The sequence below is a fragment of the Juglans microcarpa x Juglans regia genome, chromosome 4S (genome assembly GCF_004785595.1).
Source record: "Juglans microcarpa x Juglans regia isolate MS1-56 chromosome 4S, Jm3101_v1.0, whole genome shotgun sequence".
Lineage (NCBI taxonomy): Eukaryota > Viridiplantae > Streptophyta > Magnoliopsida > Fagales > Juglandaceae > Juglans > Juglans microcarpa x Juglans regia.
The window spans coordinates 11,668,373-11,739,850 of record NC_054601.1 but is presented as its reverse complement, the minus strand read 5'-3'; the positions used below and the strand labels follow the sequence as shown (position 1 = coordinate 11,739,850).

Genomic DNA, 71,478 nt, shown 5'->3' with positions numbered 1-71,478 from the left:
TGTTGTTGAACAAGTAATATAATTACTATATATAGCTAGGGGGGCGGGCTAGATCTAGAGACAAGTTTAATTTCTTATTACGGCCAGCTGTGATTAATCAAGTAGTCAACATGCATGCATGCCATGAATTGCCAAGCTAGCTATAAGCCTTTATCTATATTTATGTGTATATATATAGGAGTATTTGTTGGCTTGAAATGAGGCTAATCTCATGCCGGACAAGCTCTTTTTCACGCTATGCTTCTTTCTTTCTTCTTTTTGCTCCTGTCTAAAAGGAATATATCTAATATAATATGACATTAAAAGTACAACAAATGATAGCTAGGATGTCTCATCTTTCTATTTTTACAAAAGACAAAAATGGTTGGGTTTATTTCAACTCAATTAGGTGATAAAGCACCGCCATTTGAACCACAATCCGTACCGACTCTAGTCATGATGAAGAAGAAAAACAAATTGGACGGACAATAAAATTGAGACATTACATATATCGGACTAAATTAGGGTTTATAGTCAAACTACGATTTTAAAGAAAAAGAATACACCTTTACAATATAGTTGCAGGTAACGCGCGTACGTACCTTATAAAATCATGCCAACAAGTACAAAAGAAAAAAAAAGAAAAGAAGAAGAAGAAGAAGAAGGTTAAGCTGGTGTGGTAACTGTGGGAGAAGATGGATCGTAGCAGGGCAGCTTACTTTTGTAAAGCTTGATCCTTTTCTTTTCATGGGTGTTATCTTTTTATATTTTTGCGTCAAATGGTCACTACTAAAGCTCACTGCATGCACGAAGACTACCATGCACGCACCTTGACAGACAGTACGTACTTACAGGCCGGCACTAGCTAGAGGCAGCCGGCCAGACTTTGGCCATGCATGTACCCTCTAGCTAGCTAGCTTCTTCTTTTGGTTTTTCGTTGGGGACCGGCCTCGATCTCGGTTATTGCATGGGTTGTAAGATTTGGCTTTACTTTCGTTGTTGGGTACAGTAATCGATCACGGCACTGCCCCTTTTGAGTCGACGACTAGTGATCACAACGGCATCATGTACTGTAATTAATGGCCGGGATGTGTAGCACTGTGGCTTCCCATGTCAAATATAATCAGTAATAATATTTTATGGAATTCTTTCACTAGCAGCTCTACATCCACTTACTTTTATTTTTTAATTATATATCTTTTTATTTTTTTTCTATAAGTAGATATATGGTGTAGGGCCGTTGAGTAAATTTTTTCTATTTTACGTTGATGGAATACGATGCACAATGCAAAGAATGTATATATACATAGTTTATCATAGCTTTTATATATATATATATATATATATATATTTATATATATATAATTAGCGATCTATTTGAAAATCATGTGCTATATATTTCAAGTTTAGTAGTCTCAAAGTAGCATGAGTTCTAATATCTATACATTATGGTTGTCGGTAGTAAAAAAGCTATTATGATTGATCATTTTAATGTACAAGTTAAAATGGAGGTACGAAATAAATTAACTCTATTTAAAGAAAAGCGCATGTAATATATAATAGATAAAAAAAGGGATAATTTATTTTCATTCAAATTACCAAATTCAACCAAAAAAAAAAGGGTTTCAAAGTATCATTATAGTAATTTGCCATTTTTTCCACTTTATATACACATTAACAGAATTAACACCATTACATAGACATATTGCTCTCCCTTATGGCTTTGTTTTTCCACGATGCTCATCGAGGTGGTGAGTTTTATGCTCTTTCACATTGTTGGCCTAGGTGGCGAGCACTTTTGCTTTCTGTTGTACTTGCTTAGAGATGAACGATTTTATTCTTCGTGGTGCTTGCCGCATTTTGCCTTTCCACGAGTGGTATGCATTTTTGCTCTTCTTGGTGCTCTTTTCCTTACAAACAAATAGAGAACTTTAAAAAAATAAAATTTGATATTATTTTTAAAAAATAAAAATAATTAAGCTGAAATCATTAAGATCTTACCATCCACATGATCCCTCCACAGTTGGCGCATGGGCCCACGAGTTAGTAGAGTTATATATGCATGTTTCTCAAACCCTACAATAGTGATCAAGTCAACCCTCTATTTTCACCTATATTAGTACTGCTTTCCCTAAATCTCTGAGTTAACATACTCGGCTATTTAAGTTTGTAGAGTAGGAGATAGAGATCTTCTTCAACCGCAATAATTGATTCAGAGCTGGTGCAACCCCATTTACATTTTTTACGACTGCAGTGGAAACCTTGGATGAACCTTTTTGAGGACTGTCAACAAAATACATTTATGGTTGGTCTTCTTTTAGACCATATTGCAGTCTACTAGCCAAGAGAATATAAGACCTTATTTCATTAATTCTTGCATGTATGATGCTGGATATAAGACAATCTACAGAGGGCAGACAAGCAAAAACCATAGAGAAAATTATACTTATATGCCTATAGAGCAATGCTAGCTAATTGTACTTACAAAAAACTTACATATCCACGTGACTTTCTCGCATGTAAACCACTTAACCTACCATGTTTTTCTTTTTTTTTTTTTTATCATATGATAAAACCATAAAAGTGAACATAATCAATAAAAGACAATTGAAACTATAGAATGAATTAAAGAATATAGCGGCTACTAACGAATAGTTCATCATTTATTTTAAGTACATTTATTAATATAACATGAGCTTTACTGTTAAAAAGATTGTAAGAGACTCCCACTCGACGGAACTTGTACCCGTTAATTTATCTATAAATACTTTCCTTGGAAGAAAAAAAAAAAAAGTGGATGGTTCATAGTTTTACGAACTTGGGCCTAAAGTGGCCCCCCGTATATTGTGATGTTTTCTTCATGTTGTGGTCAACAAAAGTTAGCCACCGGCACTGGGGCCCTCCCGCTTAGAAAAAGCTCATGAGACTCTATGCATGGGTTTTTCATGCATGGTCGAGAGAGAGAGAGAGAACATTAATATAATCGAACTTAAAAAGTGATTAAACGTTAACATAATCAATGATAAGAAAGAGACTCTTCCACTAATAAAAAGTGATTAAACATTAACATAATCGAACTTAAAATAATAAGAGGTAGCTTCTTTTTGTCTTCTATCACGTGCTGATAATTAAATTTCTAAAATAATATATGATTTTTGGTGTGACTTCAACACATTCATTCATGAATTGATCATGACTTGGCATTTCAAAACAACATTAATTGTACGTACGCTTTACTTCTGACACATTGCCCCTCTTCTTACCCTTAATTTCTTGCATGCAATTAATTCCATGCTGTTTAATTTGCTTTCTTTATTTTTTATTTTTCTTGACACCGAATTTAGTAATATTATTATTTCTGAAAATATTTATTGGCATGTACGGTGTTCTAGCTGGTAGCTCCCTCTTGCGTGAAAGATTGTATTTTTTTTTTTTTTTCTATTTCTCGGCAAGGTAAATAGCATTAATAAAGAAACAGATACATATTGTCTGATAAAGTACAAGCTTAAATACACGGGAGGTCTTTATCACTATGAAATTGTAAAATACAGGGTGAGATAGTGAAGATGGGTAGGCTTCCATAGAGATAGTTGAAAGCTGTCCATTGTGCTAAATTATATGCACATCGATTTTTGAATCGATGAATTTTTTTTGTTAACCAAGTTTCAAAATTTGTGAGAGTGAATTTGATGTCATTGGTGATTACTTCCATTTCCCAATTTGTTAGGTGATTTTCTCTAAGAATTGCATGGATTGTTTGTAACGAGTCTCCTTCAATGTGAATTTTCCTGAATGCACGAGATTTTGCTTCTTTGATCCCTGTCAATGCAGCTATGGCCTTCAATGTGAAAGATCGTATTCGTGTACTCTATTAATATTCTTTAGATTTGATTTGATATAATATGTAATATCATATAATATAATATATATAATAATATCTAATATCATGATTTATGCTTGTTTTGAAGATCAATCTAGCTATTTTCTAAATAAGAAATATTTACTGATCATAATTGCATGCATGGGGAGCCCATATACGTGCCTAGCTTGCACGTGCCCTTCTCATAATTACAATCATTATATATCTACAATTTTCTCCCTTGGGATTAAGGCTGGTCGAGCCTAGCAGGTCTTTAACTTGTCAAGCTTGCCTCAACTCAAAATACTCGATCTCGAGTTCGATCTCGAGATTTTTTTTTTATTCTTTGTTCGAATTCGACTTGATAAACTAAACTTTCAACTCGAGCTCGTCCCATAAATGAGCTCAAGCTTGAGCTCAAATTGTTTATTTTGTATTTTTTGAATAAGATTTAATAATTAATAAATCAAATAAATAAAAAATAAAAGATCTAATATTAGATTTATACAACTAATAAGTAGAATCTCTATTGAATTATAAAATTTTAAAAAATTTATAAATAATTAATATCTAACTAGTTGATATTTATCTAAAATAACAATATATTATATGCGTACATATATTATTAATACATATACTTAATATGATAGCATATATCTATTTCATATATGGTTCTCACATACTAGTATATGAAATTATTAAATTTTATTGACTAATTATTATACAAATTATAAAATATATGAAGTATATTCACTATATAGACATAAGTAATTAGATTACATATTATATATTTAATTATAAAAGTGGAATGCTTATATTATTAGCTAATACATATATATGTATATATACATAGGTGTATGTATATATACATAGATATTAATAAGTTTTAATCGAGTCGAGCTAACGAGTCGACTCGAGCATAAACGAACGGGTCTTAACGAGTCTTAGTCGAGTTGAGTCGAGTTTTGTCGGATATATTTCATTAACAAATCAAGCGGGTATCTACTTTCACGAACGAACTTTTTTTTTCACGAATCGAGTTTAACCGAGCAAGTACCGAGCGGGCTGTCGAACATAATAGTTCATTTACAGCCCTAGTTGGTATTATGCCATGCACCCTTCTCTTTTTGCAGATTTTCTACTATGTAGGTTTGGTCAGTTGAGCTTCCATGAATGATTTCATCTAGTTTGATTGATGAGCTTCCATGTAATTATAAGTTGAATAATATGTCCAACCGTAATATCTGAATGATGAATGTAAACGTCCGAGAAGCATGGAAATAAAAGGCTTATGCTATTCAATAAGCTTTGTTTGATAATTAAAACTGCAATTCATGCTCTTGTAACATTTGAAGATCGACCACGTACAATCAGCGAGAAAATTATTACAAGTGGTTGTGTTGAAATTGATTATTAGTAAATAAAAAATTGAATAAATATAGATAGCAACTACTGTTGAGAGCAATTATTTTGTACACATGATGTGGCATCATATAGACCACACATCTCTCAAGTCTAAAAAAAAGAAGTAGAGAACTAGAAGCAGCTATGTAGTGAGTGCAAAGTGTGCACTACTACAGTGGCTTCTCTCTAGCATTACTCTAAAAAATTATTCTCATCAGCCACTGTTCATCATCCTATACCTTATAAAAAATACTTTCATATCCTATAAAAAACACCCGCATACCTTATGAAACAACTATAGGTGTAGGGTGTGAGAGTGAATAGTAATTGATGCATAGTAAATCTTATTAATAAATTGTGAAAAAATCATTCTCATCAGTCACTATTCATCACCCCACACTCTACACCCTATAAAAAACACTCTCACACTCTATAAAAAAACTATAAACGTGGGGTGTGTGATGTGAATAGTTGTTAATTTATAACAAAACTCTTAATTGCGTGACGACGATAATCCATTAATGTCTCCTATGGATCAGTTTATACCAAAATTTGGACCCCAACAGGTTAATAGTTGGTCATAGAACTTGACAGTGATGTCAAGAAGGAGAAGCGTAGTCATAATATGACAAAATAAAGAGAAAATTGCTAATATTAATACGACAGAGATTTACGTGTTCCTACATTACAAAATTGGGAAGAAACTTTACTTCAATAATACTTGTACATTACAAGCTCTCATTTGTCCCTCTTTGTTACAAGATAGAAAGGAGAAGAGATAAAACTTGTGTTATGAGAGTAAAGAGATATTTTGAGTAACGAAATAATTTATGAGTAATAATGAAATAATTTATAAATAATAGTAAAATAGTTTGAATTAAGATGTTAAAATTGAATAAAAATATTATAAAGTTAAAATATTATTATAATATATATATATATTTTTTCATTTTGAGATTTGAAAAAATTGATTTTTTTTTTGTTCTTGAAAAATGATAAACACACGTACTTTTCACAATATTTTACACAATAATGTTTTAAAATGATGAGTATTTTTGTAAACTATCTTATAAAAATAACATCATTTTATAAAAATATCATTATTTTATAATATGTGTTGTGAAATGTATTGTATGGATACTATTACTCTTTTGTGTTTTGTTTAAAAATTTGAAAAAATTGTAATGATCATTAGGTAATGATTAGATAAAAAAATTGAAAATTAAAAATTAAAAACTGTATTTAAATGATGTTTGAATATTACGATGAAATGAAATGGAATGAGATGAAACCATCTCAACATTCAAACGAGTCTGAAACACAAACACAAGGCATTGGGACTTTTGTGGGGAGGACGAGTTCTAGATTTTGAAGCTTGACGACCTTGTGTTAGTTAGGGTCCATTTTAATATACAAGTATTCTCATCTATTCTAAGTATTATCGCATATTTTCTTTCCAAGTCACTCAAACACAAAAAAAAAAAAAAAAAAAAAAATCAATTTCAAATTTTTATTTTTTTTTATTTAATCATTATCTAATCATTATAACCAATTTCTTAAAATTTCGGACAAAACAAAAATTATATTACAAAATTATATTCAACAATTTTTTTAATTTTATAATATTTTTATTCTATTTTTTTCTCTCATTTTTCAAAACAAAATAAAATATTTTAATTTAAATTATTTCACAATTACTTATAAATATTCTAAAATATTCTAAATACCTAAACGGGCCTTAAAATTTTTTAACATCAAAACATGACTTAAAGCTTTGTGTGCCACTCCTAAACCTTTTCAACTGGTTGTCCTGTATGAGACTTGTAATTTCCATTTTCTTCCACATCTATTTTGCCACATCACATGCACACGTCTCACATAAAATAACCAAAAACATAAGTAGAATCAGAAAGTACTAAAAATATATCAAACGAATTTAAAGATCGTCTCCTCTCTTTTATCTTAACAGTTGAAAAAAATAGAGTTATTTGGATTCATAGATGAGTCATGATGGGTTGAAATGATTTGTAAATAATAGAATAAAGGTTAAACTATTTATTATATTTTATATAAAAATTTGAAAAAATTATTTTAAAATTTGAAAAAATTAAATTATTTATTATATTTTGTATAAGAACTTAGAAAAGTTGTAATGATGAAATGATATGAGTTGAAAAGAACACGCGATACTTACACAACTCATGATTGTATCTAATATTACTCAATTATTAAATATATAGACTAAATAGAATCTTCTAGGACATTAGAGAAAGTATTACAACTACAAAGATATTTTTAAAAAAATTATAAATTAACTTTGTTTCATATAATACGTTATACTTTTTTGTTTTATTTTAAACAATATAATAAGTTTGATTTATACTCTATAGTAAAAATTTCTTTATAATCTAATATATCATGTTAAATGTATATATTTATTTTATAAAATCTCTTTCCTTATCAAGCATATTATTAAGTAAAAAGATTTCATTTAAAAAATTATAGAGCATCATAAATTATAATCCTTAATCTACACTCACTATAATTTTTTAAATGAAGAGAAGTGTTACAGTTATAAAGTTATTATATAAAAATAAATTCATAAAATGATACGTTTTCATATGATACGTTAAATTTATTTTATAATAAAAATAATTTTATTATCTAATATATCACATTAAATTATATTAATTTATAAATTTATTTTTATAAAATCTGTTTAAAATATTTAAATACTTGTTTTCACCGATGGGTAATGTTTTCCACTTCGGTAAATTATGTTATTTTTTAATAACAAAAAAAGAGAAGAAAAACAGTTCCGAGTAGATAATGAGGACAAGAAGCGAAGGAAAGAAAACGAAGGTGGGGACCCAAAGGTACGGTCCGGATGTAAATCTCTTTAAGAGGGTATAAACCTGAACCGTTGGTTTGTAACTCTCGCCTTTTTAGACATGGGATAAAAGGGACAGGTCCATGGAGTAGATGCCGAATCGACGTGACCCCATAATACCATGTCCTTGTCTTGACGGTAGTAACCCCCTCATTTATAACGTTAACCCTCAAGGGCATGTTTGTAATTGGGTTAAAGGTATTAAAAAGTATTTAAATAATTTTAAAAACTCTTTAATAAAAAAATTAGATTTTTGAGTATTATATATTAAAATACTTTTTAATATCAAATAAAGGTCTCGTTTGGTTACATAATTCAGATGATATGAAATGTTTTGTTGAAAGTTGAATAAAATATTGTTATAATATAATTTTTTTAATATAATTTTTGTTTTAAAATTTGAAAAAATTAAATCGTTTATTATATTTTGTGTAAGAGTTTAAGAAAATTATAATGATTATATTAGATAAGATGAGATGTGATAGTTTGGTTTTGTATAACCAAACCAGTCCAAATGTATGTTTGAGGAAAATTATTTTCCTCAAACGCGCTTTTCCAAATAACCTGGAATGTAGTTCAAATTTTAAAAAGGTTATCAATGAGCAAAAATATTGATACAATTTTAAGATAATTACAACTTTCAAACCTTTAAAGATATGATCATAATATTTAAAAAATCAAATGATTATCATTTCTATATCAAAAAATACATTTTTAATTTGTTCCGAAGCAAATATAACATATTTGAAAGTGCTTTAAATATGTAGTTAACAAACATTAAATAACTTTTTAATAATAGAACTTATTACTTAAGTTATAAGTTATAAGCTCTAATACTATAAGTTATATTTCACATCGTAATCCCAAACATACACAACCCCCGACTGGAGCTAAGTCCGTCATGTTGAATATTGATTTATTAATTTATAATGTTAAAAATAATGATATATATTACACTTTTATCTCACTTTCTAACAAATCTTTTAATTAAAAATAATTTAATGAAAAATAATTTATAAGCTCTACTCAGTTTCTTCGAAAGAAATGGTGCATACATGGATTCATATAAAAAACTAATTTTTTAGAAAAATGATATTTATAGTTATAGAATGCATAAATGTCACGTAATTTTTTTGAAAAAAATGAATAAATTTGATACCTATATGAAAAAATTACTTTTTTAATAATAGATTTTATGACTGTGCACGACTCTTGTAAAACTCATCAATGTATTTAGAATTACTCTTTTTTTTAGTGGGTCCAACTTTTTTTAAGAGATTATAGAAAATTTGTACTCTGTAAAACTAAAACTAAACGTAATATTGATTAATTTAATAATTAATAGTCAGCATCGTGTATAGATATTTTTTTAATGTTCTTGCCATATAAATGCAATTTGTATAACTCGAATTAGGACTCCACTCATTTAATTATGTAATTTAGATGAAATGAGATGAAATATTTTAAATACTAATGAGATTTCTAAATTAAAATGAGACGAGATAGTTTCTAAAAATCTGTTTAAATAGTGAGATGAGATAAAATCTTCTTTTAACTTTTTAGAAATTTGATAAAGTGGTGGACCTCATCAATTATTGAAAAGTATTTTGAATTATTGGATTTCAATACTATGAATATATAAAAAATAACTAATGTCTATTATTAATTTAAAAACTCATAAATATTCTGAATTTCCCAAAATATATTTTTATATTATTATATTATGACCTATTTATTATTCTATATTTTATAAAATTCAAAATATATTTTTCTAATTATATATTACAAGAAAATAAAAAACTATAATAGATAATTATATATATTAAAAATGTGGTGGTTAGCATTATTGTAACGGTATTGTAGAGATAGATGAAACTTTATAAAAGATAAATTATAGCTGTACTATATTGTTACTATAGTATTATTGTTGCAAATCTAGCGATGGTTGAAAAATCGGAGATAAGATAAGATTTCATTTTCTATCGTTTAATAGGCAGATGAAAAATAAAGTACAACATAGATTAGATAATTTTTTTACTGTTTGTGGGAAAAAAAGCTTTATTTACTATTTAAATAAAAAAATAAGTGTACGTGTAAAGGTGTAACATCTGCCCTACATAATATACTAGCCACTGCCTGTACGCTGTGCAAAAGGTTTTTTTTTTTTTTTTTTTTTAAGGTTCTGTACAGATTTTCAATTCTAATATAATTAGAAGAGTTCTTTTATATACATTCGGTAAATATAATCGGCATGCAGTCTTCTTTATCATGTTAGATTTAAAATGAATTATTTCTCTTTCATCAGTTCGATCTTTCTCTCTCATCAGCTCCATCATCTCGGTCTCTCTCCTTAGTTTTTCTCATCTCTCTCTTATCAGTTCGGTCTCTCTCATCAAGTGTCTCCACGTCAGTCACATTTGCATGCCGTTTGTATCAGGTGCTTACAACAAACATTTTTCTAATTAGAATAGAGTTACTCGCACCGCTCTTAGCTCTTGGAGTTACTATTGCATTTTTTGAAAAAAAATTTAAAAGTATTAAAAAAATATATATAAAAAAAACACTATAATTACACTAATGTTGGAAATTGAGAGCGGTAGTTGTAGAAACACCGATATAATTATCGTTAAGATCTACACTGTCTTTAAAATTTAATATATCAAAAACTATATATTACAAGAACGTTAGATATAAATTTAAAGTGTTATGCATATAATTTTTCAAAAAAAATGAGTGTCATTAAATTTTTTTCTTTATACAGAAACTGTACAATGCTCGTGATTTAGAATTTATACAGATCATTACTATTACCGATCTATAATCAATAAAAAAAACAAAGAAAAATAACAAAAGAAATGTTTTAGTTGATCGTATAAAAATAAATTTATAAATTGACATGTTTTGATTTAATACGTTAGATTTATTTTACAGTAAAACTAATTTATAATTTAATGTATGGTATGAAGACACGATAAGAATAATGTTACATACAATCATGAAGTGTACAAGCGTCGTACAGTCGTTTTGAAAAACAATGAAATCCATTAATAACAAATTAATTTTTTTTAGATGGGTCTCATATTCATTCACTTTTTTTTAAAGTAATTACATGACGTTTATACACTCATAACTGTAACTATAATTTCTTAAATAATAATAATAATAAATAAAATTCTATACACTATACTACCATCTCACTTTCATTCCATTAAGTATAATGTATCATATTTATCACTATTAAATAATAATTTAATGTATATTTTTTTATCATTTAATGATGATGAATGTGTCATATATTATTTAATATGATTAAAATAATATGAGAGTGTGATATATAATATTATTTTAATAATAATAATAATAATAGTAATACAACCTGTTCACACTTTGAATGTTGGAACGCGTGTGCAGAAATAAGAATATCATCAGTAATTGCTCGTACACATTACACACACGCATGTATAATTCATTTCATTTAAAGATCTGCGACATCATAAATTCCGTTAAAAAATAAATAAATAAATTGCTGGCCGCCTCATTTATGGATTCATTATGCATGCCTTGATTATCATGAATCATCATCTACCATTGGAGAGATGACTTTAAGAATGAGTGATACAAGATTGAAATGCCAGTATGATTGGACGGCCATGATGTCATCTACGTTACCACATTTCACATCATATCATTCCTTGTTATTTTAAAGACTTTTTCTTTCCTTAATTTTTTAATAATATAATTGCCACTCTTTTTACCATTCATTATTTAATTAGCTAATATAATTATAGAAATTTATTAAAAATTATTTCAATTATATCACTTAAATTCATTTTAAATAGAGTTATAAATTAGTTATAAAAAAATTTAAAAATTTATATAATCTTAAAGGGTGATGTAGTAATCTATGTCTTATAAACCAGAGACGTCTTGGCTCCGTTTGGATAATGAAAGTATTTCATCTCATCTCATTTCATTATTACATATTTTTCTAAATTTTTACACAAATTATAATAAATAATTCAAACTTTTCAAATCTCAAAATAATAATTTAAAAAAATAATATTCTAATAATATTTTATTCAACTTTCATCTAAAATTATTTCATTTTATCTCATTGTACAAACTGCAGATTAGATTCAAAAGTTTGATATCCTAAGTTCAAACTCTTTTAAATAATTGGATTATGAATTTTTTTTTCTTAAATCATCATATACTCAAATGAGGAAAACTTGTAAGGCTCCAATAAAGGTCTTAGTAACATTTGGACAATATCTCAAAGGAAAATGTTAGTTTATTTCTGGATTTATTCTTAAGTTTGATTGCTAATGTATTTTATTTTATTTTATTTTATTTATTTTATAATATTTTAAAAAATAACCATTAGTGATATGTGTATTTTTTAAAATGCTTGAAAAAAATTAAAAAAATATTTAAAAAAAGATTGATTGTAGTAGCGGACACACCCAATAATAAAAGTTAGGCAGTAGAGTAGTATCACCCTATCCTAAAAAATTAATTGATGGTACAATCTAAACCCATTAATATCGTGATAAAACCTTTTTCTTTAAAATAATATAAAATCTTATACACTACTTACGCTCATTATCTACTAAAAAATATCACAAAAACTTTGTCGAAATTTTATTTTTTGGATGGTGAAAGGAAAAATAACAATAAGTTGGTTAATATTTTTATAATATTTAGAAATGTGTGGTCCCCGCAATCTCCTCGGCCTCTGATCCAGCCGTGCAATCCCAATCATGATGAGATTCCACCCATTACGCTATGCACATCATAACACTTTATTATTCACCCACTCATTTTCTCACGATACGACAAGCTGTGATATGAACTCGTTAATATTGCAGCGGGCGCTCCACTCTGTCTCTCTCTCTCTCTCTCACTTTATTATTATTACGTACACCCGTTTTATGCGGCTCCCATTCGTCGCTAACGGATAAGATGGCATCAAGGCCGACCACGTGTCCAATCAGAACACCGCCCATCACTATCACACCAGCCCCTCCACTTCTTTAACCCTGGTTAATTTTTCTAACCTCACCCGCGGCAGCATGGACGACTCCCCTTATCCTCTTCATCTGTAATGTCAAGTGCCCTCTCGCTTCCTCTCTCTCTGGGCTTTTGGTTATCCTTCCGGGAGGCGCAGACACAGTCACTCGCTCGGCTTCTGGCGTAAAACAACACCGAATCGGGTGATGCAGAGAATGGCCTGCCCTTTTCCGGACGAAGTGCTAGAGCACGTGTTCTCGTTCGTACAGTGCGACAAGGACCGGAATGCGATCTCGACGGTGTGCAAGTCCTGGTACAAGATCGAACGGTGGAGCAGGAGGCGGGTCTTCGTCGGGAACTGCTACGCGATCAGCCCCGGTATGGTGATCCGACGGTTCCCGGAGGTGCGGTCCATCGAACTCAAGGGGAAGCCACACTTTGCCGACTTCAACCTCGTCCCCGACGGATGGGGTGGCTACGTGGCCCCATGGATCTCCGCCATGGCGGCCGCTTACCCTTGGCTCGAGGAGATTCGGCTTAAGCGTATGGTCATCACGGACGAGAGCTTGGAGCTCATCTCCAAGTCCTTCAAGAACTTTAAGGTCCTCGTGCTGTCCTCCTGCGAGGGCTTCAGCACCGAGGGCCTCGCCGCCGTTGCTGCCAATTGCAGGTTCGGTTTTCTTTTGCTTTTTTCGGGCTTTGTGTTCTCTCTATTTTCTGCTGGTGAGAAAACGAAGGAAAGTGGAAATGGAGAACTTCTTTTTGCTTCTTTGTCGAGACTGACTCGTACGTGCTCTGGGTTGCTGTGTTTGGTTGCTGAGAAATATGGGTTGAATGGAAAAGTGTACAAGTTGGGATCTTTATGGTTGTGTTCGTTTGGCTTTGAAGATAGTTTGCAAACTCGCTTTTAGCCTAAATCGTTTAGTTTGGTTCAGCTTAGTTGAGGTTTTTTAGTTTTAATAGGTCCCAGATGCTGATAAATCTGTTATTTTGGAAGTCAGATTTCTTGCCTTTAGCGACATTTCTGTGCCTCCGGTGCAGCATTGTTCTATTTGGGCTTTTATTTGAGCTTTGAAGGAGAACATCTTGGCTGGGATGGGACTTGAGTGAGTAATGATGATCAATATGGGGAAGGGTTTGAGTTTCTTGGGTCGATTAGTTTTTCTCTGATTTTTACTCTTTGGGTGGTTCGAGATATTGGTCAATTCGCGAGTTTAAATCTGTTGCTCGTTCATGATTGATTCCCGAGTCAACAGGTAAACTTAATTATGTTGCATTTTGTGCTTTAAGTTTCTGGGATTTGGTTTTATAGATAGGAGATCCATGATGTGCAAACTGTTGCGTTGCTTTGATTGGTCTGTCTTCTGCTCTTGTATCTTGTGGATCTGAGAGGTCACTTAAGGTTGCTTGGCTTACTTTTCTTTTTGCTATTCAGAGTTCTGGATAGTCGTTTCCTGGATAGTGTTTGTTTCTTTTGAATTTCTCAACTAGTTTCTCGTTTTCTTACTTTAAATATATGTATTGGGAATAATGAATCTTATATTTGGTGTTCATGTTATTAATTGAAGATTCCGTTTTTTTTTTTTTTTTTTTTTTTTTTTTTTCTTTAAATTTCTAAATCTTCGTTAAGACATTTACGGAAAACTTGTTTACGCTCTTTTTTGGACAATTTGGTTCTGGGACTGGTAAAGCAAATGTCCTTTTCTGATAATGGGTTAATGAAGACCTAAGAGAGATAAGGAATAAATGATCCCCTTTACTATTAATCTTTGTCATGTCACTACTTGCCTAAGAAGAAAAAGGGGTAATCTTTGTCAGTGTCAATGATATGTATGGCAATAACCTTATCAATATCAGTAGACATACTAAGTTTAGTCTCTGCTGTTTTTGTTCTACTCAACTGCTTCATGTGGTAATATTGCAGATCATACTTACAATGCAGATCATACTTACACTGCAGGAATCTGAGAGAGCTGGACTTGCGGGAGAGCGAAGTGGAAGACCTGAGTGGGCACTGGCTCAGCCATTTTCCTGATGACTACACCTCACTGGTGTCCCTTAACATTGCTTGCTTAGGTTGTGAGGTGAGTTTCTCTGCCCTGGAGCGCCTAGTGGGTAGGTGCCCCAACCTGAGGACTCTTCGGCTCAACCGTGCTGTGCCCCTTGACAAGCTTGCAAACCTACTTCGTCGGGCACCTCAACTGGTTGAGTTGGGCACAGGGGCTTACTCATCTGAGTTGCGACCTGATGTATTCTCCAACCTATCAGGAGCTTTTTCTGGATGCAAGGAACTGAAGAGCCTATCTGGTTTTTGGGATGTAGTCCCTGGGTATCTTCCAGCTGTTTACCCTATCTGCTGTAGGTTAACAACATTGAACTTGAGCTATGCTACCATCCAGAGCCCTGATCTCATCAAGCTAGTTGGCCAATGTCAGAATTTGCAGCGCTTATGGGTATATCTGAGTTTTTCCTACAACATATTTTATTTGTCTAATTTCATTCTTGTTTTTTGTTTCAGTTCTGGACACAAGACTGTTCCTGTTGTTTATTCATTTCTATTTTTAATCAAGGACGTTAATACAGGTGCTGGATTACATTGAAGATGCTGGCCTTGATGCCGTTGCAGCATCTTGCAAGGGTCTACGAGAATTGAGGGTGTTTCCATCTGATCCATACGGACCAGAACCTAATGTACTGTTGACAGAACAGGGCCTTGTCTCCATTTCTGAAGGCTGCCCTAAGCTCCAGTCAGTTCTGTACTTTTGCCGTCAAATGTCTAATGCTGCCTTGATGACCATTGCCAGGAATCGACCTAATATGACCAGGTTTCGTCTTTGTATTATTGAGCCTGGAACTCCTGATTACCTTACCCTTCAACCACTTGATGTTGGATTTGGAGCCATTGTTGAGCACTGCAAGGATCTACAACGGCTTTCCCTTTCTGGTCTTCTCACCGATCGTGTGTTTGAGTACATTGGGACTTATGCCAAAAAATTGGAGATGCTGTCTGTGGCCTTTGCTGGAGAAAGTGATTTGGGACTCCATCATGTGCTGTCTGGTTGTGAAAACCTTAGGAAGCTGGAGATTAGGGACTGCCCCTTTGGTGACAAGGCTCTTTTGGCCAATGCTGCAAAGCTGGAGACAATGCGATCCCTTTGGATGTCTTCTTGCTCTGTAACTTTCGGAGCATGTAAGCTACTAGGTCAGAAGATGCCGAGGCTTAATGTAGAGGTTATTGACGAGAGGGGAACCCCAGATTCAAGACCGGAAAGCTGCCCTATTGAGAAGCTTTACATATATAGGACTGTTGCTGGGCCAAGGTTTGACATGCCTGGTTTTGTTTGGACGATTGATGAAGATTCGGCGATGAGGCTTTCTTGACAGTTCTCCTCATGTATTATGGCCCCAAATCTGGCCCCCTGAATGTGCTAATGGGTATAGCAGGTACATGCTCTATATGACACCCAATTATTTCACATTTACATTTATGTAGCTCAATTAATTGCAGCCCTGGTTGGAGGTTGAGCAAGTTTGGGACGGTATATAGAGGCTCAAGGTGTCGATTGCCACTGATTTTACACTTGGCTGAGTTATGAAATACCAATTAGTAATTAATAAAGATATCAAAACTCCTGTTGTTGTATGTGTATCTAATAGAGTTGTTTTAATCGGCAGTGACCGTGTAAACTATTGGCAGACTTTTGCTTGTTTATGAATTCATATTTTCATGTTTTCATCAGGGGCTAATTATCTTGTGGACTCAGTTGTATTAGTGATAACTTGCATATCAAAACTTGCATATCAAAAAAGGAGATAGTTGTATTAGTGATAGCCTTCTGAAGGAATAAGAGTTTCTGTTCAGATTAGACCCTTGTAATTGCATTTGCATGTTGGATCTGAATCTCTCATTCTTTCGACCTTTAAAGGTCATTTGATTTTTCCTTTTCTGACATATAAGATACAACTAACTGAACTAGTGATTACTGCTAATGGGGGAGGAAAGGAAAAAAAAAAAAACAAATCCCCTTTCTCTCCTACTGGCCTCTTTTGTTCTGCGTGTGTACTCTACTCTAGGTTTACGAGCTCGAGCACTGGCCTAACCAAATGCCGGGGCCTTGTCAAATTTTGGCTAACTTTTACTAAAGTGGTCAGCATTGGAGTAGTTAAAACTCCAATACTCTACTTTTGAGCTACAGGAAAGTCTAACAATTATCCAAGTTTGTCCCGGTTATTGTTCATCTTCAAAACAATATTTTACTCTAAAAATTTCTTCCAAGTTGGCAAAATGTATTTGTTGGATAATTAGGTTGAGAAAAAAATAGTTGGGAGACAATAATTTTAAGTAAAATTTAAATTATTAATTAATATATAGAGTATTTGCAAAATATAAGAGAAAAAAAATTAAAAAAATTATTATTAAAATATATAATATTATATTATTATTTAAATTTTGACATGGATAGTCCTTGATTAATATCTCCAATGATTTTGGCTAAAGTCAAAATCTTAACTTGGACGTAGACCATTGCCAATGTTCTAACAGATTGAATTGGTCATTTGGGACTGCTCGAAGGCATCTGATGATTCTGATATCAATTGTGCTGTTCTATGATGATTACACATGGTCGCCAAAATCTTTAGTCGATCAGTTGACTAGTCGAATGCTTGTTTTCTTCAATGCTCGCCAAACTGTAGCCAATGTAACTAGATTGCTCTTGTTATTTTTCTCCACAAAAGATCAAGAAAAAGAAAAATGATGACCGACTGTGTCTTAAAGAGAGAGTAGATATTCAAAATTATAGAAAGTTTGACATCAAGATCGTTTACTGCAAAAGCATGGTACTGGGGACATCCTGACATTATCAGATACATTTCATTAAAGAAACGTCGTACACTTCAGGTATAAGAAGACTCTGGTGCCTTTAAACAGTCTCTACTAAATATCGTAGGTTCATTGTCGTTCCTATTTCACTTGGAAGTTCTCGCTCAGATTGGGACCAAAACTTAAGAGAGGGGGACTATGATCACCAAACCCCAAGAGTTGTCTCTCCAGTCTCCAGCAATATGTCGAGTAACTTACGGAGGAGGACTATCAGGAAATGGAAGTTAACGACCCTGCATGAGCTTCTGCATGAGCCTTTGCCTCGGGTAAATGTTCATAGGTATGGTAACTTTCACTTTTTCTTCAACTTCATTGGGGAGAGAGAGAGAGAGAGAGAGAGGGCCTCGAATGGTGAGCCACGTGATAGATGCGGTGACATTGGATGGTGTCCACAGCCTTTTGCTAAATTCACGCCTGCTTTTCTACACCCACACCACCGCGCCTGTTAAACGACCCAGCAACCAAAGGACTTGAGCCTCTTCTCTCTCTCTCTCTGTGAAGTTTGATAGATATTTCACAGAGAATAAAATCTATGCAAATAAACTATGTCACGAAATTTCTTGAAAGAAAAAAAAATAAAAAACAAAAACAAAAAGATATCGGTACAGAAAGACAGACAATAACATAACACTGACACCCCCAACCCCACCAGACTGACTCAACAAAGCAAGAACCCAAAAAAAAAAAAAAAAAAAAAAAAAAGAGGTGAGCGAGAGGGGACCTGTGTGTGAAAGTGGGTGGCGTTATCAAACTGCAAACATTTTTATTGGTTGATGATGGCCACACGTTTTATACTTGATGGTGATGATGATAATGATCATCATTTATATTCTCTCATTACTATTACTATGATTTCTTTGCTGATTTCATCAGTACTCTGGTTTTATTCTCTTTTTACTCCCCACAACACATTCATCATTATATCACAGTTACTGATTCATGCTTGTGCTCCAAAGTCACAAAATGGTGCAGCTAAAGTTGCTAATGGTTCAGTTCATGGATGGTCCAGACAGACCCTTCGGGACCAAACAAGTGACCATGTAAATATTGCAATATGAATCTCATAATCTGATCAAATGAGAGTGTATGATTTGTGTGCTTCATGATTGATTCTGGCTTTCTGAGCTACAATGATTATGGTCTGAGAATCGCATAGAAAGAAATGCAGATCAATGAAATCCTTTCCCACGTTTGTGCTTAAACAATTATAGTTTCCATCTAAATGGAAGGAAACAATTACTTTTTGCTAAAACTTATCATATGCAATAATGGGGCAAAGAAAATACTTTAATTATAAAATGATTACATAAAAATAAACTTACAAACTGATGTGGTTTGATGTGAAACGTCAGATTGTAAAGTTATTTTTATTATAAAATAGATCTAACGGATTCTATAAAATTACATCAGTTTGTAGGTTTATTTTGTATAATCTCTGTGTCTATAGCAATTCTCTAATGACAATTGTTAGAGACTTGGGCAGTCAACTTTTTACAAGCCAGAAGTCGAGGCTTAAACCCATAACTACTGTCACAAAAATGGTAGATGATGGAAAAGATTAATCTAGTCATACAATTCATATTATGCATAAAGCTTTCACTTGTATCTGTTGGTCTACAGGAGTTAGGGCTCTTCTAGAAACCTGTTCCTCCATTGTTGCAAAAGTTGTGGGGCATGAAAGATTGTCTCTCACTTTAATTTCAAACAAAATCAAAGGTCCTTGGGTTACTCTCAAGGGTCAGGCTAGTTTGGGTATTTAGGTATTATGAGAATATCCCATTACCTTTTTTATTAACTTTTTATTATTATTCACATAATATCTAAGAATAGAAAATGATAGGGGTACTACTCTCTTATTACTCATTTACTACTCTTTTTGTATTTATTTTTTTTTAATTTTTTTTTATTTTACTTAACAGTTAATACTTAACGGTTAAGGAAGTAACTATTAGTAAAATTATTTATTTTTTAATTTTTTCTTAATGATTAAGGATGTTAAAAAAATACTTAAAAAAAATGATAAAAAAATAAAAAAAAAATTTCAAATATATGTAAATAGTTTCTAATAAATGAGAATACCTCATTATCCAAACCAACCTAAATGGTCTTTGGATTATTCGTAAGTGGTTTCACTTGAGTTAGATCCTGGATTTGAATCCAAATATAAAATTATAAATTTATTTTTTGTTATTGGTATTAGCTACCTAAAGATTGGTAAGGATGGGATACAAGCTATGTCTCAAACTATTATTACAATTAGGTATGGAAACCTCTTCCTGTTATCTCTTTCTACATTTTTTTTTATCCAAAAAAGAAATTAAGGAAAAAAGAAAGAGATAAAGGCTTTGACCCTTCTGTAAGGATGGGTCACCAAGCCCACTTGGTTGGCCGTTGGCATTTGGGCTCAAACTCTCAGTAACAGTGTAATGAGAGGTACCGATCCTAAATGTTGGCAATCCCGCGTCCGTTCTGATTTTGACAGCAAAATCATTTCGTGACAAAATAGCAATCAGCTTATGTCAAATTGCCAATGGTCTTCCTTTCTTCTCATTGGCCTATACAGTCAAGATTATTCAACCCATACCCTTAATCATTTGCGAAATCATGTTTAATTTTCCATGTCTGACTTGACTGACTTCAGCAAAGTGATAATATCCCTCTCATATTTCTGGGACTTCATCTCGCATTCATTGATTGTGGCAGAGAAGAGACTCTAGGAAGCTCTGGTGTTTGCAGCTTTGGTTGATGGGTAAGGTTATTTGCTCGGAGTTAGATGATGGTGGTCTGGATCTCATGGGACTACTCATGGCGTTGGTCATAGCTATGACTCTCATGATCATCTGCACTCCTTCCCGTCCGAGGCGGGCTGTAATTGCTGTTTATCATGGTCGCTAACCGCCGGTGTTCTTGGCCAAACATGCTCATGCTACCATGTTTTTGTCCTATCTGAGTTTCTAATTGTTGTTTGAACGTTTTTGGTGTCTAAACTTATGTCCTTGAGAAATTGCATAGCATCGATAGCTGGCTTTAGTTGATGATATATAATAGTTCATGACACGATTGCTATATGTGGGGTGACTGCTATAAATCGTGTGGTTCGTAATTTGTAGACTTGCTGTAAAAAATGTTTTACCACAGAAAGTTCTCAATTTTATGGAATGATATTGGTATGATCCCGTTCAATACATGGGCAAACATGTTTTGTGATAGAATTATGTTGTGTAAAATCAATGTATGATTTTATTTAAGCTGTTTTTTAAGTAGTTAGTAGTTTTATTCACATCAATCATTATAATTGATATACAATTTTTTTTTTATTTGATGTCGGGAATCTCTCCAAAACAAGATCCTTCGAACCCATCCTTACAGAGTAAATCCTGATCCCATGCACCACAATCTCGAAAGTTTCAATACACGAAATTGGTTAAATCGCTAAAATTGATATACAAATTGCCAACTTCTCTATGAAATCACAATTCTTTTCGTCAATTGTCCATTAATGCAAAAGAGTAGCTAGATTTATCCATAAACAAGAAGGAAAATAAATGGGGCAGCAGGGCAGGGGGTAGAAGGCAAAGAACAAACTCAGGGTAGTTCAACTTAGTTTTTGGTTGAATTTTGTATAGTCTCCAGCAGATGCTCAATTCTATACTTCATAACAGGCTGGCCTGCCCGCGTCTTTTTGAACATCTTTTCCTTCGTGGCCTTCCTCCGAGCTTCGGCTTTCTCCCTTTGTTCCTTCTTTGCCTGATTAAGAGCCTCCATCTCAATCCTTGCCTTCTCTTTCTGTTCATGTTTCTTCTCATACAATTCTTTCAAACTGGGTATGCTGTTATTCTTGCTGTTCTTGTTCTTCCTGCTCATTATTCTTCCATCTTCTGTTTCAATCTCATCCTGCAGTGACAGAATGGTAGTGACTTAAGAGTCCAACCTCCATGTGTAACGGCAAATCTCATAGTGAGTTTGCTTTTCTTTAACCTTTAAAAGCCAACGACCATTTTTCCTATTAAATCAGCATTCTCAAAAAGTCACAAGACAATGAAATGGTATTTAGGAACTGAAATTAGGGCCTAAACCTCAAAATCTGAAAATAAATTAAAAACAACACTAGTGTTATAGTACACAACCAATGAAATTGCAGAAATGATACGATCATTTATAAAAAGCTTCCAAATTTTGGCACTTTCTTCAGGTCTTAACCTACCGTCAACAAGAAACAAATGAAACAATCTTAACATTCAGATAAAGAAGATATCATATCAAACCTCGAGAGGGTTAATACTTGAGGAAGTATCATGCTTCAGACTTTGTTGCTTCAGCAACCTTTTATACTTTTTCACGTACTTTGCATTCTTATAGAACTCCTGCTGCTTCTCTGACCAGATAAAACAGGCACCTGTTAGTCAAAGCTTGCAACAAACCAGGAAAAAAAAATCCACGCAATCTTTTCTTTCACAACATAACAGATGAGAGATGGTGGATGAATCATTGTTGCTCAGAACTTATACCGCATATCGCACAATGATTTTGTGGTCCATTCATGGATTGGCCTCGTTTGCTTTCAGAAAACATCTTATCTCATCTAATCATTACAATTTTCCCAACTTCCAATACAAAATAAAATAAACAATTCAACTTTTTCAAATCTCAAAACAAAAATAATATTAAAAAATATATTCTAACAATATTTTATTCAACTTTTTAACTTTAATCTCAACTCATCTCATCTCATCTCATCTCCGAAAACAAACGAGCCCTTAGTTGCTTTTATATATATCAAACCAATGCAGTTCTTGTTTAAAACCGGTTCTCCTGTCATTTCTCGTCTTAGTTTTTTAAAACAACTCTAATAACCTTCTCTGAAAATAAATTTCTGTATACTCCTTTCTGAACATATTTTTCAATGAGAAATACTCTAGTCACAAAGAGATTACACAAAAGTAATCCCACAAACTGCTGTGGTTTGTCGGATTGTAAAGTTACTTTTATTGTAAAGTAGATCTGACAAATAATATGAAGCCACATTAGTTTGAAGGATTACTTTTGTGGCTGTAGCACTTCTCTTTTTCGATATGCAAATTACAAATATTATTAGCTGGAGCATGCCTATATTTATCCAAAGGGAACAGGTACGGTTGAGCAACAACCCTCAGGTTGGTATTGGGTGGGGTTTTACGAAGAAACCAAAAGGGTCAACGACAAAATTCAGCCCCTGAACCTATGTAGACTAACCTAACTGATGGAACCAAGTTGAACGAATGACAACTGGTTGGTTTTGGTTTGATTGGCTGGCTGGGTTGGGTAATCAAGTTTCTTTCTACCCCTCAATAAAATTTTGTTTACCGATAAAAAAAAAAAGAAGTTTCTTTCTACCTGGAGGGGTGGCTTTGGTAGTGGAAATGGCACAGCAGAATACATTGGAGATCTAGAAATACAGGTCGATGTTGAAGTCTTAGAAGGTCTTGCAAACCATCCCTGAAATGGGAGCTTTTCGATCAAGAGCTCCACACTCTTTGCATACCATGGAACACCGAGCCTTATTCACTCTGCTGGTGATCAAAATGGACTTTTGGGCCTCCTTGATGGCCAATTGCGTCCTTGGAGCCTTGCCTTGGCAGTTTGTAAGTGCAAGTCATATAGAGAAAAGGTTTGAGAAATGAGGGGCAAGTAGTTCAGACTTGTTTGAGTGCTGTGAGGGAATGGGCATGGAGGGAGGAAATTTATGGGGAGTGGAAGTCAGTTGGATCAAGCCCATACTACCAACCCTTGTCAGCACCTTTGAATTGATGCCAACTTGTCACTTGCTTGTAATGGACTGACATTCGTTGGTATCCTTTAAAATTGGGGGCTTGAGCAGTATTTGGGTCATCTTTAAGAACAGAAGAATCAAGAACATCCATGGTGTCCCCCTCTTCCTATTCAGTGCTCAATGGTTTGAAATTACTGCCCGGTTTGAGAAAACAGCCAATATTTGACACAATGTATATCATGTCCACGGGAGGCTAGACCACATCATACTACGCCCTAGGCAGCTCGGCAAACAACTTAAAACAGAGAGAAAAGGCATCCAAACCAGAAAACCCATTATGCAAAGTCAATTGCAGCTGGGTACATTATATAAGCAAGTTTTTCAATCATAGTTTTGTAGTATTAAACTAAAAAGTTGTAAAAAAAAAGAAAGTATTAAACTAAAAACTTCTTAAAAAAAGTACATTTGTGCCCAATATTACGAACCCTGGATCAAACATCTATTGTACAGCTTAATTCTCTATCGTATTAAAGGCCTAGGGCGTCCAAGTCCTGTAGATGCTCTTTTAAAAAAAGCGGGACCCATTATGAAAAAATGAATTGTTTTTTTCACATAGGTGCCACCATTTTTTCAAAAGGCCTGCTTTGGTTTCCAAACCTATGTAACATTACTCTGCCAGAAACTTTCTTAATACTCTGTGTTCTGGAAATTACTGGCATCCTATAGAATTCATGGCAATTCGGTCACTTCCTGGTCGTAGTATCTTCCACCGTGAAACATGTAAACAGCCCATTTGAAAAATAGTAGTAAAGCTAAAGATTTTTTTTTCATATCCTTCGATCTCCTCATCAAAAACCCGGAAATTTAGATCGGCAAACAACAATGTCAATTCCCACTACTCTTGCTGAGCAAACAAACAAGCAAAAAAGAAAAAGAAAAAAAAAGATAAAGAAGCCAATACAAAAGCTCTGAAATAAAATAAAGACCCTGTAATGAACCCAATTAAGTGGGTTGGGCTTGATGGGCCCTAGCTAGGTTGTTGCACTTTTACTTTATTTGAATTGTTAAGTTGTTGACCCATGGCCTTAGTTATGGTGTTTGTAGAAATTTTGCCCATGGCCTTCTTTTGGTGGCTGACGATTATAGGAGGGGTGTCTTCAAGTATATATAGAGGAAAGGGGGTAGTTGGAGAGGACATTCTGGAATTTCTGTGGAGTTTTGTAGTTTTTCATTTGGAGGAATTGGGGACCTCGAATACCCCAAAGCATTCAGTAGCATTTCTATCATCTCCTTCTCTGTTCATAGTTTTCTCTATTTTCCATTGTCATTCAGTCTAATACAATCTGTGAGGTACATAACAATTGGTATCTAGAGCCATCGATTCTTCATGGATGGAGTACAATTCAATAAACAGCAAGCAAATTTGCTGTTGATGGAAAAGATTTTGGACAAATTACTGCACTTGACAGAAATACTCGACAGAATGCAGCAAAATTGCAAGAAGATGCAGGAATCTCTCACGGACGAAGAAAATGCAGTAGAGGTGGAAGAAATTGTCGCTCCCTCCTCTAATATTCAAAATCCAACTCTGAAATTAATTCATAACCCTAGACTCGTTCGTCACTACCATACACCTCCTTCGAGATCCGAACCAACCCAAAATGTAGAAAATGCGGTGGAGTTGGATGAGATCGTTTGCATACCCACAAATATTGTTACCAAAGAAATCACCCCATCTGTCCTTAGAAACCCAAATCCGACATTAATTTCTAAACTCTTAGATTTTCCTCTCCATGGCCAACCTCTAATCCCTAACTCTAGAATAATCCTCCCTAGTGGCAAGAATTGTACTGCCCCATTCAGAGTCCTAAACCTCATTAAATCCTCTAATTCCATGTCTATATTCATTTATCTTTTCACAAGCATCTCCGAAGATCTTACCCCTTCACACTCACTCTAGTCAAATTAGTGATTGGGTTGTGGATTTTTGACCCCTGGCATTCACACACTCTGTCAAACGTGCAAAGGTTGGAAAGGCATAGGGATAATGACCGCCTAGTCGCTCGCCGAACCATTGCGGAATACTCCAACACCTCCATAGGCACTGCCACAGGGCTTGGAATGCTGGGTTTGCCTGTTGTCACCATCGCAAAATCTCCCTATCTGAGGCTCAATCCCAAAACGTTGGCCAACAACATACCCACCAATTTCTTCTCCTCCTTGATCTTAGCCATCATAACATACCTTGCCGAGGATCCTTGTTTCCCTAAGATCTTCGAGTCCGATTGGTGTTACTTAGAGAAAATTCGCGTTACCCTATGTGATGTGCATGGTCTCAGATTTGGGTCGTTTGAAGGCCCTTAGTGTAAAGCAATGGAAGATTTTTGAGGACACGTCTTTGGTCCATTTAAACTGAATCTGGAATTTGAAGAGGCCGACAATGTTGTCTTCTCAGTTCATGGTCTTCGGAGTGTCTTCCTCACTCATTATTATATGTGTAATGGCCAGCACGATTCAGAACCTTGTGGGAAAGATATGGCTAACACAGAAACAGAGAGGTCGGAGGATAGTTATGAAGATGATTATGAAGAGATTGAAGCTGATATTACTGTGGCAGCACTGCCCATGGATGAAGAACGTACCATCGCATTTGGTTTGATGAAGATTGATGAAGCAGGCTGCATTATTGAGTTTGCAGAGAATTTTAAGGGTAAGAAATATTTTCCTCCTCAGTTGCTTGATGCTTTGCCTCTTAAAGTGGTCTTTAAGCCCTTTGATAGAGGAAGAGAAGGAAACCCTGTAGGAAAGAATTTGGAATGTGGAGTGACGAGTGGGTTTGATGTGAGAACTGGGATGGGGTTAAATATAGTTCTCTACAGTACACTTTTGGCCAGGTGTGCTTCTCGTAGATATGTGTTGAAGCTTCCAAGTCATTACCTTGTTTCACCTCAAGAAACTGAGAGAGCATCTGATGAATATCTGAAAAATGGTATCCATCGCATTGCTGGCAAAGAGACCCTTGAAGTGGGTCATGTAACTTTCAGCTGGAATGGAAACTGTTCTGGATATTTTAACCCAACACTGGAGGAATACATGGAAATACTAAGTGATTCCAGAATTACATTCAAGGTCCAGCCAAAGATGAAGGCCGTGGGAATTACTGAAAAAGTGAGAGATGCTATACTTAGCCGTAAATTCGACCAGGTGCGTGTCATTCTACCGAATGGTGACATGGCGGGGCGTACGGGTGACATTGATGCTACAGTTGTGGCTTGCAAGGCTGCTGATGAGGTTGTCAAGATAACTCTTGAGGCAATAAAGCAAGTGGGAGCAACTTACGCTGAAATTGTGGAATCATATCTTGGTAAGTCCGTTACAAAGGCTGTGATTATTCTTATTAGAGGATGAACCCAAACACCACATCTCTTGCACTGAGGTACTTTCAACAGAGGCTGGAACCAAATAGTGATCTTTTGCAGAGAATGATTTCTATGGGGAAGCTGCTGCTGCTGCTGTCGAGGAACATCACTGCTGCATCTGTGTTGTCTTGGTCAACAAAGGTCCACAACTTAATCCATGGGCAGGTTCGGGTTGACTCTCCAGGGGGAGTGATCTTAAAGAATTTCACCACCAGAGACGAAGTGGCATTGTATTTTCAGCCATGTGTTTTGGTTGGAGTTGGTGCGGGGAATGGAAATGTAAACAATGTTGCTGAGGAACCGAAAGATTCTGACTGGAATCTCAGTCATAGAGTTGCATCACTTCTCTCAACCTTGAGGACAAGGTTCTTTGAAGGGGTGGACAATGTAATGAACCCAATTAAGTGGGTTGGGCTTGATGGGCCCCCCTAGCTAGGTTGTTGCACTTTTATTTGAATTGTAAGTTGTTGACCCATGGCCTTCTTTTGGTGGCTGACGATTATAGGAGGGGTGTCTTCAAGTATATAGAGGGAAGGGGGTAGTTGGAGAGGACATTCTGGAATTTATGTGGAGTCTTGTAGTTTTTCACTTGGAGGAATTGGGGACCTCGAATACCCCAAAGCGTATGAATTCAGTAGCATTTCTATCATCTCCTTCTCTGTTCATAGTTTTCTCTATTTTCCATTGTCATTCGGTCTATACAATCTGTGAGGTTCATAACAGACCCCAACTATTATTATTATTATTTTGATAAGTTACAGACCCCAACTATTATAGAACACAAATCTTCAAAGTACATGCACCGGAAGATTTAAAAAAGAAAAAAAAAAAAGCAAAATAAAGCACATATACGTACTTATCAGAGCTGGGTTGTAGAAATTGCTCGTTGATTTGGCATTAGCAAAGGCCTCGAGCGAAAGGCCACCCCCGCCCAACCTCTTCATGTTCTTTTTCTTCTTATTGTTTTGCATTTTGATCGATTCTGCGCCGTCGATTTTCACTCTGCTTTCCTTATCTTTGGGCTTCCTACTCTTCATTGCGGCAAAGGAGTTTTGTGAGAGATAAGCGCAGAGACTGAAGGATTGGGTGAAAACAGCGAAGGAATTGGGGAGAGAGGAAAACGGATTGGAAACCCTAGCTTGCAATTTCGGAGGGCTATTCCACAGATTATTACACGAGTAGTTAATAGTTATATTCATCTTCCATCTACTCCACATATACCACGTGTTATTTAATTTTTTTTTAAACACATGCATTTTTTTTTTAAGAACATTGACATTGATTTATGTCAAACACATATTTACATATAACTATACTATTAAATTGACTATATTGGATTATACATATATAAATATTTTCATAATTATGAACAGTATCAATACATATTTGAAGATGCATTATTCACTCATCAAATATTAGTTTATTAATTTTTTTTCTCTCCTCCCACTCTCTCTCTCAACCTTTTCTTCTTCTCTCTCCCTCAACAATACAATATAACCTTCACCTTTATTTTATTATTATAATATATTTTTTAATCATTTTATTATATTTTAATATAATACATAAAAAAATTTGAAAAACTCTACCTCCAACTGGCATTGTGCACCGGCATAGAGTCCTGACGTAAGCTGTCCACGTGTTTTAATGCAATGGTCGTGTTTCACTGTAGATGGGTGTTTGACGGGAGGGAGATACAAGTGCTGGGAGTAATATCCTACTAATGAAACAAATTTTACAAGATCCCAAACAATTTACAAAGGGGATTGCCACTCGTTTAAGAACTTTCTTCCTTTCAGGATCTGTGGTAAGGCTGATACCAGCATGGTGCGGGCTCGCACTCCGCCCCGCACCATACGGGAGTGGGGTTCCCCCCGGCCGCACGCGCTCACCATTGGGTTTGGCAAGCAAGAGTACCTTCAAGTACTCTCAATCACTCTCACTACTGTTCTTTACTTTATTATTACTTTTCATCTACTTTTACTACTATTTGTTACTTTCCACCTACTATTCAATATTCTATTATTACTTTTTTACTACTATTCACAAATATTTTCAACACACTTATCAGGTATTCTCACTAGCCAAACGTAGGAGGCCAAGACAATACGACAATACAATGCTTGAATACAATTTCAAGTTTTTAATAAATTGTATATATCTATATATAATATATTTATATATATAAATATAAAAAAAAATTTATATATGCGGAGCGGAGCGGGAGGAGGGGCCTCGCTGGGGTCATCTTGCCCTCGCTAGGCCTTCTCCATGCAGGGCGGGAGGCCCCCCGACATGGGAGGAGTGGGGTAACCTGCCAGCCTAGGCGGGAGGACGGGGGTGAGGTAGCGGGGTATGGGCCCCGCTACCCACCCCTAATATGTGGTAGAGCTCAAGACCAAATAAAAACTTCTAACCTCCAAATAGCTAAAAAGCGATGAGAATTGAAAACACCCCCAAAAGAATTGCTAAAAAATGAAGAATTAAAAATAAAAAATCTATGAGAATCAAATGGTTTTGTGGAGGAAAAATATCGAAAAATAAATCCCAAACCAAAAGAAAAATTACGAAGAATAAATCACCGTCCCTACAGGAATGAGAAAGCTTTTTGACAAAAAAGCAGAAAAATGGAGCACATTAGAATATTCAAATGGAAGATCCATGAATGAAGAGACATAGATAAAAGAGCCAAAGGAAATGAAAACTTTAAAAGAAGAAAAAAACCCAATGGGTAATTTTACAGCATTCAAGACTACTCAATGCTGATCCATTTACTGAAGCTCAAAGAGAGAGAAGGAAAAGGTTGGCTGAGGAGTTATAGAAACGAAAATAAATTGCATATGGGTTGCGAAGTGAGGGAGGGAGAGAGGAGATATCCTTGGGTTCACTGCAGATTGGTTTGGAGAGAGAAGATTTGCTCGGGTACTGGAATTGGAACTCTTCTGCAATGAAAGAAAACAGTAGTGAAACTCTGCCCTTTTTTCTCATTTCTCACTGACACATGCCACGTCAGATGCCGATTGCATGACGACTCCCACCAACGATTATACGTAACAATTCTCTTTCGTGCAAAATCGTAACCTCAAAAAAGATGATTGTTTATGAGCTCCATGTAAGCCATTTTCTAAAAAATAATTTTTCAAAATCTACTAATAATTAATAAAATGACGACAATGAAGAACTTTGCAGTGAAAACCTGTGAGCTGAACGCGGACGTTCTCATCGGTCCTGAGCTCAATGTGGTCAATCATGAGTAGACAAAAATGATCTCCTAGCTTCTACTCGAAGGAGTGAACCTGGCGGTGAATTTTGGGTATTTAGGGTGAGAGAGGTGGGATTTGGGAGGAATTTATTGACTTTTAAGTTATTTTCCTCACTCGATACTGAGATGGATGGAGGACATATACGGGCTCGGCTCTATACACCTAGCATGAAATGCATTATAAGATGGTGAAAATAATGTTTCTTTTTCAGATGTTAAGAACTTGCTCTTTCAGGAGTTGTTCAAGATGAGGTTTCAGACATGGTGATTGCTTTGTTGAATAAAGAATTTTGCGCAATGGGAGAACATGAATCTCGACATGGCTCACTGACAAAATATATATGGATGATTTGTTGCAGTTGGTAAATGATTTGGGAATGGGCTCTTCTCTAAAAAAACACGAATAATCTGAATTATCCCTTCTATACTGGGAAAGACATTTTTAGTTATCCAAATTGAAGGTGTTAAAAAAATTCGATTTTTAGTTGTCAAAATTGAACTGAAGTATCATTTTAAGGATTATTTAACCACCATGCTTTTAATTTGAAGTATTTATTTTCTGGATTTAAGTTGAAGAATTATGTTTAACTAACCACCATGCTTTTAACATACTCATATGAAGAATGATTTATGCAATTTTGTTTAGTAATATTGTCCTCAAAACTCAGTTGAAATAGTGTGATGGATAAAAAGGAAGATGAAATGCCACCTAGGCCTTCTACATCGATTTCACTGACTCAGGTATAATACATATTGGTCATTTGGAAATGTCGTTATGTCTGCTATTGCCATTTAGTTAATGTGTTTTTTATTTGTGCATTATAGGGATATTATGGTCCAGAGTACTACCCACCATTTATGATGCCTCATAATATATCTAAATCCATATACATACATTTGGGGTAGGCAGGTAGATTCCTTTTAAGGTTTAAAAAAAAAAAAAAATTCTATTATGCATTTAGGAAGTTTTAACATCGTATCTAATTACAGCTTCCGTTGATGCCACCTTTTACACCAACGATGCCCTACCCTCTGCCAAGTAATCCAGAGGAGTCAACACAAGTTCAACATACCTTCCGGGTAGATTTCTCTTAAATTTTTTTTACTTTTTTTTTTTCCTTACATGCTTTTGAGATGTTTTAACACACCGTGTCTAATTACAACCTCTGTCGATGCCACATTTTGTACCAATGATGCCCTACCCTCCGTCGAGTAATTCGGAGGAGTCAAATGAGTTCAACATACTTCCATCCAGGTAGATTAATTTTATTAAACTTTTTTTCTCTTTTACTTTTTTTTCTTACATGCATTTGAGATGTTTTCTCACATGCAGGTATTCGAATAAACAAGAATTTTGGAGTACTTGTTGATGCAGGGGGTTCGAGAATCTTGAATTTCAAGAGAAAGATTGTCGAAATTATATTGGCAAAGCTAGACACTTAAGGCTGGGTAAGTGAGGTGGCGAAGTACTTAGTGACTACTTTGAGAGGATGAGGAAGATGAATGATGACTTTGTTTCTGTGATGGATGTGAATGACAAGTTGAGACTAAGAAATGTGTTCCAGGCTAACCCAATAAGTCGAGCAGTGTATGAGTATTTTGGAGATGTGATTACCTTCGATACAATGTACCTATCAAATAGGTATGGTATGCCTTTTGCTCCTTTTGTTGGGGTAAATCATCATAGGCAGTTCATACTATTAGGGGCTGTCTTGATTTCAAGTGAGGATACAACTACTTTTATGTGGTTGTTCCGAGCATGGTTGCAATACATGGATGATCGGGCTCCAAAAGCAATCATAACGATCTAAGACAGGGCAATGAAGAGTGCTATTGTGATAGTATTCCTAGAAACTTGCCATAGATATTGTTTATGACATATCATGAGGAAACTGCCCGAGAAATTGGGATCCCACTCCCAATTCAACACAGGTTGAAGACTTCCATTCAAAGTGCCCTATATGATTCAAAAACCTGTGCAGAATTTGAGGATAAGTGGGGGAAACTAATTCAAAAGTATGATCTTGGTGATAATGCATGGTTAGAATGACTGTACAATAAGAGATCATTCTGGGTACTAGTTTACTTGAATGGTGTATTTTTGACTGGTATGAGCACTAAACAACGATTTGAAAGCATGGATGCTTTCTTCAACGGGTTTGTGCATTTTGGTACCACTATCACAAATACAAAAAAGTTAACATCCATTACCATACTCAAATCGTTCCAAATTTACAAAATATTCATAGAGAACTCTGCAATTACAATAAAGGTTGAAAGATACATATACAATTAACAGTAACACGATACATCTATCATCCTAACAAACAAAAAACTATTACAATAGAACACACTCAATATAGACACAATAATATACATGCACATCTATTCTCTACGATCCGCCTTCGAACTTTGTCCTCTTGCTTGTGCAGATCATTCTCTCTGTATTGGTTTATCTTTTTTTCTTTGCACCTCATACTCGTGCAACAATAAATCATCCTCTCTCTTTTGGAGTGCATTCTCTCGTCACAAATTTCTCCTCTACCAGCTGAAATATATCGGCCCATATGAAGAATTGGCAACTTGCTTCTCCCTGCATACAATTCAAGAATTTCAAACATTAAAATATGACAAATTGTTAACGCAATAAAAATTATTTACAAAATAAAAATTTGGCTTATCATCTTATACTTCGAACTTCAAGCAAGCATAAAACTCTATTCCAGGGTTTTTGTTCGTTTGGTAGGTCTTTAGTGGAGCTTTCAAACCACACCAACAAATTGGTGATTCCATTGGAAACGCATCAATTACATATGATGATGATTGACTTGATGTTATAGCTAATCTAAATGAGAATTATAAATGACAGTGAAAACAATGAGGAAAATGTCCATGTTGGAAAAAATCTATTAACAGCACAAAGTTTACTTCAGACTGCATTTATTCAACATTCCATTAAAATACTAATAAATGGAAAACCCATGCATCACTGGACATGTAAATAAATCTTTCATTGGTGAGTGCTAAGTAAAATGGAAGAGACCAAGTTATTCAGAAACACGTGGTGCTTGATTGTAGCAAAGAATAAGGTGATAGCTAAGATTAACATGTGTAGCAAATCAACAAACTTATAAGTATCCTTAAAGCTTTGTGGAATTGTCTTGAAAATGCTAAAGACAAGGACTTTTGGCTTCCAAAAACTCATTAATGAGTAATTAATTGGTAATGTGCAAAAACAATAACACTGTTATTTTTCTAGTGCTATTATTGTTGTCTTTTCTAGAAAGCAGGCTGCAAGAAAACTCCACTTCTGCCAGTAATCATATTTCAAAAATCCCTTTTGGAACATCTATACAAACTCTATTGGAGAACTAGTTCCAGCCTCCCCAAGTCAACATCTAGGGAGAGTTAAAAAGTCTTGAATTATTCAGCATGTAAAACATGAAGGCCAGTTCGATAATTGCAAGTGAGTCTTTAACCGCTATTCTATTCATGTCAAAACTCGTGGTTTTGCCTGCCAATTCTAGTACAAAGAAAAGAGAATCACATCAAGTCTAGAGCATAAATGTGGAGAAGCCCAAAGATAGGAAAGAGAATTTGAATGTGAACTTAGATGAGTCGTCCATTAGTGTATTAATGTAAAAATAAAGTCAAAGATCCAACCACTAAAATAGAAAAGTAAAAAAACAACTTCACAAATCTACTACAAAATGTCAAAATGATATATAAAACTCCCTAATGAGATAAATGTGACATAATTATCGTCACATTCGTTTCATTTGGGAGTTTTGGATTATCATTTTCACCGATCTTTAATCATATACAGGAGTTTGATTTCATGTCTAATTAGGATGTCTTAAATGTCTTATATGAACTTTAAGACTTTATAAGGTCGTGAGAGGAAACTAGTAGATGGGATGATTTTCCTATCTCTTCTTGTTTTGAAAATATCCCAATTCATATCTAAAGCAAAGAGATGAACAAAACATAGGTGTTCCTAGAAATCAAATAAAGGTGATTCAAAATCTAGCTTGATTCAACTGCTTCAAGCTTTCCACACACACACAAAAAGAATACAAACTTCAATCAGTAGCACAATGATAAGTATGTTGACTCCCATTTTTTTTTCAATTTTTTATTTGGATGAGGACGATGTGGCTTCAAGAACAAAACCCATAAATTAAGCATAAGTCGGTCAGAAACACAAATCATAAATAAAAAACCCAGCTAAGAAATCATAAATCGTGCAATAATAGCCTACAAATCAGAAATAAGCACAACCCTAACTCAGAAATCATAATTGTGCAATAATATAGATCTAGGATTCTGGTTGGTGAGCAAACCTCTCAGATCTTATTGGATTAAGCGAACGTCATGGGGGGAGAGGGATTTCGCAAAGGGATGCTCGACCACCCACAGGGATTTCTCTAGTGTTAGGGTTACTTTGTGAAGTGGATTTTGAGGGGGATTTCTCAGATTTGTTAGGACTTTTCTTGAGGGATGGTGTCGATGGGGGAGAGGGATTCGGCACAAGGAGGGAGGGATTCTGCAGAGGGAACACAAGGGAGGGAGATTCTCGGCTACTAGACTATTTTGAAATGGACCGGGTTTACCACATCATAAGTGTGTGGTGTGTGATCTTAGACCGGCCTAGGAATAAAATTTCTCTTATTGCATAGCTTTTGGTCCTGAGCTTGTTAAAAAACACGACATGTGACGTGGATTCCTTTCCCATAACTAATGTTTACTGTAAATCCTGCATTGTCGTTCGGCACTTGGATAGTTAAAAGACACTAATTTCAGACCGTTAAAACAGCTCAACTTGTTGTGTTAGGTTGTCCACTAATAGATTAGTGATTAGTAGGCTTGTTGTGGCACCCTCGACCCCCACGTGTTATTTTTGTGGAGTTCGTGACATCGGGATGATGACCACACGGATTACGCACCCCAACGATCAGTGCTTAGAATGTGTACCATATGCAATACGTGTACAAAATAATATTCACAACGGAGAAATAAAAAGGGGCTTTCTTATTAAGTACCAGAATTATTCAAAAACAGTAAAATATTATTACAAGATTTATACAGTCATTCGACAGATAATTAAAGACAAGAAATAACATAAGGGAAACAAATCCCATAACGCTGATCAACATATCAGCAACTCAAACCTCCGGCGGAGCTGATCTCTCGGGTTCATACTCGGGCTCTGCGTCAGACTCTACAGTACCATAAGACGGAACCGTAGGGTAAAACACTACAATGAGATTATGACATCTCAACAAGTAATTAATCAAAACAACATCCAAGAGATTTAAAACATATTAATATAATCACATGTCCTCATACGGACAAATACGTAGAAAAATAAACCATATTCTTTTTTCCAAAAATATACTTTTAATACTCATACCAAAAATTTCATTTTTGGCCCAATCATAATCATTATTACAAAATTACGCATGCACCACGGTCTCCCTTATGGACCGTCCGCACACCCTGGCTCTCATTATCACATCACGGGTAATGTTCGTACATGAGACTTTGTAATGGGCGATGCCCAGTTCCACGCCCAGGGCGTACATGGCCAAGCATCCTCTAACCTCGCTAGCCAAAAGGTCATGGAATCGGTATGAGAGCGTTACCGTCTCGTCCGTTCCCGTCGTCGCCCTGCCACAATTCAGGGGATGTCACGTCAGTCTCAATTTCAAATAGACAATGTGACTTCACAGCACAATTTATTAAAATCGATAAATATGCGTTTCAACAGTTATTGGAATACATATTAAATTGCTCATTTATAAATTCACAATAATTACAAAAATACAGTTTACAACCAACTACACGCGTAATCCCGTCCTCCAATCCGGCTCAAGGCCCAACATCAACACCAACTACAATTATTCCCAACACTTCAACGGCCCAAGGCCCAATTTCAATAATCCAATAGTTTATAAATAAAAGTCAATTACAATGCCAATTTAAATCACTTGAGTTGCGTTTAAAAATTACATACGCACGAAGACAGAAAAATTCTGGAAGATCGCGCGAATGGAGGTGTTGCCAAAAGTGGCGGCACACGGCGGAGCTCATGACAGAGCAGTGCCAAAAAGGCCTCTCAACTCATGGCTTGAGTCAAAATACAAGTTGAAACACACGGGTAACTCTCAGGGGTGGTCAAACAACCAAGAGAAAAACACTATGTGCGGTGGTTCGCAGTGGTGCACATGGCAAAAAGGCTCAACATTTTCGGGACAACAACCACAAAATTTGGGAAACACGATTTTGGGTTGAGAGAGAAAGAGAGAGAGATGAACTAATTTTTGAATCCCCTGAGAAGTGAGGAATCCGAGCCTATTTATAGGCCAAGCAAGGCGATAGCAGGTGGCTGCGTGCCTCACGGGTAGAAAAAACAAATCCGACAGCACAAGCCGTGGAGAAGAAAAGTGATTTCGTGCATACGAGTGGCGCGACGGCTGACAGCGCAACACAGAGTCCACCACCAGTAAACATGGAGCTGCTCACGGAAAAGGTGGAAGGTGGTGGTGGCCGTGAGGAGCGGCAGCTCGACAATAAGCATTTCAGAGTCTATCGAACGACACGGAGCTGCCATGAGGTGGAGGAAAGAGGTGGTGACTCACGACAGCAAGTGGAAGGAGAAGAATCTGGAAAAATGTAGAAGAAAGGACAAGAAAAGAAGAAGGAAGGAGAAGGATGGTGCACGACGTAAGGGAGAAAGCGATGGAACCCTAAGGGGTCACTCCAAAACGGCGCCGTTTCTGCTAAGCAAGGGGCTGGGTTCAAAACGCACGGGCTGGGCTCTATCTTGTGCATGAGTTGGGTCAAACTAATAAGGGTTGGGCTTTTACTTCACACGAGCTGGGTCTTAAGGGCTCTCCTGACTCACACACCCACGGCCCACAAAGATAAACACACACACAGCCCATAAAAACATTACAAGTTAAAAAGCCTAAAATAAAAACACACCAAAATAAATTAAAATTAACATAAATAAAATATCATAAATAAAATAACACAAACAACATAATTAAAATAACACATTTAATTAAAATATACAGAATTATAAACACAAGTAAAAATTAGAGATCTCACACTTTTTACCCACCCTCGGCCCCTTGGCCATCCCGACCCCCACATCCATGATTGGGTTGGGTTATCCACTGACAGGTGTTGGGTTTCTTTTAGTTCCCGCTACCCAACCTTGTCTAATGTGGGCGGGTGGATTGATCCACAAGTCATTCGACTATCAAAGACAAAGATTGAGAGTGAGATGGAGATGGAGATTCACGGTATCGACCACGGAGACAAAGCTGTGAGTTTCTCAGGAGACGAATGACCATGGCATGGCCTTGTGTTTCTTAGCAATTGTTTAGAAGAGAGGTTTATAAACAAAGAGAGTATTCATTTATGAGGACTAGATTGATCGATTTCTTATCAATAATGTACTGATATCTTACTTTTGATAAGGTGTAGGTTGATCTATTCAGTGAATTTATTTGATATGACCAACTTATGTATGCACTTGTTAAGTAGGGTTGTGGTTAAACAAACTTAAACTTGTTTTTGGGATCCAAAAATACAAAATATAATGGATATTTGAGGAATAAGATTGACATGGGTTTTTATGTAAAACTCTACAAACTCGCTAGCTAATTTACGTGTTTGCCGATTTGTTGATTGGTTTAAGTTGATTGGATTAAATCTAATCTAATGCGTGAATAATTTAATTAAATAGGTAGCGTGTAGAGTCAATGTTTAACTTCTCCGTTAATACCATGTCAAACTATTTTTATCTTAATATCTTCATAATCCATCTCAACTATTTTTTTACACTGAATTTTACAAAAGTAAACTCAGAACTGAAGTGACTTTATGTGATACGTCAGATTGTGAAGTTACTAATGATTTATAAATGATTAACAGCCTAGGCCTCGTTTGGTTACACATATGAGATAAGAAATATGTAAATAGTAATAAGATAGTTTGTAAATAGTGGTGAAATTGTTTAATTTATTATTTTTTATGAGGTTTTGGGAAATAATATAGAAAAAATTGAATAAAAATATTATAAAATTAAAATATTGTTAGAATATAATTTTTGTTTTAGGATTTAAAAAAGTTGAATTATTTTTTGTATTTTATTTGTAAGTTTGGGAAATTGTAATGGTTAACCCCGTTTGGATTCAAAAGTATTTCATCTCATTTCATCTCACCTCATCATTACAACTTTTTCAAATTCTCACACAAAATATGATAAACAATTCAACTTTTTCAAATGCTAATTCAATTTTTTCAAATTTTAAAATCATATTAAAAAATAATATTCTGATAATATTATTTTCAACTTTTATCTTTCATTTAAAACCATCTCATCTAATATCTAAATCTAAATCAACTCTAAATAAAAATTTGAAATTAAAAAGTATTTATATTTAAATAGTGTTTAAATATAAAATAAAATAAGATGAGATGAATTGATATTATATATGAAACCAATCGTTTCCTTAAAGTTACTATGGACTAATAGCATTAGCCAACCTGCTGCAAAAACCACCCAGTACGAGCATATATTGCCCATTAAAAAAGGAAAAGTAAAGAGTATATAAGTTCAAAATAACTCGTAAGTCTTGATTAATCTCCGATAATTGAAGGGGAAATTCTTACAGGCTGATGGCCATAAGAATATGAATGCAGAGTTTTAAATCCAACATGTCATGTCTTTCACTGTGCACCGATGTATGACATCTTATAGCATTAGTTGTCGATTCAATAAAATTTGGTTAAAATTTGACTAAATAATTCATTTTTATAAATTTAACTAGTCATTTTTTAACAATATCAAATAACAGACTTTCTAAATCTATCATTATTATATTAAAATATAGATTTTGACATTTTCATTTATTTTAATTCTAATTGTAATTTGAATATTTATTCGTTATTAAAAAAGTATACATTAATTTTCTAACATTGATATTGAATTTTAAAAGAAAAAATTAGCATCAACCAATCATAATATTGCAAAACTAGAACTTGAAGAACTCCAGTAAGATAATGCTTTTAAGATGAAGATAAATTTTCTAGAGTTGTGAGCTTGAGATTTGAGCGTTTCGTACTTTTGAGATAAAGATGAATTTTCTAGAATTATGCGCTTGCGCGAAACGAATAGCACGAGAGAGAGAATTTTTTATGTCAAAATAATATTTGACCAGTAACTTAGACTCAATAGATTTGACCAATAAAAATGATCAAAATTAAAAATATTATAATTTTGTTAAGTTCATTACAGTGAATTTTGGTCACTAGTTAAATTTTGGTCAAAATATAATTTTATTGAATTCACTGCTGGTGCTCTTACGAGTCAACAGATGAGCTTGCCTTCAATGCAGCTCCAACTTCCCCACACTTTCCCGCCAACGATGTCAAGTGTATTTATTATTGATTACAAATCTAAATATCCTTCTACTTCCCTTGTTAATTTACACTCCTAGAACGCCTTTTCCTTGCTATCTTGATCACTAGCTCCCCCACTTTCTCTCGAAGAGCTTGCTCATTTGAAGGTGATGGAGATCAGTAGTACTACTGGAAGAAGGATAAGGCTTTATGACCTGTTGCTAAGAATATTGGGGCTGGCCTTCACTTTGGTTGCTGCAGTTCTTGTTGGTATTTCAAAGCAGACCAAGACTGTTCCTGTCACTATTGCAGAAGGCTTACCCATCTTGCACCTTCCATTCACTGCCAAGTGGCACTACATGTCTGCTTTTATGTAAGCTTTACCCAAACCTTTCTACTCCTTCAGTGTTCATCTCGTCTGTCAAAATCATCATTCTAGCTTTCCTCCTGAACATATGTATAGATTCTAGTTCAAGTTTTTATTTTGAAGGGATTTTGTAATTTAAATTAAGACTCGTTTATATCGAATCTTTAGCCTTGGTTGGTTATACAGATGAGATGAGATGAGATGATAAAAATACAATAGATTTTTAAACCTGGTGTTAGTTTTTAAACCATTATTAAAAAGGCTTCCATATATACGTACAAACACATATATATACGCACAAACAATAGATTTACCTTAATTTGAGCAATAACTCTTCACACCCTTTGCACGTAGGTACTTCTTGGTGTCAAATGCCATAGCATGTTCATATGCTGCAGGATCTGTTGTATACTCTAGAATTAACGCAGCCCGAAGCTATAAACACAATTCAGCAATGGTACTAAGCATCCTAGACCTAATCATCATGCCGCTACTCTTCTCCGCCAATGGTGAAGCGGCTGCCATCGGAATCATTGGCCACGATGGGAACTCGCACCTGCAGTGGAGAAAGATATGTGATGTGTTTGATGGCTATTGCCACCACATAGAAGCCGCCAGCGTCCTGTCTCTTATTGGGTCTTTTACCTTTCTTTTGCTTGTGCTCCTTGCTGTTTTGGGAGTGCACAAGAATTCAAACTAAAACAAGAGCTCCTGGAGATTATATATGATATTATGGGATTAGCTAATTCCTGTAGGAAAACGTATTTGTTCTTTGTGATTATACAAAAAAGATGTGCAATATAACGTACCGCATTAAAACACATTAGATTTCAAATTTATTTTTATATGATTTTTGTGTAAACCAAGCATTTCTTTAATCAAATTCTCATATCTAAAACTGTACAAATCCGTTCAACCCATGGAACGCCATGTCGATCTTTGCACAAAAATCACACCAAGGAGTACTTCAAGGATTAGAGTATATATGCAGGTAATAGCCAAAGGCTTGAGCCAAATGCTGACAGATCAATCGAATAATTAAGAAGTTGCTTTAAACCTAACTCTTCACTACCAGTCTATAAGCATTAAATATATATATATATATACACAACGAATCTAATAGCCTATTGCATCAATGACTCTCACTGACGATGGTAACTTGTTTGGGTCGTTTTCACGAGACACCTCTGATAAATACTTGTGAAACAATATAAACCCTTTATTTTTTTTAAAAAAAGAGAACGGTACCCAAATTTATTAATAATCCTCACTTATGGCAGAGGAATACCGTAGTTACAAACCCCGATGCCTAGGGAATACAAATAATAAAAATAAAAATAAAAAACCAAACCTAGGCATCAAAATAATAAAAGAGTACTCATGCACTATACAATATTAAATAGGCCAAAACATGATTCAACTCTACACGGATCAATTAAATCTAAACAAATCAAAATAAATTAGCCTATAAAAACAGCCCAGCAAAAAGAACCTGTACCAAAAAACATGCATAAAACCTGCATAGTCCTGCAAAATCGAAATGATCTATTCAAAGAGCTCCAATAAAGAATAAGAAAAGAAGATAAAACGTGGAATAAAGATCACCAGCCTGCTGCACCTGCACTAAGCAACTCTCAATCTCAAATAAGGTAAAGAATACTTGTCAAGACACAACAAACCTTTAAATCTACTAGGAATAAGACTATGAGCATTACGATCTATACAAGAATTGTGAGCTCCTTCTTTTGCACAAAAATTTGCAGCCATATTACGCTCTCAAAAAACATGACAAATGCGACAATTGAGTTTACGAATAAGTTCAATCACCTCTTCCCAAAAGTCTAATAAGTACCAATGGGAACATTCACCACGTTGAATCCAGGAAAGCACCATCGACGAGTCGATCTCAACTATTATATCTGATAGACCCATATTTTTACAAAGTCTGAGACCATCTCTTAAAGCCCAAAATTCAACTACAATATTAGCTGAGTTTGGTAGTGATGAGAAAATCTTGCAAATAAATTCCCACTATGATCACGAATCGCACCACCACCACCCGATAATCCAGGATTGCCAAGCGAATAACCATCTATATTTAATTTCCAAAAACCACAATTAGGAGGCTGCCAAGCATATGCTTTAGCTATAATGATCCGAGACTTAATAATAGGGCATCTAATACCCCGCAACAACTCTTGGTCCCAAGCGGAACAAGACTTGACCTTTATAGGTACCACAAACATGTTCTGAATCCTCTTTTGAATAGCCAACACAATATGCTCCCAAGTGAATTTACCCTCCTCCATACGAATTTTACATCTGAAAAACCAAAGTCCCCAAATAATCATAGTCAGAACAAGGCCTCGCACAATCCCCAGCTGAGAAGAACCTTTCGCTTTCGACCACCAAAGAGAAACTTGATCATAAATACTTTGGCCTCTCCTGTATCTCACCTCCAATCTCTTGGAAAAAAACTCCTAGATTTTTTCAGCCAAAAATCCATTCCCAAACAAATGATCTTCCGTTTCAATAGCCCCTTTCTCCACACAACAATTGCAACGAAAAGGTAAGTGAATACCCATATTTTTAATGTTAGCATCAACAGGCAGCGCATGATTCTAGAATTTCTAAGCAATATAAGAGATTTTACTAGGGACACCTCTAAACCAAGTCCATTTGCCCAATAGGGAGTATCTGAATGTAACCTTAAGATATTCCAAGCACCTTTTGTCGAAAATCTGCCATGTGACGAAGGTGTCCATATAAAAGTATCTGGACCTTGCTTAATTCAAATATTAGATTGCAAAATTTCATTACATAAATAAGCCCCAACCAAAGTAGAAAGACGAGAAATATTCTACCCACATGGAGAAAGTAAGTCACAAATCTGAAGCAAAGGGGAATTTATCACTTGAACTCGATCAGCAATGACACTTGATGGTAGCCAAAGTTCAAACCAAAAGTTAACCTTACCCTTCCTAATCTTCCAAAGGCCATGTTTAAAGATTAAAGGAACTCTATGAAGCACACTCTTCCAAAAACTAGAGCCCCTGGGAGATTGAGCAGCTTCTAAAAGTTATGTATTATTTAAATAACGGCTCTTGAAGAAATTAGCCCAAAGGGAATCACTCCCCATCAATTTCCAAGCAAATTTGAGTAACAACGACTCTTGCACTTCCTTAAGATATCTTACCCCCAAACCTCCTTCATTAACTGGTCGGCAAACTTTTCTCCATGAAACCCAAGCTTTTTTCTCTCTCCCCTCTTTGGAACCCTACAAAAATTCTGATAGCAAATGTTGAATGTCTGAAAATAATTTCAAAGGAATTTTAAGCACAGATAGCAAATGAACCGGCACACTATTAAGCACATGTTTCAGAAGCACCAGTCTACCACCAGAAGAAAGAAGATTTTTCTTCCAGCCAACAACTTTCTTCTTGATTTTCTCAACAATTGATTTCACCATAACTACTGTAGGTCTCACAGAATATAGCGACACACCAAGGTAAGTACAAGGAAACTTACCTTCACTAAAACCCAAGACTTCCAGCATCTTCTATTTTCTAGCATAGTTAATTTGTTTTGAGCAAAACAGACTAGACTTTTCAGAATTAATCTTTTGCCCTGAAATAGCTTCATAAGTATTCAAAGTATTCAAAAGACCCCTCAAGGACCGTTTGCCACCTCTCAGGAACACTAATAAATCATTCGCATAGAAGAGATGCAAAATTCTCAAACAAGAGCTCGAAATGTTATAAGCCTTAATGGTACCTAAATTAAATTGAGAATCCAATAGTCTAGAAAGCACATCTTCTGATAAAATAAAAAGATAAGGTGAAAGAGGATCACCTTGCCGAATCCCACGAGAAGCTTTAAAGAAACCCTTGGAGATGCCATTCAATATAATCGAGAAGGAAGGAGAGGAAATGCACTGAAGAATGAGATCACACCAGTTTAAAGAGAAGCCAAAACCCTTTAAAACCCGAAGAAGAAAGCACCAATTTACCCGATCATATGCCTTCTCCATGTCAATTTTACAAATCACATTCCCTCCATGAATTTTTTTATCCAAACCAGTAACTATTTCTTGTGCAATGGAGACATTATAAAAAATACTACGATTGCTTACAAAAGCAGATTGTGCCGGGGAGATTAACTTACTAAGAATAGGAGCCATACGATTCACCATAGTCTTGGAGAAAATCTTATACATCACACCACACAAACTAATAGGCTTGAATTTAGTGAAACTATCCAGTTTATCCACTTTTGGAATAAGGACTAAATTGGTAGTACCATAGAAGGTGGGTAAAGGATAGCCTTTAAAGAATTCAATCGCTGCCTTCCATAAATCATCTTGAACAATATCCCAAGCCACTTTAAAAAATGCCGCCGAAAAACCATCGTGCCCCGGACAACTATCATCTGGGATGGACTCAAGCCCCTCTTTAATCTTCTTCAAAGAAGGAGGTAGAAGGAGAGCCACATTATCCTCTTCTGAAACCAGCTTAGGAATGAGAGAAAAAAACCTCCTCATCTCTAACAACTGGTTCGGAAGCTAGCAGACTCTGATAAAAATTAATAGGACCATTATGAATTTCCTCCAGAATCACTAAAGAAGATCCATCCTGCAGAGTTAAAGAAGTGAGCATACTTCTTTTTTTATTCAGGACACACATGGAAGAATCGAATATTCGCATCACCCTCCTTCAACCATTTATTATGCAATTCTGCTTCCATAAAATCTCCTCTCTGTCTAGCCATAATTGATTCTTTGCCTTAAGCTGTAGCATTTGACTTTTTGCACTCTCAGAATAATTTTCAGCAACCCCATGCTCCAAACTCACCAATTGATCCTCCACCAATTGTATCTCCTTATCCACACACCTAAAAATTGAGACATTTCACACTTTAAGAGCAAATTTGAGCTGAAACAATTTCCTAGACACCTGAGTTAGAGCATTACAATTCATAGGAGTGTCCCACACTCTCTTTACTAGAGGGCGGAAATCCTCATGAGAAGACCACATTCTTTGGAACCGAAACTAACTTGAGCCTGGAAAAGTCCTATATCGCAAGAACTCAATGCACATAGGACTATGATCAGAGGAAGTGCGCGGAAGATAATTCATTTTGACATGCTGGAACTTACTCAAAAAAGATGGATTTACAAGCACTCTATCCAATTGGGCCCAAATGCGACGACGCCCAATTTGTCCATTGCACCAAGAAAATTTAGATCCCTCAAAAGGAATCTCTAGTAAACCACAATCATTGATGAAATTATTAAAATCCTGTTGCGCCCTTGTAGCCCAGTGGACACCCCCCAACTTCTCACTATCATTTCGAATAATATTAAAGTCTCCCATAAAAAACCATGGCCTTCCTTCACAATCAAAATTTCTAATATCAGCCAACAAATCTAACCTCAAACGACTAAAACAACTGGAATAAACAAAGGTAACAAACATTCTCTCATCATCAAGCAAGAACCAACCCGATATGGGTTGATTCATAATCAAACCTGCTGAAAAACTTAAATCCTCATCCCAAAACAACCAAATTTTACCACCCTTCTCTGTATTCGAAACAAAATTATGAAGCTTCAAATGCCGAGCCCAAAACTGTAAATTATTATCATCCAAGAAAGGCTCCATGATAGCAACAATCTGAGGTTTAAAATCTTTCATAATACAGAACAAACAACTACGAGAAGTACGCACACCCCTAATATTCCACGTAAGAATATTACACATAATTAAAGATGTTTTTTGGAACGAGTGGTGACTCCACAAATCACCCCAGCTTTCTTTTTACCTGTTCCAAAATTTCCCAAATTGTTATACCCATCTTCGGATCAGAAGCATAATCCTTCCCGTCACTATTCCCAGCTTCCAAAAAGCTTTCAGAATCAGACACAGTAACAACACGTTACCTCTTGTTCTCATTAAAAACCTCTTCATTCTCTTGCTCCATATCATCAATAACATGTTATGCAACACAATCCAATTCATATTTCAAAATTTCATCCACTATTTTTAAAGAACTTCGTGGTGAGTTTAGAGAACCAGCCAGATTAAAATAAGCTTTACGAGGAGTACCATTCTCTTATGATTCCTCCACAAGCCCCTCAACTGACTCCATTAACCTTTTAGATAAAATCAAAGGACACTGCCCATAATTCTCCTCTAAATTTCGCATAACACCTTCCTTAGAAACATAAAGGATCCCAACATCTTTCTCACAAACCTTTTGCCGCTCCTTAACTGTATTTAGAATTGCTTCCCTTCTCTTTTCCCGAATCTCTTTCTGATCCAATTCAAATCTCTCAATTTGCCGCCAAACCTTTTTCGGATTTGTCAACTTCCTCTTCACTATTTCCTCTCCCTCTTTAATATTTTTTTTTTTTTTCAAAAGACAATTTTTATCATTATATCCTTGAACATGACAGTAATGACAAAAAGCAGGCAGGGTCTCAAAGACAACCTCTTGATACCGACTACTAGTCTCACCCGGGGCCCCAATCCAGAACCCCTTCCTCCAAGGTTGCGAGATATTCATTTCAATGCAACATCTTGCACTTTCCGACCTTGAAACATACGCAGTAGCATTATCACGCTTGAAAAATCTCCCATACCCACCAATGAGGATTTTCAACAAAGAAATGTGATAGAAATTTGGGGGTAAACCCGTAAAAAAATTCATACCAGAGCAATCACAGGTTCAACATTCTCATCAAAATCAGGAGACCAATAAAAAATACGATAAGTCATATCGTCAATGTCAAAGAATTCCCTCGCCATAGCCGTGCAAAAATCCTCTTCATTTGTCAATCGAACCATAACATTTGTCGCTTTTCTCATCCCGCCCACCATAGGTTGGATCTTCAAACCCCAATATTGTTTAATGAATTTTCAAATCAGATCAAGCGAGGGACGCTTTCTGAAAAACTTCAAAACCACGGTGAACCGAAATGGGGAGACAGATCGATTGATTTCCTCCTTTGAGAAGTGAAAGAACATTTCTCCATCTTTGAAATTTGGACGATGCAGAGGAATATCCACTTCAGGGAGAGGTTTTGGAGACTCCACAACAATATCAAAAAACCGATGACATCACGCCATCATCTGAGGAAGGTCTGGCTTTGGAGGAACCGATGGTTCCCCCTGAACAGCCATGCAACTGCATACCATTTGATGGAGGCGATATGAAGTCGAGAGAGAAAAAAGACCTAGGCCACGTCAGCAATGAAAGCCATTCACAATCAACTAATGGTCCTTTGACTAGCATCATCTAAAACTATTTTCTTTTGGTTGCTTAGTACATTATAAACTTGACCCGTCATAACGGAATTCAAGCTAGAATAAAAAATAAAAATAAACAATATAAACCCTTCATGTTGGCTTTGTTCAACATTAATATCAAATGGATTCTTCTTCTACATTAGATATTTGTGCAAAAGTAGTGTAATAGTTGTGTCATTGCTTGTAAAAAAGGTCGCACAAATATCATCATTCACATATACATGGTCTATTGTCGTCAACAGGGATTGATGCTCTGCCCCTCTCTCTCTCTCTCTCTCTCTCTCTCTCTCTCTCCCCCCCCCCCTCTCTCTCTCATGCATTTACATTTCACAACATAACTTCATCTCGACAAAAAGGACACTTGATCTCGACAAAAAGGACCATGGTAGATATTCTGATTTCACTTAAAAGAGAATTGACTACAAATGAAAGACAATAGAAGAAATTACAAGAACAAAAAAGGGCAACCTGCACGATCATAATTGCTATTTATAAGGCTACATTACACTTCCATCTTCAAGGAAAGCAAAAATGTAAAACTACTGATTCAAATCTTCAACAGCATACAGAGTATGCTTCGCAAATTAAAGGATGGTGCAGGAGCATGAATTCATCTTTCGCATATGCTCCTCATCTTCGTCCACAAAAGCATCCATTGAGAAAGATACAATGAAGATAGAATGTTAGACCCTATAACTGTAACCATGCAGAGGAAACTTCAGAAAAGTAGAGCTTGAATATCTTTACTTTTTTTATTTTTTGATCAGTAAAACAAAAACTAGAGCTTGAATATATTGAGAACAGTGTCTAAAACAGAATAAAATTGCTCCCATCATAAAGTTGCTCCTCTCCCTACTGTCAAGATACACAAAAGGGCCAACTTATGTACTGTAACCAAATCCAAATCCAAATCCTGTAGAGATCCCTTTACTCTTCATGAAGAGAAATAATTTGTACAAGCACCAAATAGACAAGCCCCATACAAGCCATTGTAAAAAAGTGGGCCCCACCTAAAAAAATGTAAAAAAAAAACTATTTTTTATTAGTGAGACTCACTTGTTTACAAAGAGCTTGTATGAGACTTGTCTATTTGAGACTTGCACCTAACATTACTAAAAAATATTACTAACTTTAGGGTAGTTGACTTTGGCAGCAACTTCATTTGACATGTTCTCAGCAAGAAAGTTTTTTGAAGTTCTTATACTGAGGGCTCGTTTGCGAAGTGACATAAGATGAAAATTCTATGAATAGTAGTGAAATGATTTGAATTACGATGTTTTATTAGGTTTTGGGAAAGGAGAGAGAAAAAGTTGAATAAAAATATTATAAAGATAAAATATTGTTAGAATATAATTGTTAATATTATTTTTATTTTGAAATTTGAAAAAGTAGTATTGTTTTTTGTGTTTGTTTGGAAGTTTGGGAAAATTGTAATGATTAGATGAAAATTTTGAAAATTTGAAATTGAAAAGTGTTTGTGTTTGAGTAATGTTTGGGAAGGAAATTATGAGAAGTTTTGAGATGAGATCATCTCACTTCTCAAACAAGCCCTAATTAGAGTTTTGCACACACACCTATTTAAGGTGTTGGGTATATCACTGACTTACGTTTTGAAAACCCAGCATTTAGTTGGATTTTAACCAGATTCATGCAGAGGAAGTGATATCCTCCTTTTTACTTTTTTATTTTTTATTTTATTTTAGGGGCCGATCTCATCTTTAGGGAATCTTGAAACTCATTCTCTATCAGCATAGAGAGAATTCTGAAATTTACATCCATGAATCAAGCTTATTACAATCCCTTCAGGAATCAGAACAGCATTGGCAAAAAGTATCACAATACCCTTTCTTTCAGCATATATTGGCAATTATTTTTTCTGGAAATAAGATTAGCATTTAGATCACCATAAACCAACCAAAATCATTGAAGAAGAGTAGAAAAAAAAGACAAGCAAAATTCATTTTTAACAACAATTACCAAAATTGAGATTAATTTTTGTGAAGAATGAACAATTAACAGGGTTTTAAGATTAGAGTCAGACCTTCAGAGATTCTGTCAAAGGAGAAGGGATTACAAAATCAACGTTTTGGGAAACTTTCAAGACTCATGAGATTGCATGATTACAAATCCTACCCCACATGTTTAATGAATGATAAACTGCATGTACCTGTCTTCTTTTTGGTGGCAGGAGGCTGTACCACAACATGCATGGTAATAACACCAGCAGGAAGGTCGCCAATAGTTATTCTGGAATCAGCAAGTGTCCTGTTATCCTCCAAGATTTTACCAGCATGTATGAGTTTTACATCATTAATTGCCTTTGGAGTGGTTGTTTTGTCTGCAAATACAAATTCTCTCTTAAAAAACTGAGATAAAGATATTGCACCACCATAGAGACCCTGTGAAACCAAAGCCCAGGAAAATACAGGCAGGGGATGTGCATTGGTCCACATACTGTCAGGAAAAGTATTGTCTCTACATGGCAATTCATCAATAGGCATTCCAAATTATCTTTCTTGGTTATGGAAGCAATTGTATTGAAGTTAAGTATTCATGTACTTCATTCATTTAGTAAATTAGAGGTTCCATCTCACAAAGGTGTTAACATAGATTTTGGCATCAGTTAATGCTTTACCTCAAATCAACAAAACAGATCATTACAAGAGTAATTTTCCAGCTAAATGCAAAGTAAGTCGAAAAATCTAGACACAGCATATATGCCCACACAGTAAAGAGCTGAAGACTTTAATTACATCAATCAATCACCATAAAAAACCATTTCATTGAGTTTGAGCATCGGCAATAAATCAGAGCAGATCGAGAGAAAATGTGGTTCTATACAATTTGTAGATATGAACACAAAGCAAAGACAAGAAAACATATAGATATGACATAGATGAAGTCAAGAAAGAATTAAACAGCAAAAGATGACAAACCTTGAGGCCACTCAGCAACAAGCTTTTGCTTAAGAGTTGCAACCGTCGTTGATGATGCATAAGTACTATGGCCCATATCGGTACCATCGTAAATGCGGAATTTAAGTTCAATACCCTCCTCTCCTTCACCCATAATATAGCCCTTTTCCTCCTTTACCAAGCTTGAAAGCACAATGTAACACCAAAACAATGCTTCCACTAAATGAATCTAGTCGCTCCCTACCCACCTGAAAAAGAATACCCAAAAACTCCAACTTAATGTAATTAGCATGCAACTCCTTTTGGCCTTGGAGGAAATGGAGGGGAAAAAATATAACTAAACAAAGAATACTCATTACAACCCTTATATTTTCATTGCCTTAAGGTTAGGAAAACTGAATTAACTGACTCATAATCGTAGTCGACAGTCTTGGGCAAGGCTTAGTTTTTAGAATTCTCAGTCCACAGCGGGAAATCTACTACTTCCAACTCACTTTTCTCAACTTCTCATTAGTTTTCTCGGGAACCAAACAAAGGGTATCCAGATATCAATATCTTAAAACTGCAAATTACCAAATATTTATTTTGTCACGCTAACCTGGGCAAATTTACAGAAACGAACCTGCACGAAAGCATGAAACAAATGTGAATCTGACTCGATGGCTATCGAACCAATCCAGCCAAGTAAGCACTTCATATGATCGAACAGCTTCCACAGCCGATAGTGCCCCAAAGAATATCTCTAGAATAATACATTTAGACCTATATTAAAATCAAGATTCGGATTCAAGAGGATCACCAAGAATTAAAGATCGATATTTTATACCATACTCCCTAATACAATAAATCGAATCACAACCTCCTAAATAAATCTTAGAACGATGAAAGGGACGACGATGCAAGGCAATCTATTCCAAAGAAATTTCTACGAAATCTAGCTTATTATACGGACGAACGAGATAGAAATAATAAGCTAGATTTGGTTTCTAAGGAAATATATAATGGGCAAAGAAACTAGTATTTCCATTATCTAAATCTAAGAGAGATTAAAGAGAGAGTGAGAAAAAAAACAGAGATTGCAGTGACACCAATAAAGCTATTAGATCACAAGTCGGTTGGGTTTCCAATTTCTTGCAACAGGACATGGAAAAAATGGCAAAAAAGAAAAAGATACCGCATTAATTTCCTTCATTTTCTCAGGAACCAAACGGAGAATAATGGGGGGCCATTTGGAGATGATACCTGGTCAAGAAGCCATGAATTGAGGATCAGTCAGACTTCAGAGATTCGATTCAGTGTCTGCTTACGATTTTGGCTCGAGAGAGAGAGAGGGAGAGTACAGATCAGAGATAGATACTGAGATTTGTGTGTCTGGGATATGTTTAGGTGTGGCTACGAAAAGAATCCGAAGCTCTGCCTCAATCAAAGTGTGCCACGTCGCCAAGAGATTCATACAAAATTACCATAATCCGCCTCTGAGTGCGACGTGGCTAGATCGGGACGGGAAAGCGTTAGATGAGCGAGAGAATGTTGGGGATCCAATGGTGAAGATTTCTTTTGGGGTTTGGTAAATTGTCTTTATGAGTCCGTTAGTGTTGGTTATCAATTTGCTCTTTGGTAACACGTTGGCCTCTGATCAGACCTTAGGCTCAATCCCTATAGAGCCTACCAAAGAATTTTCTAAAAATAGTATATTTGTTGGAAGTGATCTAATTTATCACCAATAAATGATTTGTTTCATAAGAGAAATGCTATTTCTTTCATAAAAAAAAAATCTATAAATTAATATATTTTCGTATGATACGATAAATCTATTTTATAATAAAAATAATTTTACAATCTAACCAATTACATTAAGATATATCAGGTTATAAATTTTTTTTTTGTGAATTTTTTTTTTACTAACACATTTCTCATTTTACAATAATGATGAAATTTCATCGCGATTATAATTTTACAATAATAAAAATTTTAAACATTTTATGAAAACTTTTCTCAAACATAGCAAGACAAGTAGTAGAAAAAAAAAAGAAAAAGCAAAGAAAAGGATGAAAGAGATGGATTAAGAGGGAAATACAGGGGTAGGGATCATTAGTGGTTGTTGACATGGAGAAGTAAGAGATGGATGATGGGATTAGCTTAGAAGGTAAGTAGACCAACCAAGGATATTAGGTGTGTATTAGATCACCAAAGATCATGTTCTTTAGGTCTTTGGGGTTATAGACGAACTGGATCATGCTCCAATACAATGCAAATATCTCACTACCACAAAACCCAACTTCGTGGGATTTTTCAATGTTCTTTGCATTCTCAACTCTTCAGGAGCATTAGAAGATGCATGCCAACGTTGCAAACTCTCACACTTTCTTCTTAATGGCTAGCCATATAGGAGAGATGGAGGTCAAAGGATGTATGGACTAATGGAATCTGAATGCAAACAGCTGCATCCAAACAAAATAGGGTCAAGTTTGCATGCAATCCCATACTATTTTAGTCCGAGATTAAAGTAAAATTATTAGGTAGTGAAGAAATTTATGGGTCTAACTCATCTTATAAAATCGGTTTTATAAGAGATGATTGCTCATTCCTTATAAATATGCTCAAGACCTTGTCCACAAGTAATGTGAGATTACTCTAAGATATGATAAGAATACAACATGTCTATACTTCGAGATCACTTAGTACTAATTCATCGTGATCAAGTATCGAGACTTTGTTTGGGAAATCATGAAATTGTGGGGTTGAAGGCATGAGTTATTAATGAAAATGTTGCAGACAACACAACAGAATATAATTTTATGAACACTTTTGTCATTAAAGTAGTACATTTATTCCCTTAACGTGGTGGAATATATAATATATATGATTCTCTGTATTAAAAAATAAAAATAAAATCAATCTTAAAGAAGTTGTGCTTACTTCCACTGACTTGTAGTGGATTCTCAGAGTCACTAAAACCATTATCAATTGCTTGAGAGGGCCCATTATGATGTTATTATTTACAGATAATTAATAAGAATGTGAAGCTTTAAACAATTATTGGTACATTCATTGACCAGTAGTCTGGCCCGTCAGTACTTGATTCTCACTTAACCATTATTCTGCTTCCATTAGTGCATTATATTTTCTTCTGTTTATAAAATATTAACTGGAATAATAAATCTTCTCATAAGCAATTGTGCCAAATCCCACACTCCACACCCTACGTGCGAATCAGCCTCATCTCCTCCGATCTCTTGAGGAGAGAGAAGATTTGGAGAGAGCTTAATGAGAGAGAGAGAGAGGGTTTGATGAGAGAGAGAACTTGAGGAGAGAGGAGAGGTCGAAGAGAGAGAGAGAGAGCTTGATGAGAGAGAGTTTGAGGAGAGAGAGATTAAAATTAGAATGATGGGTCTGTGATGAGTCTGACATAAAAAAAAAAAAAGAAAGCTACGTCAGGTGTGGGGTGAATAGTGATTGTTGTATAACATATTTCTAATTGGAACCTACTCTCGTTGTAATCTCTCAAGGAAGTTTACCCATAATCAACCTTTTTTTTTCTTTGCAATAAAACATGCAAGATGAATTTGGACATGATATGCAGCGTGTATATATATATATATATATATATATATAAAAGAATTACAAGGAACTTGTTACCCAAATTTATATGCATGTGCCACACATGATTACACTTGATATATGAATAATGTCTTCTCTTGTGTTTTGAAGCAGTTTTAGGATTGATGATTAATTTGGCCAAATTTGAGATAGTTCCTATTGATGATGTGGGTTTGTCTTTGGGTTCTTATTTTAAGGTAAGGCTGTCAATATTTAACACAATTTGTGAGTTCTATACTAAAATATAATAAGGTTAGGATTGTGTATAATAGAATTTGGATTAATCCAAGTCAATCTGAATATGAAACGGTGTTAATCGGATCAAATTTAGGTTGAACTTGTGGGTTCACGGTTTAACCCGTATGACCTATATATATATATATATATATATATATATATATATATATATATATATGTTGATGAACTTAGGAATAATAGGAGTGCAAAGTTGTACATTTTTTAATTTTGAAAAGAAAACCAGTTTCCCTATCACAAAGCATCTTATGACATGTGATATTCTTAGGTTATGTTTGGATAATGAATTGAGATGAGATAAGTTGAGATAAGAGTTAAAAGTTGAATAAAATATTGTTAGAATATTATTTTTTAATATTATTATTGTTTTGAGATTTGAAAAAGTTTTATCGTTTATTGTATTTTATGTAGAAATTTATGAAAATTGTACTGATGAGAATAGATGAGATGGATTGAGAAATCCAAACCGAGCCTTACTATTCCTGTTTGTTTGTTATTTCTTTCAAAATTGAAGTTTGTAAAAGTTTAATTAGAATGATTGTCCTTTTTGGCTTTTTTACATAACTTCTAATATTTAGTAAGGTGAAATAAACATTACTCAATTCAGAACTTTTGTGTAGCAACTTAAAATGTTGGGTGCCCCCTCAATTAACTCTCTCAAAGTTACCACTAGTTCGTTTTATTTTATTTTTTAAATGTTAAAAATATGTATAAATGCATTAGTGGTAACTTTTTTAATCATTAAAAAAATAAATAAATACACTACTTGAGAGGGCAAACTATTATTTTCCTAAAATGTATGATAATTATATTTTTAAATAGTATTTGAAAATGTATGTAAGAGTATGAAGATTGAGAAATATAGGTTAACTCGATATGAACCTGGCTGACTCGAAACGAATCCGGATGACACGAACTCAAATGACTCATCGAGTGATTCGGATCGGGTTAGGGTTGAAAAAAACCCTTCACTTTTCACTTGAGGTGCTTGACTAAATTGTTCTAGCAATTCAATTATTTTGGCCTTCGCATTGTGAAGATTTATGACTAGTATTTTTAAAAATCAAGTGGGTGATGAATCATACGCGGTTCATAATATAAGCGTTCAGTGGGACATACGTTTTACTAGATCTGTACAACATTGAGAGGTAGATTTTGTTCTCTCTTTTGTTTGGGATGTATTTTCTCAAAGAAAGGTAAGGAGGTGTGGATGGTATGCGTTGGTCTATTTCCAAAACACAACTTTGAACCCAAGTCATAGTATAATTTCCAAGGTTTTAACCTTGCCTATTTTTTTCTTTTAAAAGGGATATTTCTTGAAAAACTACATAGACAAAATATTGACATTGGATATCTTAAGGAAGAAAAAAATCATTGTACATTGTGGATTAATGGTGCATGTATAAAATGAATAGAGAGTTTGTTGGAATGATGGCTTAATTTCTTGTTGAAAATGCCATTCCAGAAACTTGGCTTGACTGTGGCTCGACCTTGGCTTGAGCGAACTTCAGATAGATCATTCGCTTGATATTCGCTCGAGCGAACTTTAGAAAGATTGTTTGCTCAATGTGCACTCAATACTTTGCTCGAACAAATATTCAAAAAACCTAATTCGTGCGCCGTTTTATATATATAAACGCATTTTTGTAAGGAAAAGAGGTAAGTGTGGCCAGAAAAGAGAGATAACTCCTTTTGTGATACTTGAGAGCTCATTGGGTTTATTGGGACTTTGGAATTGAGAAGTGATATGTGATACCTCTCTTGCACTCCATCTTTGTTAGTGAATTCCTTTGAAGATCGACTCCGCTAGTAGACGTAGGCTATCGTTTGAAGTCGAATCACTTAAATCTTGGTGTCTATGTATGATTGCTGATTTTTGTTTTTGTTTTGACTCTGATTTGCTTCCGCTATTATTTTCTCTACATCTAGTTCATCTCTAGATCTCCACTAGATCCCAACATAATTTTATTTTTGGTATTGACCACCAAGGTGATAGTCCAGTTGGCAAAGGCTCAGGGATAGTTCCTCCCTCTCTTGCACGTGGTTGTATGTTTGAAATGACTTGCCTTGATAAAACATATGAACCAACTATCTTGTTGTGGGTGCCTTTGCATGCTAGCATTTTGGTAGGGTTGCGGTGACAGGTTGCTCCTCCTTGAGTCGGTAGTTATGACTCAATTTGAACATGTTGTAGCGAGTGAGAGCCATTATAGTCATACCCAGAAGAGGAAACTACACTGGTTGTCCCTCTCGACTCTTTTGAAGAAAGAAAAAGTTATTTGGTATTGACCGGTCTATGCCCGTTAGGTGAAAAAGTTGTTGGTGGTTTAGAGAAGATAAATATGAGTAATACTTACCTTCATCCTAGATCTTGTCATTTTCAGTCGTATTTTGTGATGCGACTCATTGTTACATTTCAAGTGACAGCTATATAAGTAGTTTATAAAAGAAGCCAAATAAAATGTGGCACATCACCCAAGTGTGACGGGAGGTGACAAGTAACATTGCTTAAAGAGACATCATAAAATTTTATAAGTACTTATTTGTGTTTTAATGTGATGTATTTTGAGAGGACCAGCTATATATATTTTTGAAGAGAAAAAAAAATGTGTTTAGATTAAGTTGTAACAATATACCCTCAATTAAGAAGGGTGTCAATTTGTGTTCGTAATTATATTCATGTCATGTCAAGTCATGTAAATCAATCCAAACACGACTCATTTAATTAAATCAATCAGACCCTAAAATTCTAACACGACCCATTTAAATAATGGTAATACAACATGACCTGTTTAACTCATTTAATAATTCTAGACACGATCTATTTAACTTGTTTCAATTCGTTTAACTCGTTTCATATAAATAGATTGAGCTGGCCTGTATATTTATTTGTTAATCTAATTAGTATAATTTTCATATATAATTAATATGATAACTATATAAAATCATTCACAATTACAATTAGATTCATGACAAAATATTTCAATATGGACACCAAACCAATTTAAGTAAAATTCAAATTTAGTAATTTCGTATAGATAGAAGTTCGAGTCATGTATTACCACCACGGACTCATTGGGAAAGTCCACTATTACATATTCAGACACCATCCTGCTACTTTACTTTTGTCGTCTTCAATTCCTTCCCCCCAGCCGAGGAAAAAATATCCCTATCTAACTTGTTTCTAAAACCCCCAACATATACGGTTTGAAAGAGAAAGAATGTTCAACGTTTCGATTCACATGCAGGAAGTTTGTGTCAGCCCAGATTGGTGGGTTAAACGGAGGCACGGGAAGGTACCAATCGATATCACTTGTTCCTCATTTCTTGACAACAAATGTAACTGCGCAAACGTCATATATCGATTTCTCCTGAAGAATTTTTCTCGATTAAGATTGATAATGACTGATCAGCAATAGCCAAGAAGTATTTTGGTTTGGTTGGATTCTTTGAGTCAGACAGCACATGGATGATATTCTTTTCTTTAGTTCCTTAGCCACATTTGTTTGTTTTCTTTCATCTTTGGCATGGCTATGATAATATAATATCCCAGATGTTAATGGCCATCGCCATCCAAACCTACCAGAAAATGCATTTCAGTGCCTGTAAAGCTAAGCCTGTCCTAGCTCAACCTAATGTACACAAGTATTCTTTTTCAGTTCACAGATTAATATTTGTGTACATTTTATCAAAAGAAACGTTAAGATTTTGATGAGAAACTTCAAGGTCGATAGCTACTGTTTTAACTAGATATAGATTAGTTAGTTATGTAATCGACAAATTAAACTAGCTCCAGGTTTTGTTCCTACATGTCCTAACATCATTTTCACACTCTCAAGCTTTTCTTAGTAAAGATGAGAATGATTTTGCCACTTTCATTATTCCATTTGATACAGTGAAGAATACTTGGGCTGATGAGAATATCTTTTAGCAGGGTTAAAAAACTAGAATGGAACTTAATCGCAAGATTATGCGTATAAATCTTTCTTAATATTCAATTTTTATTGTAGTTTTCCGAGCTGCTCTCCATCTCAAAAGAGACTGGTATTTTTTACTGATGTATGTAGCCCCTAATAACTTGATTGTGGCACTAAATTCAGGTTTCTGAGATAATGTGCAAGAATATTCCACCCTCTCTCTCTCCTCGTTTGGATATGCCATACTTTGCTAGAGTAGTACAGGGGGCAATGAGAAAAGGAAACTAATGAAGATTTTAGCTAGCCCCCCTCTGATGACACATAGCACAAATAGTTCTACCATAGTGATGGGTCCAGGTTTCTTGTGACTACACTGACTACAGTCGCTTGACTAATGTTACTTAAGCAAGAGAATGAAAGGCAGAACAATTTAAAGGTTTAAAGTGGGGGAAAAGGCAAGGAATGGAATACGATTCTTTACCAAAAAAGTTGAAAAATCAATGGCAGCAGAGTCTTGAAAGTTAAGAATTATTTTTTTGAACTTTCGCGTATGGAGGAATGCAATAAGGATTTCAAAAGTTAGATTCTCTCCCTCCGAGAAATACTTTTTTTTTGGGAAATTGTTATAAGTGACATTACTTTTCTTTTGCTTACATAACCCCTCCTCCTCTTTAATTATTGCCAGTGCTAAAAAAATATATCTCACTGAGTTTCTATGCAGGACCCTGTTACACACGCACTCAAACAAATGTAAGTTCTCTGGAAATTGATGAAGTAAAAATGCCTATGGCTTCTGTGCTGGTGGAACTTTTGGTACATGTTGAGATGATTATGTTGAAATGCTTATGGAAATACTTCTATGCACTATAATGGGGATCCTGAGACTGATGTACAATTCTCAAAGGCTGTAGATTGCCAGGGATGTTATATATATCAAAGTTCCCTCTGCTAGGACCAGGACTACATACTCCCTTCTGTTGGTCATAATAGGAAGTGAAATACTTGCTTTGCAGTCAAACACGGAAGCAGAGAACAACTGTCAAGTCTCAACTTCGAAAATTACATTCAAGTTAAATTGCATAAAGCACTTGAAAACAGAGTGTATTTAAAAGTCAACTTCATTAAGAATAGGAAACATATTACACACTATAGGTAATCAAATGCTACACAGTACTTCACGCATAAACGCTACAAATACATTCCATATGGCGCTTGATGCACTACTAGTTTGAGCCAAATTTATTGTTCTGACAAGCTATTGGAGTAGTAAATCTAAGATAAATCTTCATAAGGCTTCAGTAATGGAATCAACGAGCCTTTTAAATGGAGGGACATGACTTCATTGGTGGATCCTACCAGCGTTCCTCCAATGAATACAGCTGGCACAGATGCATTACAACCCAACCCCATGAGAGCTTTCTCCATTTCCCTGCATTCAGGGTCTTGGTCAATCTCATGAACCGTGGGGCTCACCCTGAGCTCAGAAAATAGAATTTTGACTGCATAACACATGCAACATGAGCTTTTGCTGAATATCACTATCCCATTCTCTGAAGCCAATCTTGTCACCTTGTCCATCTTGACAATCCCGAACACGAATGTCTTCTTAATAAGTATGGAAATCTTGTGTAAAGATAGGAACTAGTACAGGACAAACTGTGTCTAATCTTCAGGAGATCTTAGGTTGCCTTTGAGTTTCTTAAAACCTTAAAACAATGGATTGAACCCGGACTGAATTCAATCCTATAGTTATATTGGTTTGGTTTTATGAGGAGGAGAACTGGGTTAACTTATCAAAAAAAAAAAAAAAAAAAAAAGGGAGGAGAACTGGTTTATAGAGAAAAGTGTTTGAAGCTTAAGGTTGTTTGAATTTTGAGCTCTTATGCTAGACTATTTATAGGGACAGGTTAGGGTGGGCTGCTTTTTCTGAACAAGAACATTTCAAAAGCAGAAGTGCTTTGTTTATATGCCCAGACTAATAAATAAACTTTCTAAAATAAAGACTACTGTTTGTCTATTTCTTTGACACGAGACTACTGCATTTTCAATAGGTATAACAAGTTGGCAGACATATTTTCTACACACATATAACTGAACTTATTCGACTCGCATGAGTATATAGCCACATGATAAATAGATTTTTGTTACTCTTGTCATGATAGATGGATGGGAGCTATACAGGCTAGAAGTGGGAGACGTGTATGGCTTATTGACCATTTCTTCAACTTTTTGCAGATTTTCTGTAAACAAGAATACTGTCGATCATGACACAACAAAAGTTGAAAGTTCTATGGGGCTAGTCAATTTATACTAGATTCTTATGACCACTCTCTTGGAGTTCTCATTCATAAAGACTGCGAATGGATGGGCTTTCAGTGGCTGCGATTCTTCCTGTTGCACCCACCAACTTGCTCGATTCTTTTTCACATGCTAGCATGTCACAGGCGTTGATGAGCAAGTGATGAATTCCCTCCAGTGACAGACTTTAGACAAGCTGCAGAACCACCGGTCATCTGCTTTACCATAATTGCATTGCACTCATGCTCATCCATGGGGTATGTAGCAACAGATGCAGTTTATCATTTGCACAAATATGGTTATATTTTCTTTGATTCTAGGATATGGCAACTCGTAGACATTATTTTATAGTACATATATATTGAAATGTGTAAATGTTTTTGCTTGTAGATAAATGATGTATGTATGATTTTATGAAGTTTCGTTTTTAGGTTCACTGTATGCTAATGCAGCTTATAAACAACGAAGGATAACCATTATCATTCCTTAACATTTCCTTTCTCAGTGAAAGGTGGGATTTAATCTGGGTTTCTATTATGCTGTCAATAAACTTTAAGTAATGCTACATACAGTTGTAGAGTGCGGAAGCGTCACGTAATCGCTTTAAAAAAGAGTGGGGTCCCGTATTTACTCACTTTTTTCAAAGAGATTGTGTGGCGCTTGCGCACTCCACGACTGCAAATATCATTTCTCATAAACTTTACTAGCTAAACTGGCTATCATTTCATGTAGTACTTACATGTTTGTATTTAAGAATCTGTTCTTGGATTGTAGGAGAAGAAGGCAAGAAGGAAAACTTCCTGGCTTTCTAGATGTGGAGAGGAATATTAGGGAGGCCAAAAAATTTTAGCATCAACATCTTGTTCCCATCTTTAGGTAAAGGAGCATGCACATGCAGTCACCATAACCTTCACCAACTAGCTGTTGATTTAACCTCCCAGACTGTATTGATCTCTCCCTATCGCACCGCGGGTTCAATCTAGTTGGTGACAGATCCAGAAAGTTGAGAACAAACCATTTGATTCTCACACGTAAGAACTTCAGTTGAGTGATTCACATAAGCATATCCAATATATATGTAATTTTTATGTACATAAAACATTTATGCGTATATAAATAAGATAGTTACCCTGTGAATATATAAACTAATTGTCCCAACGCATACAACTAAAAGCACTTGGTTCTATGATTAATGCTAAAGTTGCATGACGCAGGGATCACTTTTAATAGGTTTTTGTTGGAACATGTTTCACTACTCGTAAAAACTCAATGCAATTTAGCTTGTAAAAGAGTCCTAGTGATTATTATTCCCCATTGAGAATACCCTTGAATGTTGTCTGATCATGACCTAGTTTTCAGAATATAATGTGATGCATGTCTTGGCTTTGTTATGGTAAGATTGGAATGAATCCCAGAAACTTAAACTGCATGTACACTCATGCACATGAGTTGATTTTTGTATCTATCAATAAAATTCAAATCCATTGTCAAGGTTTTGAAGAACAGATGTCTGAAGTCTATTTCCATGTAGTGCATAACTGTCTTCACAGTTTGCTAGGAAACTAAAGAAAAATCAAAAGCCATATAAAACATTGTTTTCAACATGGTATTAGAGCTTTTATCATATTTCTACAGGTTTAACTAGCATATATTGAGACTTCTTTTGCAATTACTAGAACCAGATGGCCTTAGCATCTATGAGCATTTGTTTGAGAGACCCATCAACATGGAGGGATATGATATCTTTTGCTGAGCCTACATACTTTCCTCCTATGAACACAGCTGGGACTGAGGAATTACATCCTAGCCCTCGTAGAGCATACTCCATTTCCTTCCCATTGCTAACTTGGTCAAGCTCATGAATTGCAGGGCTGGCGCCAAGCTCATAGAAGAGTTGTTTGATGCTGTGGCACATGCAACATGAGCTCTTGGTGAATATCACAGCAGCCTTCTTTGATGCCAAATCTTTTACCCTATCCATTTGAATCAGGTTCGTATGCTTTGACAAAAAGAAGCAGAAGATTGGAACAACTGCTATATGAAGAGCAGAAAAATAAGTTGCAATGTAGCTGAGGGTGAAATGAAATCCAGTTGAAAGCTAAAGGCTTTTCAGGAAAACTATGCAAGTGAGCAGGCTGGTAATGCGGAAAGCTTGTTTGTGTACTGAGGCTTAGCTATGGATTTTGAAATCTCATCACCCTTATTTATATAGGCTGTTGAGGACAAATGGAATGCACTGTTTAATCCAAAAGGATGAACCGGCTTGAACCTTTTACATGGATAAAAAAGTGAAAGTTCCTTCTGACATTTGTTTGGATAAGGGGAAATCCCGACTCTGATTTTCTTGATAGTGACCTGTTGTTCTGTAAACAAGTCTCATGCATGTGGCATCACAATGTACTGTAACTCCAATCTCTGGGAATGTATGTGTCATCGACAAGTTTTGGAATAAAAGGATCTACAAACTGTTACAGAAGTGCTTTCGGCCCTGCTTGGTAGCATCATTCATGGAATTACCAATATTAAAATGGAATAAGGTTGAAGAGAAGAATTCTTCTGATAAGAGACACCATTATACTCCGAAGGGAATGGAATTGAATACTTCGTGATGGGGTTTTAGGGAATTTCAAGGACCTAACATAGGTTAGTATCTGAATCTCATTCATTTTTATAGGTAAATGCTTCAATTATACCATAACAGTAGATGCCTCGACCATCTTTGAAATCCCATTCTTTTATGAGACAATTACATAATCATTTCCATGTATAAAAGTTAAATCATTTGACACATTTGTTTCATGGCATGTTCATGTAGTTTATAAAATTCATATCCTTAATCTGCTTTTTTCTTTGTTAAATGTTGTATTTGGAACCTATATATATATATATATATATATATTTTGGGTGTTGAATGCTCTATTTCAATAAATCAGTCATGGTAGAATTATTCAGCTGATGTGAAGAAAAGATTAGAGTTTATCCAAATTTCATTTCCACTGGATGATCAGCAAATTGGTAAGTCATAATAGAAAAACATTGCTTAGAACATAACACACTTTCTGAGCAAGAAATGAACATTTAATACAGATGGGATTATATTGATATCGCCATTGTAAATGGTTGCTTTTGATAAGAATCATAGCCTTTGGCGAAGTTCAAAGGACAACATGTAAAACCAGCCTCAACAAAGGAGAGAAAAAAAAAAAAAAAAAAGGAATCATAAATTCTGCTCGGCTCTTGCACCAAACAATTCAATGCATCTTCTTCTTTGTTCTAGATGATCATCGATATGCAAGAATCCTTGTAATTAAAGTAGAGAGAATCTGACACGCCCTCACCACATGTATCATGTCTTCAACGAATATAACTACCCATACCCAATAGGACAGTAGCTATCCTTGATACATCGCATGGCGTCAATATATAGCTACATGGATTCTCTTGCATATCTATATTTGCAATCATGTAAAGAGGGTAAAAAACAGGAAGATCAGAGATCAGGACTCTCTACCTGGACGTGACCTTAATAATATTCTAATTTTTTGAAATATTTTTAAGAAAAAATCTAGATGACATCATATATGATCTATGCCAAAGTTTGAATACCGTTCTAGTGACCATTTCGATTAAGGTACTGTAACAAAATATTTCATTACGGATACCGTTTCGGGATAATCTATATATGGATAAATTAATTATATATGTATAAATTATATTTCAAAATAATAACAATGCAAGTCTTAAAAACACATATTTATAAAACTTAATAATACTTCTAAGTTCTCAATCCAGCTATTAAAAACAATAATCACTCATCTTCATCAATAAGGCAATACTCACTCATGACACCCCCACCCAAAATTCAACCGTGATTTTTTTTTTTTCCTTGGTTGAGAAACTTTAGAAAGCACTGAAAAATTGCAAGCAAAGTCAATTTACTAGTTGTTTGTTGATATTAGGGGAAACAAGACTACAAGTATATCTCTGTTTGGTCTCGAGAAAAGTTGGATGAGAAATAATGATTTGATCTTATCTTGACACCCAATTTAAGTTTTATGTCGTTGGGGCCTAGTTTTGACTTCTAAACCATTTGATTGATCCCCTCTGATTTAAGTAACTCTCGTGACCTTATCAAGTCCTTCCACTTCAGCATACATAATCGGCGCCTAGGGAGTAAGGATTTGATTTCTCGAGAAAAGAGGATTAAAAAGTTAAGAAAATAGTATTTAGATGTGAGAATTAGAGCAAAAATTACGAAAAAGTTAGATCTTTACATTAATTACAAAAATACCACAACCATGCCCCTGGTTTTCACTTCTTGAACCGGAATATGAATTTCGGCCGGTACATTGAAAACCGACTGGTATTGATTGAAACGCACCGAAATAATCTATATTTGAACCGGTGCGAAACACCTACTTCCCTGTGCCGGTTACTGTTCCGACATTGTAAATTCTGACCATTCCAGCTGGTATGGTACGATATTCAAAACATTGATCTATGCATCCCTACCATCCTTGCAATCATAATATTAATTTGAAGTTTTTCTCTAACGTTTTAGAATTACTTCTTGTTATCATATATTTGCAATTATGTAAAAGGACATGAGATGGGAAGATCAGAGATTGAAACTCTCTATTTGGATGTGACCATAAAACAGTTTAATTTACTGAAATACCTGTAAGAAGAAATCTAGACGACATCATATGCATTAGTTTAGCCTCGACCATCCTTGCAATCATAATATTAATTTTTTTTTTCTTTTTTTTTCATTTGGTAGAACCATGTCTCATTGTTGATCATATATCATAACCATTCTTGGGTCATTCGGTGCATCTAGATGTATATCTTTACATTGCTAAATTGTCTCCAATGGTAAAACGAAAACTAGATGGATTAGAGTCTTTCATGTTAGAGTTAGGGAAAAGAGAAGAAAGGACATAGAGAAGGAATGTCAACTATTGAGAGAAAGAGATGCACTCCTTTGAACTTGATTCCGCATGCATATTATATCATTTCGGTTCTTATCAAACAAATGTAACAAATATTCTAATATGCTAAAGTTAAGAATTCCATGTCCTGCTTTCTACCTCTTGTTTTTATATTTTATTGTTCACTCCAATTTTCCTCGAAAGATTGTAATGTTGTTCTCACTATAAGAAACCTGAAATCACAAAACAAAAGAATAACCAATCAAAGCTTGCTGTGTTACGCGGGGGATAACTTTGATGATTAAGTTAAGATGACTCGTATAAATCAACTCAAAATTTTTTTTTCTTCTTCTTCTAGAGATCTCATCTGAAATGACTTCCTTCGTATTTATACTAGGTTGAATGTTGTTTCATGTCTCTTTCTTTTTAGAGGTTATTGGCTGGCCACCATTCCCTTCAATTTAGGGATCTTCATATCCACTTTCTCCCATGTTATCCTTATCTCAAATTACTCACAAATGCTTCCTTGCCTCTTTTAACACCTACTCTCTCTCCAACAAGATTTGCTCTACAATAGTTGTCCTAGCAGTTCCTTTGACATACAATAATAAGGTGGGAGTAGGTCATGCATACACCAAATCAAACGGGGTCAGATAATAAGGTTGGGGAGGTTGCCATTCGCCAACTCGAATGGGGTCAGAGTGCATCCCTATGTTATAGCAATACTCAACTCACGACAACCACTTAACCAACTCATTCGGCTTCGAACTAGTCATGCACCTTAAACATATTTCCACGGTCTTGTTCAAATACATCAATTTGCCCATCGATTTAAGGTTGATACATTGAACTAAAGTTGAACTTGGTCCCATTTAGAGTGAATAACTCAATCCAGAATTGCCTGTGAACATTGGGTCTCTATGGCACATTATGGACTCTGGTAACTCGTGCAACTTGAAGATATTTTTGAAATAGAGTTAAGCAACCTATTGTGTATTAAATGGATGGTTTAGAGGAACAAAGTTCATGTACTTTGAGACTTGATCCACTAAAACCATGATAGTTTATTTACCTTGATTTAGGCAACTTGTCGATAAAGTCAATAGACACATCCGCCCACACTTGCGTGGGTATCAGTAAGGGTTGTAACAATTCGGCTGGTCTAGTGGTTTTGACCTTGTGACATTGATAAACCTCACACTATTGGCTAAACTGATCCTTGACTCTTTGCTTCATACCACTCGAATAGAAATCTTGCCTCAGCATTTTATGTTCTTGAAGAACCTCTCATGGATGCTACCATGTATCTCGGAGATGATAAGGGGGATGAGAGGAGATTTCTTAGTTAAGTATATGTGCTCCCGAAACAATATGAGTCCTTCACAATATAGTCATGGAGCTAGTGCTTTGCCCCCTTTAATCTTCTTAACAATTGATTGCAACTTTAAGTTGGTTCTTACCTCGGCTTGAACTGGTTCTATCTAGTTCGAGATTGGGTTGGAAATAACAGCTATCTCGCCTTCAGGTTCTTACCTGGACAACACATTTGCAGTGGAATTGTCTCTCTCTTTTATATTCAATCTCATAATCATATTTTAGTAATTATTAGGCCTTGACAAGTACGACCTCATCTTTGTATTGATGCAACTAGCGCTAACATCTTATTCTCATAGGTGGACAAAGCCAACTCCCTACCCTTGATGGTCTTGCTGAAGAAAACTGTTGGTTTGGTAACGTCCATACCCGGAGGGTCAGAGAGTTACTTCCTGTCACTTAGAAAATTAAGTCTCAAAATATAAATATAATTTTCAAAGACTCCATCAATATAAACTCATCTATTTCCAAAGACTCCATAAACATAAATTCATCTATTTCTACCAAATATACATATATATCCCTCTACAAGGTCAGTAATGGAATAACTCAACATATAAATCAACAATTCCTCAAAGTCTTAATAAATTTTTCAACATCCCAATAAACCAAATCAACAGAATAAATCAGATCTACCAAATAATAGTCTCCAGTAATCTTAGCACTTATCCCCTGCACTCAACAATCTTGTCTACACTTTTTATTCTAGATCCTCAACTGAAACATCCAAATCATTTGAAAATATTGTGGAGATAAGGGGTGAGTTATCAACTAATTAGTGAGTAGAGAACATATATTAATATGTAAGCATGAGCCATTTACAGATTACAGAATGCAGAACAAAATATTTTTAATTTTATAATACAGAATAAAACATGCTATCAAAATATCAGTGACAGTTTTAGAAATATTCATATATAAAAGTCATTTGGCATAACAATACTGAACATCTTCATATCATAATAGAATCATCATATCGGAACAAAAACCATATTTAACCCTCGTGGTAGGGTTGTGCTAACCTCGGTGGCCAAACATGGCTGAAACAGAAGTGAATTTTTCCCTTATCATTTTTGGAGTCCCGAGTGTACACATAAGAAAAACCACACAAAAAACCACATGACTTTCCATAGGAAAGATGAGGGTTTCTATGAGGTAGAAGAGATTGAGGCCCTAGGTGTATTGAGAGGTCTACAAATGATCATACAATTATGGGTTTCAAACTGGGTTCTTGAAGGTGACTCTTTGATTGTTGTGAAAGCCATTTGTTTAGATTAGGAGCATTTTTCATGTTATAGTCCTTTGATACAAGAGATCAAATTACTGCTATCTTATTTTCATACCTCAGAGATTATTCATGTTGACAGACAAGGAAATAAGGCTGCACATCTTTTGCCACGTCATGCACGATTTGTGGATGTAACGATCTAATCAGTGTTATTAGAGATACAATATGGATAATTTTATTGGGCCTAAATTAGGTTTAATGAGCGATATTAGATTTAAGCCCATTAAATATTTTATGGATCAAGCAGGCCCTAATTAATTAGTGAAAATGCGAATTTCAAGAGTTTGGCTAGCATTAAGTGACTAAGATGATATATATCATATTGAGTTTAAATTATGTGAGTTATTAAATGTAAAATATTTTTAATTTGTTTGGAGTTTTTAATTAAGTGTTTTTGATAATTCAAAACATGTAATTCCAAGTCTCAAAGTTCTTATCTTATCCATTGAAGAGTTTGAATTTGATACTGATACAATGTTGTCAAGATAGTTTCTTGCTGTTAGCAAAACAGTCGATATAATTTCACTAGGACTTGGAAACTACTTCCATAAATTTATTTAAATTGTCCTACTAATTAGGAGTGGTAGAGATTCAATTTTGGAGATTTAGAGAGTACTTCCTAGTGCTTATTTTGGTAAGAAAATTTCTTTGATAATTTTCATATTGTTACTCCCAAAGAGTGCGATCATAATTCGAGGTTCAAATAATGTGATCATTTCAGCCACCAGAGTTTCAGTAGAGAAGTCAATATTTGAAGATCGTTAAATATTCTGGCTGCTATTATGGTAGACACAAACGAGTCGTTTCTCTGGTCAACTAAGAATGTCAATTGAGAAATATTTTGTAATTGAAACTTGCTTGTAAAAGACAAATAGTGGATTGATGTTTTTGGGTAGGCTGCCCCGTAAGTTTTACCTTTAAAGAATTCTTTAAAGGGTTTCCCTTCTTTACCAAATTCTATGTTATGCAATTTATTCATTTTATTTTAATGCTATTTTTATTGAATAATTGTATGAATATTGATTAACAAATTGATTGATAGAATTGGTAGAGTTTCAGAAGTTTTATTGTATATGGGTATTTGAGAAATTTCAACTGGTATCAGAGCACGGTACACTCGCTTAAGTGTGATCCATATCACTGTCGATCATGTCATCATCATTACCAGCCCCTACACATTTTGATAGGGACAACTACGCTTATTGGAGAATTCGAGTAAGGACCTTTATCAAATCTCAAGATGAACGTGTGTGGTATTCAGTGGAAAAAGGGTGATTAAGCCCGAGACAAGTCTAGACATTTGGTCTAGAGATGAAATCAACAATTACAATTGGAATAACAAAGGGCTTAATTCCATTTTCATGGTTGTCTCTCCTGAAGAATTTAAATGAATATTCATATGTCAGATTGAAGTTTGAGATATTTTGGAGGTTACGCATGAAGGCACAAAGATTGTCAAAAATTCAAAGTTTCAAATGCTAACATAGAAATTTTAAGAGATTAAAATGTTGGAAGATGAGACCTTTATTGACTTTTATGCTAAACTTAATGATATTGTGAATTTCAGGTTTAATCTTGGCGAGAAGGTAGAAGATTCAAGGGTCATGAGAAAGATCTTAAGGTCCTTACCTGAAAGATTTCATCCTAAAGTCATAGCAATTGAGGAAAGAAAGGACTTGGTTGTAATCAAATTTGAAGAACTGGTTGGCTCCTTGCAAACTTACGAGTCCTCACTTCCTTGAACAAAGAAAGGGAAGTTCATTGCCCAGAAAATTGTGAAAGAAGATTAAGATGACTCTTCTAAAAAAGAAAATATGAATGATGAGGACCTAGTCCTCATTGCTAGGAAGTTCAGAAAATTTTTGTTTCCTAAGAAAGCTAATGGAAAACAAAAGTGAGTTAATAAATTTTTAACAAAAAAATGCAAAGTTGAAAAGAATAATAGAGAAAAAAATAAAAGAATGACAAAATAAAGTGTCATGAGTACTCCAGCTGTGATTACATTAGAGTAGATTGCCCAAAATTTAAGAAAAATAAGGAAAAAATATTGAATGTCACACTTAGTGACAGTTTAGAATCTAAAAATTCTACATCATCGTCTGATGATAAAAGTTTGTTTATGGCATTCATCACTATTGTTAAAGAATTCCCCGAGGTTGTACTAGCTAAATCTAAAAGTGGATATGATGATGCTGACTCGAAGGTAGAAGTTGTAGATGTTGATCATGAGCTAAGCATACAAGATGCCTATAACGATTTGTGTTAAGAAGTTGTACAACAAACTCACAACAGTGGAACATGAAAAAAGTAATCTCTCCGAAGCATTCAAAATTTCTGAAATTTAGATCTCAAGGCTAAAGACTCAAAAGGATTCCCTAGACAAGAAGTAGAAGAGCTCTCAAAAGAACCAACCAAAATCTACACTTCAAAACCTAGAACAGATGCTAAGCATTCAAAAGCCCTGCAGTGACCGTACAGGGTTGGAATATACAACTTCCCAAGACAAAGATCATAAAACCTTATCATCGGCTGCCACTAATTCTAAGAGTATAATCTTAGTAAAAAAAAAGTTAAGTTGTGGATGCTTTGATTGAAGCTTCTTCAAATTCAAACTGTCCTAACAAGCCCAATGTAAGATCAACTTCAAAGAAACTGAATAGAGGTAAGTTTGTGTCTATTTGTCATCATTGTGGTTTTTCTGGTCATATAAGACCATACTGCTTTAATCTGATAAAGATGCAAAAAGATGGAGGTGAAAGGAAATCAAAGAAGAATGTAAAGACCCTTGGAAGTCAAGTCCAAGAGTTAAGCCAACAAGTAAACAACATAGCTTGAAGCTATGCGAACTATCTAAATTTTTTCTTGGCAATAAGAATAAGACCATAAAAAGTTGTGATGATGTAAAACTTGTCTCAAAACTTAAAGCAAAGTGGGTGGTCAAAGAAGATGTCGTATGCTTAGTGGCTCACATAGCCTCAAGTCAATGACCAACTGCCTTTGGTACTTGGATAGTGCATGTTTGAGACACATGTCCGGTGATAAGACCTTGTTCAAGAAGATTGATTCAAATCGAAGAGGCACAGTGACCTTTGGTGATGGAAGCAAGTCCTTTGTTGAAGGAAGAGGAATTGTTGAAATACTTGGACTACCTCTTCTTCATGATGTCTTATTTGTTGCAGGTCTTAAGGCTAACTTGTTAAGTATTAGTCAATTTTGTGATGATAATCTTACTTTGTAGTTCTCTAAGGATGGGTACAATGTCTACAACAAAGCTAGAAAATGGATCTTGAAGGGCGTTAGAACATTCGAAAATTGCTATGGAGTCTCTTCAACAGCCCAACTCTGTTGCCATAGAGTTCTA

General features: G+C 35.0%; 6 protein-coding genes and 2 long non-coding RNA genes across 12 annotated transcripts; 3 read left to right on the top strand and 5 right to left on the bottom strand.

The window, feature by feature from the left end:
• Positions 1–13,194: 13,194 nt before the first annotated feature.
• LOC121263619 (protein TRANSPORT INHIBITOR RESPONSE 1-like) lies at positions 13,195–17,008 on the top strand. Its single transcript, XM_041166604.1, has 3 exons — positions 13,195–13,812; positions 15,103–15,595; positions 15,726–17,008. The coding sequence occupies exons 1-3, from the start codon at positions 13,349–13,351 to the stop codon at positions 16,521–16,523; spliced, it is 1,755 nt and encodes a 584-aa protein (XP_041022538.1). The 5' UTR covers positions 13,195–13,348; the 3' UTR covers positions 16,524–17,008.
• A 4,481-nt stretch (positions 17,009–21,489) lies between these two features.
• On the bottom strand, positions 21,490–28,375 carry LOC121262670. Its single transcript, XM_041165253.1, has 3 exons — positions 28,049–28,375; positions 22,290–22,399; positions 21,490–21,918 (listed from the first exon to the last, which is right to left on the bottom strand). Exons 1-3 carry the CDS (start codon positions 28,227–28,229, stop codon positions 21,625–21,627), a joined length of 585 nt encoding a protein of 194 aa, XP_041021187.1. The 5' UTR covers positions 28,230–28,375; the 3' UTR covers positions 21,490–21,624.
• Positions 28,376–30,447: 2,072 nt separating this feature from the next.
• LOC121263500 lies at positions 30,448–35,759 on the bottom strand. The gene is made up of 3 exons (XR_005940275.1): positions 35,606–35,759; positions 30,853–30,859; positions 30,448–30,457 (listed from the first exon to the last, which is right to left on the bottom strand). It is a non-coding gene; the product is annotated as an uncharacterized LOC121263500 (long non-coding RNA).
• A 4,276-nt stretch (positions 35,760–40,035) lies between these two features.
• LOC121262045 (CASP-like protein 1E1) lies at positions 40,036–40,932 on the top strand. Its single transcript, XM_041164480.1, has 2 exons — positions 40,036–40,238; positions 40,587–40,932. Exons 1-2 carry the CDS (start codon positions 40,036–40,038, stop codon positions 40,930–40,932), a joined length of 549 nt encoding a protein of 182 aa, XP_041020414.1.
• A 6,974-nt stretch (positions 40,933–47,906) lies between these two features.
• LOC121263428 (membrane-anchored ubiquitin-fold protein 3-like) lies at positions 47,907–51,841 on the bottom strand. Of its 5 annotated transcripts, none has more exons than XM_041166308.1 (5): positions 51,697–51,841; positions 51,053–51,196; positions 50,476–50,702; positions 49,707–49,877; positions 47,907–48,235 (listed from the first exon to the last, which is right to left on the bottom strand). In XM_041166308.1, exons 3-5 carry the CDS (start codon positions 50,606–50,608, stop codon positions 48,150–48,152), a joined length of 390 nt encoding a protein of 129 aa, XP_041022242.1. In that variant the 5' UTR covers positions 50,609–50,702; positions 51,053–51,196; positions 51,697–51,841; the 3' UTR covers positions 47,907–48,149. The 5 variants fall into 5 exon arrangements, with proteins under 5 accessions (XP_041022242.1, XP_041022245.1, XP_041022243.1 ...); XM_041166311.1 differs by having other exon boundaries at positions 47,907–48,173; positions 51,697–51,840; XM_041166309.1 differs by having other exon boundaries at positions 51,053–51,216; positions 51,697–51,839.
• A 5,563-nt stretch (positions 51,842–57,404) lies between these two features.
• LOC121263668 lies at positions 57,405–61,046 on the top strand. Its single transcript, XR_005940316.1, has 3 exons — positions 57,405–57,605; positions 58,948–59,039; positions 60,462–61,046. It is a non-coding gene; the product is annotated as an uncharacterized LOC121263668 (long non-coding RNA).
• Positions 59,329–59,949, bottom strand: LOC121263667 (glutaredoxin-C13-like). Its single transcript, XM_041166699.1, has one exon. It carries the CDS (start codon positions 59,802–59,804, stop codon positions 59,499–59,501), a length of 306 nt encoding a protein of 101 aa, XP_041022633.1. The 5' UTR covers positions 59,805–59,949; the 3' UTR covers positions 59,329–59,498.
• Positions 61,047–61,987: 941 nt separating the features above from the next.
• LOC121263666 (glutaredoxin-C11-like) lies at positions 61,988–62,935 on the bottom strand. Its single transcript, XM_041166698.1, has one exon. It carries the CDS (start codon positions 62,503–62,505, stop codon positions 62,197–62,199), a length of 309 nt encoding a protein of 102 aa, XP_041022632.1. The 5' UTR covers positions 62,506–62,935; the 3' UTR covers positions 61,988–62,196.
• Between the last annotated feature and the right edge of the window lie 8,543 nt (positions 62,936–71,478).

Coding starts and splice junctions, on each gene's coding strand:
- LOC121263619 (XM_041166604.1), top strand. CDS start 13,349: ATGCAGAGAATGGCCTGCCCTTTTCCGGACGAAGTGCTAGAGCACGTG. Junction 13,813..15,102: donor GCCGTTGCTGCCAATTGCAG/GTTCGGTTTTCT, acceptor CTTACACTGCAG/GAATCTGAGAGAGCTGGACT. Junction 15,596..15,725: donor AGAATTTGCAGCGCTTATGG/GTATATCTGAGT, acceptor ACGTTAATACAG/GTGCTGGATTACATTGAAGA.
- LOC121262670 (XM_041165253.1), bottom strand. CDS start 28,229: ATGAAGAGTAGGAAGCCCAAAGATAAGGAAAGCAGAGTGAAAATCGAC. Junction 22,400..28,048: donor CTACAACCCAGCTCTGATAA/GTACGTATATGT, acceptor TTATCTGGTCAG/AGAAGCAGCAGGAGTTCTAT. Junction 21,919..22,289: donor CAAGTATTAACCCTCTCGAG/GTTTGATATGAT, acceptor CTGTCACTGCAG/GATGAGATTGAAACAGAAGA.
- LOC121262045 (XM_041164480.1), top strand. CDS start 40,036: ATGGAGATCAGTAGTACTACTGGAAGAAGGATAAGGCTTTATGACCTG. Junction 40,239..40,586: donor CACTACATGTCTGCTTTTAT/GTAAGCTTTACC, acceptor CTTTGCACGTAG/GTACTTCTTGGTGTCAAATG.
- LOC121263428 (XM_041166308.1), bottom strand. CDS start 50,608: ATGGGTGAAGGAGAGGAGGGTATTGAACTTAAATTCCGCATTTACGAT. Junction 49,878..50,475: donor TGTTGCTGAGTGGCCTCAAG/GTTTGTCATCTT, acceptor TTGTATTTGCAG/ACAAAACAACCACTCCAAAG. Junction 48,236..49,706: donor TGCCACCAAAAAGAAGACAG/GTACATGCAGTT, acceptor GCATGGTTACAG/TTATAGGGTCTAACATTCTA.
- LOC121263667 (XM_041166699.1), bottom strand. CDS start 59,804: ATGGACAAGGTGACAAGATTGGCTTCAGAGAATGGGATAGTGATATTC.
- LOC121263666 (XM_041166698.1), bottom strand. CDS start 62,505: ATGGATAGGGTAAAAGATTTGGCATCAAAGAAGGCTGCTGTGATATTC.